This window comes from Acinonyx jubatus, chromosome A1 (genome assembly GCF_027475565.1).
Source record: "Acinonyx jubatus isolate Ajub_Pintada_27869175 chromosome A1, VMU_Ajub_asm_v1.0, whole genome shotgun sequence".
Lineage (NCBI taxonomy): Eukaryota > Metazoa > Chordata > Mammalia > Carnivora > Felidae > Acinonyx > Acinonyx jubatus.
The window spans coordinates 114,305,257-114,363,004 of NC_069380.1; the positions used below are offsets into that span (position 1 = coordinate 114,305,257).

The window sequence follows — 57,748 nt, forward strand, 5'->3', positions numbered from 1 at the left end:
GTGAACTGCAAGATCATGACCTGAGCCGAAGTTGAGTGCTTACTGCCTGAGCCACCCAGGCACCCCTGAATACGTTCATTATCTTGACTGTAATAATCATTTCACTTCATGGATTTCAATTTTTTTTAACGTTTATTTATTTTTGAGAGACAGAGGGAGACAGAGCATGAGCAGGGGAGGAGCAGAGAGAGACGGAGACACAGAATCCGACGCAGCACCAGGCTCTGAGCTATCAGCACAGAGCCCGACACGGGGCTTGGACTCACAAACCATAAGATCATGACCTGAGCCGAAGTCGGACACTTAACCGACTGAGCCACCCAGGCGCCCCACACTTTATGTATTTCATGTTGTAGACCTTAAATACACAGTTTGTATTATTATTTTTTTTTTTACCGAAAGTAGATTACCAAAAAGTATTATGGCATGATCCTACCTTTTTCGAAGAAAAATGTGTATTTATACGTTTCAAAAAAAAAAAAAAAAAGACTGGAAGGCATAAACCAAATAGCAATCATTAAATGATTAGAGTATGGTTGACTTTTTTTTTTTTCTCCTCGGATTGATGGTGTACTGATCCCTGGGATTGAGGATTTCCCCACGAGGATCAGTGCTGCTGCTGCTTCTTCTTCTTCTTCTTCTTCTTCTTCTTCTTCTTCTTCTTCTTCTTAAGTCCATTCATTTATTTTGAGAGAGAGGGAGAGAGAGTGTGCTCAAGTGAGGGGGGGAGCAGAAAGAGGAGAGAGAATATTCCAAGCAGGTTTTGTGTTGTCAGTGTGGAGCCAGACGTGGTGCTCGATCCCATGAAGAAGGAGATCATGACCTGAGCCAAAACCAAGAGCTGGACACTTAACCAACTGAGCCACCTAGGTGTTCCAAGTATGGTTGATTTTTATTTCCTTTTTTTTGATTACCTGTATTTCTTGCAACCCATATATATCTATCTATATGTATATCTATATCTATATCTATATCTATATCTATATCTAATCTATATCTATATAGAGATAGTTTTTCTAATACAAAAAACTTACCAGTTGAAGAAAAAAGTTTTAAATCTGAACAATGGGCATTTTTGTACCTCTTCCATCACAGTTCTTAGGAAGAAAAGATTTGGGTAGGGGGCACTTGGGTGACTCAGTCAGTTGAGTGTCAAACTCTTGATTATGATTCAGGTCATGATCCTAGGGTTGTGAGGCCGAGCTCTGAATCAGTTTCCTCACTGAACTGGGAGATTGCTTAAGATTCCCTCTCTCTTTCTCTTTCTCTCTCTCTTTGGCCCTCTCCCCGGCTCATGCTCTCTAAAATAAAAATTAAAAAATAAAAAATAAAAAAAGATTTGGGACTGTAGAATATTCCTCTTCACCTCCAACCTCAGATACATCCACCTTGGATGACTGGATGCAGTTTTCCCCTCCTTTGATTTGCTGGATCCACAGTGGCCTGTCCCAATGGTCCAACCTTTACTCAGTAGGTGAGGCAGTATAAATTTGGCCACTGACCTATTGGGTAACGATTCACAGGATCTTTCCCTTAGGAGCTCCAGTTTCTCCTTTCAAAATTCAGGTTAGAATCAATGATATCCAAGGTCACTTCCAGATAGAGGAAAGAACACAGTTTTAGAATCAGAAAACCTCGGGATGGATGTGAGAATGTGGGCATCACTCCCCAGGAAAAAAATCCTTAATATTCTCTTGTGTGCCCCACAGCCAGGTAGTAAGTACCTCCAAGCCTAGGCCTGGTCTTGTACCTCACTGGTCATGGCATAGGACTCAACACAAGAGTAGTTCCTCAGTGAATTAGCTTTTGTCTCTACCTCCTAAAAAGCAACTCCAGAATAGATTTTCTAGGCTTGCTCCTGATGGTGATCTGAACCACAACGTTGGTTTTAACTACTGGAGCATACACTGCACGTTTTTTGGTTCTTTGTTTGTTTTTCCTGAGGTAACTGGTGCAGTGCTTGTCTGTAACAATTCACCAAGCAGAACAAGGTGTGGGTACCTCTCCTACAAGTGACACGTCTGTGGCTAATGGACATTCAAGTTGTCATCCTCTTGGGGGCCTGGTCATAAAGGCCATCTCACAGCTGCCCGAGTAATGCTCAAAGAAACACATTCCCAGCAGGTGCCCTGGATGTTACAAGGCTTCTAGAAAGCGCTCTGACAAGACCCTGCACTTCACGGAAATCACAGCTTTGCCTCTATAAAGCTGTGTGACCTTGGACAAGTCCCTTCCTCCTTCGAGAACATTGCAATGGGCCTAAGTACCTCCTCCCGGGTCAGTCTATGCTATGGCGCTGATCAAGTGACCTGGAAAACATTCGCTTTTAAACGTTTATGGATGTTCGATTCCACACATGAGGGTACCCGAGGCAAGGGACTCAAGGGTTGCGGCGCGCAAGGAGGTACCACCCGCGCCAAGAATCTCGCGAGATTTCCTCCCTGCGCTTCGCGACGTCATCCTCTCGCCGGCCGTGGCGGCGAAGGAGACGGCGCGTAAGACACTCACAGGGGCGGCCCGTATCCCTCCGCCGCCGGCGCGGTCCGGCCCTCCTTCCCATAGCCCGCCAATCCCCGCGCCTCCCGACCTGCCCCTCGGTCTGGGCCCACCCCGCGCTCCGGCGGCCCCACCCCGGCGGCGCCGCCCGCCCGTCCGCCCGCGCGTCCGTCCGTCCACCTGCAGCAGGCAGTCCCTCTGGTTGTCCGATCGAGCGGCGCCGGCCGAGCCCGAGGCCAGGGCTCTTGCTCCCCGGCGGAGGGATCCGCGGCGGCTGAGGAGGCGGCGCTGAGATTAGGTGGAAGAGGCAGCTACGGCGGCGGCGGCGGCGGTGGTAGCGGCGGCGGCTCGGGCGGCAGCGCATAAAGGGGCCGCCGCCGGGTGATGCGGTGACCGCTGCGGCAGGCTCAGGAGCCGAGTGGGCCGCGGCCCTCAGTCCATCCTGCCGAACCCGCGCTCCCGAACTGCCCATCTTCTCCAGCCGAGCCGCGATCACCGAGGCGGCCTCGCGCCCCCTCGCCCCTTCCCCGTCCCTCCCCTGTCCCCGTCCCCGCCCCGGGGGCCACCGCCACCCGCCTCCCACGATGGCTCTGAAGAGAATCCACAAGGTAAGCGGCCGGAGGTCGGCTGAGGGTTCCGGCCGCTGGGCGGGCCAGCTGAGCAGGCTGCGGCCTGCACTTCCCGCCGTCGCCTCCGCCTGGCTCGCGGCCTCTTCGGACCCGGCTGCCGGCGATGGTCCTGCCGGGCGCCCTTCCCACCCTGTTCCCAGTGATGGCGCCGGTAGAGGCCCGGCTCGCGGTCCGAGCTTAGGCCGGAGGTGCGCTGGCCCGCTCTGCGTTCCTCCCTGGCCTCCTTTCTAGGCCCCGCGTGGTATGGAGTCCCAGGGCCTCTGCCCGGCTTGGGACTGCTGCGCTAGAGGGCCATTGTCCGGCCATGCCGGGAGGGGGAGCTGGGGCTGGGGCGTTGAGCTGCCCCTTTGACAGAGGTCGAAAGGGCTCCTCGCCCCATCACTGCCTGTGTTCTCCTACCTCCCGCCCACACCCGCCCACCTGCTATAGCTTCTTCCACCGACCCGCCTGAGCTTGGAGCCCATGTCCCAGGCAGACAGAGGAAGCCTTTTTGTCCGATCTACAAGTATTTCTTGAGTTCACTTACTTCTTGGTGGCCATACACTTCGGTCCACTCTACTTGTCCAGAAACTTAAGAGTAGGAAGTTCAGAAGGAGAAACAAAACAAAAACATGACTCTTGATGGAGGAGGGAAGTAGAGAAGCGTTTTGTTCTTTGAGGTTGCCAAATGTAAGAAACTACACTTGAGTTTTACAGGAATGGATCTAATAGAAAAGCTGTTAAATTTGCAAGGGTAGAGCTAGAAACTTGCACGTTGAAAACCACTGGAGAAATTAAAGTTTCCTTGTACAGTGTCTTCATAAAATGGATTTTAACGCTTAAATTAGGTAATATGTTCAAGGGGACTCTTTTAATTTGGAAGGAATTTTGCTAGATTTTTCCATTTGAAAGGATGTCTTTGCCCTTTACGATGAAAGGTTATTTAGTTACTGGTATGGAGGTATTCCTTATACAGTTTCTAGAGTATGGGCTTGGCTTAAAATTTAGGGTCCCTCCAATATTGTAACCTCCTGGTGCCCCTATCATGTTGTTTTTTTTTCCTAGAAGTGGTGAAGTACGATTGTACTTCTGATTTTTGTTGGTGTTTCACTTGGTTACTTGGAGAGGCTCTATTAAACCGCTAGGCACTTACAAGTAGATTGGTTATCCATCGGAGGAATGGGATGGAGATGCAAGGGAAAGAGAAGCAATATTCACCTTACCCTAAACTCAGTGAAAATGCAGGCTGTTGGACAATTAAAATACCTGTTTGCACTTGGTCTTCATTTCATTCATGTCAAAAACCTTTAATGTGAAATTAATCCCAGTGCTTACTGTAAATTAGGTTAGAGCCTTACCAATTTGTTTGGATTTACTTGACTTCTAACACATGAAAAAAGGGCAGACTTTAGACAGAGTAAACCTTGTATTGAAATGAAGCCGCTTATGTGTTAAAAGGAGCTTGAAACTTAAGGGGAAATTTCTTAAAGAACTTTTTAAGGGGCTGAAGCACGTGGAGGGATGGTCATCCACATAAAAATATGTATGTATTTTTAAGGCATTTAGGAGTTGCTGAGTTCTTCTACAGTCTAATTGGGAAGTACCAATTTGAGATTGTAACTGTATATAATTTTTTTAATCCCCCCCCCCCGCCCCCAGCCCCAGCCCTGTGCTGTTATTTTAAAACCTGAAGAGAAGTATGTATGATAACTTACAGATCAAGAAATATATCCTTTAGTGTCTATATTAATTGATGTGCGTTACATTTTTCAGGAAAAAAAGTAACATTCAAAACATGTATTTTAATCTTTTAATATACTTGCCCCGGTAATGGGTTTTTTTGTTTTTTGTTTTTTTGAGTTACTACGTATTCTTTAGATTTTCTTTAAAATATCTTCTTATAAAAATTTTAATAAGGAAAATTAAGCTTAGGCAATGATACTTTGAATTTTTAAAACTCACAGTTAGCCTTTTACCCTCCTGGTTTATAACCTAGAGCCCTTTCCAGAGTATGCTTAACTTCTGAGACTGACAGGGATTTGAAATACAAAATTTGTTTTTGGGATACTAGTCAATAAAATTGTGAAAACAAATGGAAATTTTCTTTTTCAATTTTTTTTGTAATACCAATTTTTTAAAGTTTATTTATTTTGAGAGAGAGAGAGAGCACGCGTGCATGCAGGGGGCAAAGAGAGGGAATCCCAGGCAGGCTCCTTGCTGACAGCCCCAGTATGGGGCTCGAATCCTCAAACTGTGACATCATGACCTGAGCCGAAGTCAACCACTTAACTGACTGAGCCACCCAGGTGCCCCTGTGTAATGTCAGTTTTAAGTTGAGTTCAGACTTAACCTAGGTATGGATAAGACCAGTTTTCATATCTTCTTGACCCTAGTAATGTAACTACAGTGGAATACAGAAAAAACTTAGTTGGCTTATGTAATTAATCTTGGTCTTAAACCTTCCCAGTTATCATTTTCTTAAAAAAAAAAAAAAAGTTCTGTGTTAATACTCTGTTGACTTTAGATATCATGAACTTCATCTAGGTTCTAATAAAATTTTGCTGAAAGCAAATACATTTGACATGTAGCATCTTTAGGAGTTCAATATCTTCTTTCTTTGACAGAAGGAAATAGTGTTCTGTGAGATTGACAGTTCTTTAAATGCCGTGTGTTTATGGCAAAAGCTTTTGATAGACTTCATAGACTTTATTTTGATACACACTTTAAGGTCTCTTGACCTATGCTTTAATAGAGTATACCAAAAAGGGTCATCATCAACATCCAGTATAGTTCTTTGCAAGGATCGGGACCCTCTGGGCTTGTTGTATCCACACCAAATGGTCCTAGCCTACTGTGTTTTGAGGTTTGCTGCTGACTTTATAGGTATTTAGCTTTGATTTTGATGCTTTGAGTGTCTGCTTCTAGCAGCACCACCCCCAGCCCTTTTCCAGTTGGCTGCATCTCATCTGTTGTGGGCTGGGAAACCAGATCACGGAGCTTATTAAAATTATGTCTAAAATAAGATCCAGTAGGCTCTGAGTGACGAGGGCTTCATGTGTTCTGTGAACTGTGTGGTCTCTTTGGCTGCTCACAGACCTTTTTTACTTCCTGTTTTTCTTTTGTTACACAGATGCAGGAGACTTTTGGGTGCTTAGAGTGCTATAATATTGAAATACAGGACTAATTTCTTTATTCTGGGGAAGGATAAAAGACAATGTCTTGATTCTTTGAGGAGTTGAAGACAGACCAAAGTTAGGATACTATACACTATTTTCTTAACAGTAATAGTGCCTTGTACATTTTACTGTTATCCTGATATTTATAGTTAACATTTGGTATACATGGCTTTAATGCCAGGATTCTTACTTGATTTATTCTGTTCGTATGATAAAGATTTTTAGAGCTAGTTTCTTCTAAAACCCCTCAAGAGACATCACTCCTGGAAGTGGGGGGGAACCTCAGTAAAATAAAGATTTCAAACTCTGATAGTTCTAGGCCAACCAGGTAACCAAAGTGAGCAAAAAATTGAGGGGAACTAGAAATTACATATGCTATCAGAAGAGGGCAGCTGCTACCCTGCTCTCTCCAAATGTTGCTGTTACCAAGATCTGTGGGCCCACTGTTGCCAGGTCTTCCTCCCCCCCCCCCCCCCAAAAGGGAAGCCACAAATCTAGATTTTGGCAACCAATTCAAATTAAAAACAAAACATACTTCTGACAGGTTTGGTAGGCTTCAGTTTAATTTATGAATTAACATTAAAAGATTGAGGTTCAGTAAGCAGTCAGGAGTGTAAGGATTGAATCATTTAAACCATAGTTGCTATCTTTTTTTAAAGTTTCAAAAGTTTGCTTTATGTAGATGGGCAAGATTAAGTAGGTTTGTGTGTGTGTGTGTGTGTGTGTGTACTGTTAATTAACTTCTTTGCTGAGGTTTTTATATGGTTATGTGTGAGGTCATAGGGAAAGCCAATTTAGTACATGCATTGATTCCCACAGAAGTTTGTTTGTATCTTACTCTTAACCTCATTCTGCTCTGTTTCATGTTGTGAATCATCTTTGTATAGACTACACACTTTGAAAATGTTTTGAGATTGGAAGATTACAAAAGGATTGATTCTTATCTTTGTAACACTGCAACAGTATTAAATTAAAAAATAATTTTAAAATACTGTATTTTAATCGTGATACCACAGTATTATCAGAGGTAAGGGTAAAGTGAATTCTTGTCAAAATGGCAAAACAAATTATCAAACTGTTCTGTGGAGTACTGGTAACCTTAATAAATGGTTCATTGAAGATAGCTGTTTGAATTAGATCTATCTTAGAAAGCAGATACACCTTCTTACTCCAAAAAATAAGTTTCTTGAAATCTGCAGAGATTCTTTCTTTATTTAGTTTTAGTTTTTTTAGTTTTTCATTAGGAAATGATTCTTTCTTTACAAAGTTTCATTGGATTGAGAAATTTTCTTTGGCTCTTCCAGGTTGCTATTTAAATGTAATTTAAACAGCCATCCTTGAAGGATAACTTAATTTTGGTTGCTTTAGACACTCTCAGTGTGTATTACTGTACTGCTGACTGACAAAGAGGAAGTTTTGACAAAGTCCAATTCTAGATATTTTAGTCCAGAGAGAGGGCTGCTAAAATATCCTAGGCGGTTCCCAGGATAGGAATACCTGACTCATGCCTGATGCTGCCAGGAACCTCTGCAGCCTCATCCCAGAAATGCAGGAGCACACTTTTTTATTTCTGTAGAAATAAAGTTTTGGTGGTTAGGTTCCCAAGCTAACCTTCAAAATCATATTTAACTATGACATAGGAAAATAAAGTACCATTTGATCTGTCTCCAGAGTCAGGTGACGTTTCACGTAATAGAATCATAAAATGTTAGAACTGCAGCACATCTCAGAGCTACTCTCTGAAAAGGCCGTGTGACTTCTAGAGCTGAATCAAGAACCTGGGTTTCTTGGGTATGTCCAGTGTCTTTTCTGGCAGACTATGTACCCTTATGGATCTGTTAGGTATGTAAATCCAAAGATGCAGTCTTTTTCTTTTGTTCAAACAGTTGGGTATTCAAACTGTGCCTTGGAACCAGATCTTTGCCTTAGCATCTCTTTTTATTATTGAAGAGATGTGTATGAACTCCCTTAAAACTACACAAAGTTCGGATATTCTGTTCTCCATATACCTTTCAACCTTTCATCAGAGTTAAATGGGTTTTCATTCTCTAAAAGATTAAGAATCACTGTCTCATGTCCTTCAACACTTTTAATGTTAGTTGGTGACCCAATTACCTATTCTACAGAGAAAATAGAAATATGTGAATTCTTTCAGATTTCCTTTGAGGCTTTTGAAAACAAAAACAAAACCCTGTAGCTACCATCTTTAGAGTACTCATGCAGTTTCATAATTACTGAATCTTCTGAACACCCCTGTGAGAATTCTGTTCTCCCCAGGTTAGATGGGAAAATAGACACTTGGAAAAGTAAACAAACTTGTCTATGATTCTGTGGTTATGGTAAGAAAAGCCAGGATTCAGATTCATGTAATCTTGACTTTAGCCAGCCATTGCTCCAAATTGACCTTGGTCATCACTCTTCTTCCTTCTTGTGTCTGGAGAAGCTATACTTTTCCCTTTGACAATCTAACTTTTGCTTTCGTATTCTTTCTGCCAGGTCCTTGCTCTCTAGTAATTTACTCTACTAGTTTTCTCTCCTCTCCTCTCCTCTCCCCTCCACTCCCCTCCCCTCCCCTCCCCTCCCCTCCCCTCCCCTCTTCTCGAGTCCCCTCAGCATTCAAGCTTCCTAAACAAAAATAAACGACAACAAAAAACTTTTTAACTCCCCTCCCCCACTACAGTTAATTCTTTCCTCTTCTTTTTCCCTCTCATCTCTGGCATTTCAGTGCCAAAATTCTTAAAAGAATAGTCTATTCACTATTCTGAGATTGCTTAGTAAGGTCACTGGTCATTACTTAATTGCCAAATTCAGTGGACACCCTCCTTAGTTTTTATTTAATTTTTATAACAGTTAACGTTGTTGTCACTCATTTTCCTTAGCTTCTGATAAACTGCTGTCTCTTCCTTCCTCATATCTAGTGTCTCCTAACTTTATTGGAATGCTTTTCAAACTAATATTATTGATGGATACAAATAAGAGTTCATGAAACATTGCACACTTGGGTTAAGATTGACCTCACAAATGGTCCCGGGTAAATCAATTAAAATACATATATCACAGGTAAATTATTTAAAAACAAAATATATTAAGAGGAAACATTATTCATTGTTTCTTATAAAGTAACAAACTATAAACATTTTTTTTTTTTTTTAAGTTTACTTATTTTGTGAGAGAAAGAGAGCAGGGGCAGAAAGAAGGAGAGGGAGAATCCCAAGCAGGTTCCTTGCTGCCAGTGCAGAACCTGATGCTGGGCTTGCTCTCAAGAACTGTGAGATCATGACCTGAGTGGAAACCAAGACTTAGACGCTTAACCGGCTGAGCTACCCAGGCACCCTAAAATGGTATTTTTCTTACCTAATAAAAGAGATCTTCATCAAGGGCTGCATTAAATGTGTTCTGTATGTCGTTTTCATTATAGTACAATACAAAAATTTGTTTCTAACAGGTACACTCTAGCAAAAGAATGCAAAGTGTGTATTTGGCATCATTCTTGCAGTTAGGCAACTATCAACATTGTTAATTGTCTCATGAGTAGAAATAGGTTGTCTAATTAAAAAACAAAAAGAAATTTATGCTTTGCTCACGTTTATTTCAAAATAATTTGACTTCTGGGGTTAAGAATCAAAGGACTTTGTTTTTTATTTAAAACTTCCATATTCTAGTTGTAACTCTATGGGGAATGGGTTAGTATTGTAGAAATACTTAATAAACAGTATGCTTTGATTAAGTCTCAAATATATATTGAATTACGACAAGAAATTAGATAGTGGTAGATAGTGGAGTCAGATAGACAATAATATCCTTGAGTAAGTGCTGTTTGTGCATCACAACACAGATAGACATCATTTGTTTTGTGTTCTCGTTTCTTCAGGCAAATTATGGCTTTAAACCTGCCGGGATATGTAATATTCTTAAAAACATGTATTAAAAGTAGATAAAATTTAGGGCAAAAAATATCGTCACCTTTATGTTTCATTCCTAGAATACAGACTAGTGTTTTGTGAGAAATACTACTGTAATTGAAACAGTTCTAATTGATCCTTTTCAGAAACAATTTCCTTTAGTCTTTCTGTGTTTCCTTATACAGTGAATGTCTTCTCACCCCACCCCCTCCTCCTGAATTCTTTATTTATCCTTGGAGACCCAATAGAAATGGCTTTTCTGTGTGCCTGTGTGCCCCAGGCATGCAGGCAGTAGGGTTCCACTATAGAACTATTTCTTAGTATGTAGACATGATTGATTGTTCTTCCCCTCTGGACTGAGCTTTCCTGGGCAAAGTCCTTGTCTTCTTCATTATATTTCCAGTATCTGATGCATAGTAGGCCTTCAGTTTTTGTCAACAATATTGAGCGAATAATGACAGCAAGTGATATGGTGAAAAAAGTAGTGGGATTTTGGAATAATATATCTGTTGAATCCTGTGCTAGCTCTGTGGCCTTAGGCAAGGTTACTTCGCTGATTTTTTTTAGCCTCAGCTTCCTTGTTTATAGAATGAGGGTAGTGTCATTTACCCTGCAGACCTGTGGAGGGTGAGTAGAAAGGAAAAACAGACTACATAAAAGGTAGGCTTTAATATAATCATTGTGACTTAACTGCTACAGTTAGAAAGTTGCAAATACAATACCTAGAACATTTTATTCTTTAACCATTTAAGAATAAGTTGTTAACATGATGTCTCATCACCCCCAAATACTTTAATGTGTATTTCTTATAAACAAGGACATTCTGCCACATAATCCTAATACAGCCTTCAAAATTAGGAAATTTCCATTGAGATCTTACTGCCATGTAATCCTCAGACCCCATTCAGGTTTTGCCAGTTGTTCCAATAATGTGTTTAGAAAAAGGATCCAGTCCAGAGTTACTCATTGCATTTTATTATCTGTGTATACTCTTGTTTAATTCCTTAGTCTCTTCTTGGCTTCGTGACCTTGACACTTTTAAAACATTAGAGACCAGTTATTTTGCAGTGTTCCTCAGTTTGGGTTTATTCTCGTACGATCAGATTTAGGTCATGGATGGAGTGCCTTCCTAGCTCAGTTGGTAGAGCATGTGGCTCTTGATCCCAGGGTTGTGAGTTCAAGCCCCACATTTGGCATTGAGCCTATTTAAAACACACACACACACACACACACACACACACACACACACACACACACCAACTTTTAGGTTAGGTTGTGGATACGTGGTAGGAATGTCAGAAGCAATGCTGTGTTACTGTCTTTGTACCCTATCAAATGGTATGTGATTTTGGTGGGATTCTTTTCATTGCATCCTATCAGGTGGTATGCAATTTCAAATTGACCCATTACTGAGAATTTTCACTTCTATTGCTTGATTAAGGTAATGTCTACCATGGTTCCTTACTATACAGCCAACTCTTTTTCCCTTTATGATTGAATAAGTATTTTATTAGGAGACATTTTGAGAATATGTACTTATCTTATTTGTGTTATTTATTTGTTGTCACGGAAGAAAGTACCCCAAGTCTTAGCTACTTAAACATTTATTATCCTATAGTATCTGAAGATCAGAAATCTGAGAATGGCTTATAGCTAGGTGATTCTGGCTCAGAGTCTTTTTTGAGGTTGCTGCCAAGCTATTGCCTGGAGCTGCAGTTCCCTGAAGACTGGAGAATCCTCTTCTAAGCTCATTCCCATGGTTGTTGACAGAACTCAGTTCCTTGTGGGTTATTGGACTAAAGGATTAATTTCCTCCCTGCTTAAATCTCTCCATAGGGCTGCCTGAGTATGCTTAAGACATGGCTTCCCTTAGAGTGCCCCCAGAGAGAGCTAGAGCGAGCAGCTACAGTATCTTTTATAACCAAATCTCCCAAGAGACATGGACATGCTATCACTTTGCGATATTCTGTTGGTTTCATAGACCACACCTGGTATAGTGTAGGGGCGAGAACTAAAGGGTTTAAATACTAGGAGTCAAGGATCATCGGGAGCTGTTTTGGACCCTGGGTACCACACTGTCATGCAAAAGTATTAACTTACTTATTTTTAAACTTATATTTGGACTCATGATTTCAAACTATTTTATTCAGGTAGATTATAGTAATTTATTATAATTTATTTTAATTCTCAGTTCTGTTTTTCCCTCATCATTCTTTGAGCATTTAGTTTGTTTTGGCAGCATAATATATCTCTGGTTTTTGTTTTTGTTTTTTTTTTTACCCTGCTCTAGCTGTGTAATCATCTATTTTTCCAAGGCTTCCTAGTTCTGTTTACTGGAAAATGGTATTTAGAAATCAATATTTGGATGCTAGGTATGCTCATTGCTCTTGAAATCTCACTGCTTCCGAGCTTTCTCAGTATAATCAGTGGATGTAGCTAAGGAATATGTATATGTATATACAGACACATGGACACACGCAGTACACACATTTCCATGTATATTTAGTTTTCTCTGTATATATTAAAAAAAAAAACATGAGTTCACATTGGTACCTCTAATTCCAGTCGAATGCCATAGGGTTCACCCTATATTTCTTCTTTCCAGTATAACCATTTCTTTTCTGACAGTGAGAAGCCTGCTACTGTTAATAAATGTACTCATTTCATCAATTTTCCAGTATAATCAACCTCCCAATGCTGGGTGCACCTGCATAGATACCATTCTTGCTTTCCCTCCCCAGGAGTTGCCCTTAATTTTCCTGACTTGGACATCTTGCACTGGGTCATGTACATCCCATTATAGATTTTCTCAGAATTTTTAAAAAACAAAGTAAAATAAAGGACTTTTTATTTGACATAGATATTTAGATAAAAACTGTTTAAAGTAATAGTGCTAGTCATATAGAACATTACTTAAAGCAGATACAGGAAGTTCACCCCAGTAATTGTAACCATATAGCACTTTTTCCAGTTGTGGAATATGGCTCGTTCTTTTCTTTTACCTCTCTCCCTTCCTTTCTCTTCAGTTTTAAACCTTTATTTGATAATCAGCACTTAGTTCTCATCCACATTAACTGTCTATAAGTTTTTGAAAATGGTGATAGGTACTTAGGTAACCAGTGTATAGAGCTTGTTTGGTGAATCTTCATCCTCCTTTTTCTGGACAACTGCACATGTAAGGTATGGAACATTCCTTATTCCTTTGGCCAGACAGCTTCGTTCAGCCAGGTGTCAGTGCACACATCTGGAGTTTCCATTGCCTTTGTGGCAAATTTCTGGAAGTCTTTGAGTGCCAAGGGGCACACTTCTTGAAACTTACAGCATGGATGCGCTTTTGAATGTTAATGTATATTCTCTGGTCACTACCTCATTGGTGGGAGAACAGCCCTTCTTCTTAACACCCTTCTTTGTGGTAGCCATTGTGCCAGGTCCTGTTTGGAAAGGGAAGAGCCCGACGTATTATGGAGAATATGGCCTTTTCTACAGCCATTCTTGGAGTAAACGAAGACCATGGTTTTAAGTTAGTGTTATATTCTGAGATAATTTTGATTAGTAACCTTATAAGCTAGTCTCCATTCTTAGAAATAGTTGGAAACAACTGTAATTAAAGTTCTGAAACTTATCTTTTATTATGAAATAGTTAATGAATACAAAAGGATTTAGACACTGATATGACCAACACCTATGTACTTACATGCAATTTAACATTCAGAACTACCTAATTTAGCTCTAGTGTTAAAGTTTTGTTAGCAATAGCTTGTCTTTTTTTTAGTTTAGTTTTTTTTTTTTTTTCTTATTAAGTAAACTCTCTGCCCAAGTTGGGGCTTAAACTCATGACTCCCAAGATCAAGAGTAGCACACTCCATTGACTGAGCCAGCCAGGCACCTCAATAGCTTCTCTTTTTAAAGTTTGGCATCTTTGCATATTTAGAAATATTCATGTTGTCATAAAGGTGTGTCGTTGTAGGTGATGGGAATTGCTTGTGGAGCCCCCCCCCCACTTGACTTAATTGCATTAAAGCAATACTATATCCTCACTGAGTTTAGTAGTAGACCAGATTATTTGTATCTTTAAGCATTGCGCTTCACTTTTGTTGACTAGAAATAGTAAAATCCACTTTGAAATTATTGAACATACCGGCACTATGTCATACATAATTTGTGAGCTGTTTTTAAAATCTGTGAATTACCATGATATTTAGTATATCTTTTATGAGATTGATTTGAAAGCATTTCCCAAGTGTTTAAAACACTGACTAAATTGGTTTAAAACAAGAATTTGAAAAAATTGTTTAATGTTTATTTATCTTTGAGAGAGAGAAAGAGAGAGAAAATATGTGCGTGCACATGAGCTGGGTAGGGGCAGAGAGAGAGGGAGACACAGAACCTGAAGCAGGCTCCAGGCTCTGAACTGTCAGCACAGAGTCCGATGTAGGGCTCAAACTCATGAACTGTGAGATCATGACCTGGGGTGAAGTCAAATGCTTAACTGACTGAGCCATCCAAGTGCCCCTGAAATTTGAATTCTTTTTGAAAAGAGAAATATTAAAAAAAAAAAAACGAGAAATATTTATACCCTTTATTTTCATTACTGTGGGACAAATCTTGAATGAAGAAAGTCTGTTTACCTTACAGTGCAATCCCAAAACATGCTTATGCAGTTATTTTTTTTCCATTATATTCTTTCCGTTCCTCTTTGTTGAATCTGTAACTTGATGTGGAAATTCAGTTGAATGAGGTCACATGCAACATAATACAAGGTTAAAAAATTGTTCAGACTTCAAGGAACAACCCGAAGCCAACAGTGTTTATTGGCATTTGGAGAGGAGCTATTTGTTTCTTAGCCAGGATAGTAAACTTGACTTGATCTGTAATTTTAGAGCCTGAAGTAGGGCCACTACTGTGGCACTCTTTTTACTTATGTGGTAGTATATTCATTGTCTTTTAGCTTCCAGGATTGCTGTTAAGTCCAAAACTGCTCTGATTTTTTGATCCTGTATATGTGACCAGTTTTCTTTCTGGAAGCTTGCAGGTTTTCTTTCTTTCTTTCTTTTTATTTATTTATTTATTTATTTATTTATTTATTTTTTACATTTTTTATTTATTTTTGAGACAGGGAGAGACAGAGCATGAACAGGGTAGGGTCAGAGAGAGGGAGACACAGAATCTGAAACAGGCTCCAGGCTCTGAGCTGTTAGCACAGAGCCCTACGTAGGGCTCAAACTCACGGACTGCGAGATCATGACCTGAGCCGAAGTCGGACGCTTAACCGACTGAGCCACCCAGGCACCCCCAGGTTTTCTTTGTCTCACATGTGATATTTCATGACAAGTGGTGTTGTAGGTCAGTTTTCATTTATTTTGCTCAACATTCAGTTGGTCTTTTTGAGCCAGAAATTCACGTCCTGTTTGTTTTATTTTATTTTATTTTCCAAATTATATTTAAGCTCTAGTTAACATACAGTGCAGTATTAGTTTCAGGAGAATTCAGTGGTTCATCACTTACATACAAACCCAGTGCTCATCCTAACAAACGCCCTTCCTCTCCCTTTTTTTTTAATGTTTGTTTATTTTTGAGAGAGGAAGTATGAGGGAGGAGGGGCAGAGAGAGGGAGGGAGACAGAGGCTCTGAAGTGGGCTCTGCCCTGACAGCAGAGAGCCCCATGGTGGGCTCACACTCACGAACTGGGAGATCATGGCCTGAGCCGAAGTCAAACCCTTAACCCTCTGAAACACCAAGGTGCCCCAACAAGTGCCTTCCTTAATATCCATCCCCCATTCGTCTCCCTTCATTAGCCCTCAGTTTGTTCTCTGTTCTCAAGAGTCTCTTATGGTTTGTTTCCTTCTCTTTCTTTTTTTACCCCCCTCCCATATTTTCATGTTTTGTTTCTTAAATTCCATGTATGAGTGAAGTCATATGGTATTTTTCTTTCTCGGACTGACTTATTTCACTTAGCATAATACATTCTATCTCCATGTCATTGCAAATGGTAAGGTTTCATTCGTTTTGATGGCTGAGTAATAACTCCATCTTCTTTATCCCCATGTCCTCAAGTTTTGAAAAATTTTATTGAATCATTTTGTTCATGGATTCATTAACTTCATTTTTCTCTGTTCTCCCTTTTTTCTTAACTATTACCGGATGTTGGACTTCCTGGACTGCTCTCTGCCTGTTCCCTCCACACACCTTCTACCTATATGGATTTGCCTATTCTGGACATTTTATATAAATGGAATCATACAACATGTGACCTTTTGTGTCTGGCTCATTTTGTTTAACAGTGTTTTCAAGCTATATGCAAGTTACAGTACATATCAGTACTTAGAATTCCTTTTTGTGACTGAATAATATTCTGTTGTATGGGTAGCTAACATTTTCTTTTTCCATTTACCAGATGATGGGCATTTGGATTGTTTCCATTTTTTTTTAACCTGTTAAGAATAATGTTGCTTGAACAGTATTTTTCAAATACTTTGCATTTTTTCTGTGAACATTAATTTTCATTCCTGTTGGATATATACCTAGGAGTGGAATTGCTGGGTCATGTGGTAATTGGATGTTTATTTTTTGAGGAATCGCCAGACTGTTTGTAAACAGGCTGCACTATTTTACATTCCCACCAGCAATGTATGCATGTTCTAGTTTCTACATATGGTCATCAACACTTGTTACTTTATTATTTTGATGATAGCTTTCCTAGTAGGTGTCAAGTGATATATGATTGTGGTTATAATTTACATTTCTCTTAATTACTGAATGATATTGAGCATCTCTTCATGTGCTCATTGGCCATATATATACATCCTCTTTGGAGAAAGGTGTATCCTTTGCCCATTTTTATTTACTTATTTTTTTAATGTTTATTTTTGAGAGAGACAGAGCGCAACTGGGGGAGGGGCAGAGAAAGAGGGAGACACAGAATCTGAAGCAGGCTCCAGGCTGTGACCTGTCAGCACAGAGCCTGACACGGGACTCAGACCCACAAACCTAGAGATCATGACCTGAGCTGAAGTTGGATGCTTAACAGACTAAGCCACAGGTGCCCCTGTTGTTGTTGTTGTTGTTAAAGGAAGTTTGTTGTTTGTTTTTTCCTTTGCCCATTTTTATTAATAAATTTTTTTTTAATTTTTTTTTTAACGTTTATTTATTTTTGAGACAGAGAGAGACAGAGCATGAACGGGGGAGGGGCAGAGAGAGAGGGAGACACAGAATTGGAAGCAGGCTCCAGGCTCTGAGCCATCAGCCCAGAGCCCGACGCGGGACTCGAAGTCACTGACTCACGGACCGTGAGATCGTGACCTGAGCTGAAGTCGGACGCTTAACCGACTGAGCCACCCAGGCGCCCCAATAAATATTTTTTTAATGTTTGTTTATTTTTGAGAAAGACAGAGAGCAAACAGGGGAGGGGCAGAGAGAGAGGGAGACACAGAATCCAAAGCAGGCTCCAGGCTCCAAGCTGTCAGCGCAGAGCCGTATGCGGGGCTCAAACTCATGAACTGCAAGATCATGACCTGAGCTGAAGTCAGATGCTTAATCGACTGAGCCACCCATTTGCCCCTCCTTTGCCCATTTTTAAGTTGGGTTCTTTATTGTCGAGAAGAAGTCTTTGTATATTCTGTATACTAAACCATTATCAGATAAGTGATTTGCAGAGTTTTGTGCTTTTGGTGTCATATCTAAGAAAGTGTTGCTCAATCCAAGGATACAAAGATGTACATTTATGTTTCTTTTTAAGGGTTTTATAGTTTTAGCTCTTCCATTTAGATCTTTGATCTGTTTTTTTTTTCTTTTAATTACATATACATAAAACCTTCCATCTAAGCTATTTTAACATAGACATTTCACTGATATTAAGTACATTCATATTGTTGTACAACCATTACCACCATCCATTTCTAGAAGTCTTCTCACTTTTCACAACTGAAACTCTGTTGCTATTAAACAATAACACCCCATCCTCTGTCTCCCCAGCCCCTGGCAACCATCATTCTACTTTTTTATCTCTCTTATTTTTGAGTAGGTTTCTTTTTTTTTTTTAACGTTTTATTTATTTTTGAGAGACAGAGCATGAGCAAGGGAGGGGGAGAGAGAGAGGGAGACACAGAATTGGAAGCAGGCTCCAGGCTCTGAGCTGTCAGCACAGAGCCCGACGAGGGGCTCAAGCTCAAAAACCGTGAGATCATGACCTGAGCCAAAGTCGGACGCTTAACCGACTGAGCCACCCAGGCGCCCCAACTAGGTTTCTTATATAATTGGAATCCTACAGTATTTATCTTTGTGTGACTTACTTCTTTCACTTTAGCTTAATGTTCTTAAAGTTCATCCATGTTGTCAGAATATCCTTCCTTTTCAAGGCCAAATAATGCTTCATTGTACATATATACCACATTTTGCCTATTCATTCATCTGGTGATGGATTCTTGGGTTGTTTTAGCTATTCTGAGTAATGCTGCCATGAACATAGGTATACAGATAACTCTTCAAGACTGTGCTTTCAGTTATTTAAGGTTTATACCTAGAACTGGAATTGTTAGATCATGTGTAATTATGGTAATTCTATTTTTAATTGTTGGAGGAACTGCCATACTGTTTTCCACAGTGACTGTACCATTTTACACTCCCACTCACAAGGGTTCTAGCTTATCTTGACCAAAAGTTGCTACTTTCTGTTTTTGTTTTTTTGTTTGGGTTCTGGTAATAGCCTTTCTGAGGGGCTCCTGGGTGGCTCAGTCTGTTGAGTGCCTGACTTTCGTTCAGGTCATGATCTCACAGTTCTCCAGTTTGAGACCTGTATTGGGCTCTTGGGTTCTCAACTGTCTGTGCAGACCTGGCTTTGGATCCTCCGCCCCCCACCCTCCCCTGCCCTGCACCTCACCCTCCTCACGCTGTCTCTCTCTCAAAAATAAATAAACATTTAAAAAATTGTAATAATAATAGCCTTCCTGATGGATGGGATATTGTTGTCTCTAGTCCCTTTTTTTTTTTTTAAGTTTATTTGTTTTGAGAAAGACTGAGACAGTGTGAGTGGGGGAAGGGCAGAGAGAGAGGATCCCAAGCAGTCTTTGTGTTGCCAGCGAAGAGCCTGATGAGGGATTCGAACCCTTGAACTGAGATCATGACCCAAGTTGAAGTCAGACGCTCAACTGACTGAACCACCCAGGCACCCCTTCGTCTTTATCTAAAGTTGATGTTGAAGATGAATCCTCAGATGGCTGATTTCTTTATTGTCAGTTATTTATATTGAGTGGGGTACTAGAAAACTGATGAAAAGGTCTAAGCATACAGGGATGAAGTTTAGCAACTGTAGAATTCAGTTTACAGTTTGCTGGCTAGGCTATTTCTCTAGATGAACCATTTATATCAGTGAATTGTAAAGCTCCTTGTTTTGTACTGGGCACGTTTTTCTGAGGATCTTGTAATCTCCCGCCTAGACAGTACAGGCCTGGCTTCCAGTTTTCTCAGAATCACCAGGAACAAAGTTTGTATGTAAATGTTCACTTAATCTTCCTGTTTTCTGTACATCATCCATGCCTTTGGCTGTGTCAGTCTTAAGACCTTCTGTTTTATCCTTTCCAGAAAATAAACCTCTGACTTGTGGCTTGAGTGGGGAGGCATTCACTGAAGGAGTCCAGAGTCAAAGAAGTGATCTAGACATACTTTTATTAGTTTTAAGTTTTAAAGTTATTTTTAAACTTTATTTATTTTGAGAGAGAGAGTGCAAGCAGTGGGGAGAGGGGCAGAGAGAGAGAATCCCAAACAGTGTTCATGCTGTCAGTGCAGAGCCTGACATGGGGCTCAATCCCAAGAACCCTGAGTCATGAGCCGAGATTAAGAGTTGGACACTTAACTGACCAAGCTACCCACTTAACCTACTGAGCCACCCAGGCACTCCTGAAAAAGTATACATTTTACACTTGATCTTACCCAAAAGGCCCTAAGAAGTGACGGAAAAGTATACTTTTTTTTTTTTTTGGAAAAGTATACATTTTAAATGACAAGCATTTTCAACAAATACCAACAATGTAGTTTTTAAAATTTATTACCCTGTAATAGACATTTTTTCCAAGTTTTGTATTGCTAGGGACACTGAAGCATCAACATTCCCATACGTGTTTCTTGGTACACGTAGGTGAGGGTTTCTCTTTATAGTTAGTAGAGTTGTTTGGTCATAGATTGTGAGCCTTTCCTTGTAAGATATTGCCACATTGATTTCCAACCTTTGTGACACCCAACTAACGAGATACAAAACTTTCTAATTAACTTTTTCTTTTAAAATTTCCCTCATTATGTGGGTGTCTGGGTGGCTCAGTCGGTTAAGTGTCAGACTTCGGTTTAGGTCATGATCTCACAGTTGGTGAGTTCGAGCTCAGTGTTGGGCTCTGTGCTGACAGCTCGGAGCCTAGAGTCTGCTTTACATTCTCCCTCTCTCTCTGCCTCTCCCCCACTCATGCTCTGCCTCTGTCTCTCTCTCTCTCTCTCAAAAACAAACATTAAAAACATAAAAATAAAATAAAATTTCCCTCAATATGAATATAACACACTACAGAGAAAAGCACTAAACAGATGTCTAATAAACCAGTGCAGTTTTCAAATGTACACAAACATTGAACATTCTGTAATAAATTTCCAAGTACCCCATCACCTGTCATTTTGTGTCATTTCTTAATTACCCCTTCCACCCTCATTGGATTATTTTGAAGCCAATCCCAAATATCACATCATTTTATTTGTCAGTAATTCACAATATATTACTAAGAGATAAGACAGTGGTTTTCAGCTCTGGGCGATTTTGCCCACTAAGTGACATTGGGCATTGTTTGTAGACATTTTTGTTTGTCACAACTGGGAGGCTAGTAGTAGGTGCTACTCTTATCTAGTAGGTAGAGGCTAGGGAGTTGTTAAACATTCTGCAATGCATAGAATAGCTCCCAACAGCAAAGAATTATCCAGCCCAAAATGTCAGTATTGCCCAGTTTGAAAAACCCTAAGACAAGAATTCTTTAAAAATCATGTGCATGGTACAGTTATCACATCTTTTTTATTATTATTATTATTATTATTATTATTATTATTAAGATTTTACTTTGGGGCACCTGGGTCTCTCAGTTGGTTGAGCATCTGGCTCTTGGTTTCAGATGAGGTAATGATCTCACAGTTCGTCAGTTCGATCCTGTGTTGGGCTCTGTGCTGACAGTGTGCAGCCTACTTGGATATCTCTCTCTCTCTCTCTCTCTCTCTCTCTCTCTCTCTCTCCCCCTCCCCCCTCTTTCTCTGTCTCTCTCTCTCTGTCTCTCTCTCCCTCCCCCTCCCCCTTCTCCCTCTCCCTCCCTCCCCCTCTCCCCCTCTTTCTCTGCCTCTTCTCCCTCCCCCCCCCCCTCAAAATAAATAAATAAGTAAGTAAGTAACCTCTTGGGGCTCCTGGGTGACTCAGTTAAGCATCTGGCTTGGCTCATGTCATGATCTCACAGTTCGTGAGTTCAAGCCCCACATCGTGCTCTCTGCTCTCAGTGCAGAGCCCACTTTGTATCCTCTGTCTCTGTATACCCACTGCGTGCATTTTCTCTCTCTCTCTTAAAAATAAGTAAATATTTTTAAAAATTAAAAAAAAGATATTTTAAGTAATCATGGGGTTCAGATTCACAACCCCCAAATCAAGAGTGGCATGCTCCACTGACTGAGCCACCCAGGCACTTCTGTAGTTGTTACATGTAGAATATGAACAATATTGTGATATCAAATGTCAGGTTTAAAATTTTTCTCTTTCAAATGAGATTTTAAGTATCTTTTACATTTGATTTTTTTTAATTAAAACAAATTCAACTAATTGCATTTGGTTGATGTCTTCTAAGTCTTTGTTAATATATAGTTGTCTTCCTTTTATTACACTTATTTGTTGAGTAAAATATATCCCTTGTCCTATATACTGTCCCCCACTCTCTAGATACTGCTAATTGTATCTTCGTCTCCTTAAACAGACTTGAAAACAGTGCTGTTTGTAACGCTGCTTCCAGAAGTTGCTTGTACCATCAACTTGTGAGCCTTTATAAATTTGATTCCTTGACTTTTTCCCATAAATTAGGATTTACCTTCTTGGGACTGCTAAGTCACTAACACTCGTTGTTCTTGTTTTTTATCTTCCCAAAATTTTATTGCTTTTGTTCTGTCCACCATTCTTTTGTGCTCCTAGGTTTAAGCCTTAAGAAAAAAAAATCTGTTGACTCCTTAAATATAGAGAACAAACAGATGGTAAGTTACCAGAGAGGAGATGGGTAGGTGGGTAAGTGAAACAGGTGAAGGGGATTAAGAATACACTTACGTTGATGAGAACTGAGTAATGTATGGAATTGTTGAATCACTATATTGTACACCTGAAACAAATATAACACTATGTTAACTACACTGGAATTAAAATTTTAAAAAAATCTGTTGACTCTCATTTTAATAGGATTTTGGAGAGAGTAAAAGTTACATGTGGAATCTGTCACTTTGCCTGGAAATTTGAGATACTTTGGTTCTTCCTATATATCTTTCTAAACACATGCTATAATTATTAGACCAAAATTCATGTTTCTAGGAGTTGTAACTCTAAAGGAACAGGTACTTCAAAAGTCATAGAGTACAATAGATCTAATCATTTTTATGTAGCAGATAAAAGTATTGGACACTTATAATATTCTAAAAATAGTTAATAGTTTTCTTTTAGATCAATATATAACATTTAAAAACAGCTATATTCTATATTTAGCTAAGATGGCTAGCTTATTATTTACCTCATTGAAGGCTTTAGATGAATATTTATACCTACCAAGATTAATTATTGTTTGGTGTTGTAAAGGACTCTGGACAGTATATAAGGATGTCAGATCTGGAGGAAAGTGGATCACTTGAAGTAAACTACTTTTATCTTCCCACTCTTAACAGTATTTTAAAATATTAAAAATATTTCTCTTAACCAAGTAGCTTTCAGTAGCAAGGCAGTTGTGGATTGTTGAGGTTTTTGTTTTTTGTTTTGTTTTTTAGTATTTAGCAGAAATAGAAATTTGTGATTGTTCTTGCTGAGAAACTGCTATGGTAATAATTTTTGCAAGGATCTATTATTCAGAGTCCCATTCTCTTTAGAGACTATATAGGGGTATTTATCAGTTAGCTTTGGTGTGTAAAAGATGACTCCAAAGCTTAGTGCCTTAAAACAATGACTTATTATTTCTCGGGATTCTGTGGATTGACCAGACAGTTTTGCTTCCTGTTTTGTCAGCTAGGGCCATTTTTGTGCTCATAGTCCGCTATCACCAGAGTTAGAAGGTTCAAGACTTCCCGTACAGGTCTGGGGACTTGTTGCTCACTGTTGGCTGAAATGTATATCGTCAGCCCTCAAAGGGTCTTTCCAGCAAGATGGCCTGGACTTCTATGTGGTGGCTCAGAGCAAAAGAAGGAAAGCTGTCAGGCCTCTTAAATAATAGACTTAAAACTGACACAGTATTGCAATTGGTCTATTTTTTTGGTCAACCAAGATGGATAGCTAGCCAGCATTCTAGAGGAAGGGAAATAGATGATTTCTTTCTTTTTTTTTTTTTTTAACTTGTTTTATTTTTTATTTTTTAAAATTTACATCCAAATTAGCATATAGTGCAACTATGATTTCAGGAGTAGATTCCTTAGTGCCCCTTACCCATTTTAGCCCATCCTCCCTCCCACATCCCCTCCGGCAACCCTCAGTTTGTTCTCCATATTTATGAGTCTCTTCTGTTTTGTCCCCCTCCCTGTTTTTATATTATTTTTGTTTCCCTTCCCTTATGTTCATCTGTTTTGTCTCTTAAAGTCCTGATATGAGTGAAGTCATAATGATTTTTGTCTTTCTCTAATTTCACTTAGCATAATACTCTCCAGTTCCATCCATTCCATCCACGTAGCTGCAAATGGCAAGATTTCATTCTTTTTGATTGCCGAGTAATACTCCATTGTATATATATACTACATCTTCTTTATCCATTCATCCATCGATGGACATTTGGGCTCTTTTCATACTTTGGCTATTATTGATAGTGCTGCTATAAACATGGGGTGCATGTGTCCCTTTGAAACAGCACACCTGTGTCCCTTGGATAAATGCCTAGTAGTGCAATTGCTGGGTCATAGGGTAGTTAATAGATGATTTCTTGATAAGAAGAGTAGTGTGTTCTTATAGGGAGGGAGAAATTGTTGATAGCCATGTTTGGAGATTATTTACTGCAGGAGAAATTATAGTAAATGTTGTCTTAATAATGTGTTTATTTGTTGGATAAGGCCATGTGTTAAGAATTTAATTTCGTAGAATTTTGTGGTTTTGGATTCATTAAAAACCATTCTTATGGTTGAGTGATATTAAATTAACATTTTTCCAAATGTTAATTCAAAAAAGTTTTTCTGAAGATTTGTTTAGCCAATCAGTAGGAGGAAGGAAGAGAGAAGGAGTAGATGGGAAGGGAAAAGGTTTGTTGGAGTGAAACCTAAAAATATGATTGTTTTGCAGAAAAAGGTAGCCATTTATTTGGGGCCTGGTTTTTTCCTGTCAGAGTAACGTCCTAAATTGCTTTATTTTTTCTTTTTTCTCCAGCTTTATTGAGATGTAATTGACATTTAATACTGTTTTTAAGTTAATTTACTTTTTGAGAGAGAGTGCCAGCAAGCAAGAGAGAGGGTGAGGATCCTAAGCAGGCTCCATGCTGGCAGTGCGGAGCCTGATGTGGGGCTCGATCCCATGAACCATGAGATCTTGGCCTGAGCGTAAATCAAGAAAATCAAGAGTCAGAGCCTTATCCATCTGAGCTACCGAGGCACCCTATAACATTGTGTAAGTTTCAGCTATATAGTGACGATTTGATACACTTAACATATTGCAGAATGATTACTGCCATTGTATTGGCTAACCACCTCCACATGCCACATAAGTACCATTTCTTTTTTGTGATGAGAACATTTAAGATACACTGTCTTAGGAAATTTCAAGTATATCATACAGTATTACTAAATGTAATCACCTTACCGTACATTAGATCTCCACAACTTGTCCATCTTATAACTTGAAATACTGTGACCAACATCTCCCCATCATTTCCTCCATCCTCCCACTCTCCCAAGTTGCTCTGTGTAACCTAGTGCTGGGAAACTAAGGGGAATGAATTAAAAAGATAAAAGATACTAGTATATAATTTCCTTTTTTTTTTTCTTAACATTTATGTATTCATTTTGAGAGAGAGATAGAGCACGAGCAGGGGAGGGGCAGAGAGAAAGAGAGAGGATCCCATGCAGCCTCTGTACTGTACGCTCAGAGTTTTACCTGGGGCTCTAACTCATGAATCGTGAGATCATGATGTGAGCTGAAACCAAGAGTCGGTTGATTGATTGACTGAGCCACCCAGGCACCCCACTAGTATGTAATTTCTAAAAAGCTCTGTATGTACTGGAATTAAATTATTTCTTGTAGCATTAAAATGTAATTACTGGGCACTTTTGTGTTTTTCACCTTATATTCTTTAAATTTTTCCTGTAAGACTTTAAAAAATTAAAAATCAAAGAGGTGGTTCTCTTCTTGGTTGCCTGTGTGTTCTGGAAATTGTTGGATAAAATTTGAATTACAGGAAGAAAGAATTTCATACTACCAGATTTGTTCCTACCGAGACTCCGACTTAACTCATGATCTTGAGCACACATGTATTTTTTTTTTTTAACATTTATTTATTTTTGAGACAGGGAGAGACAGAGCATGAACGGGGGAGGGTCAGAGAGAGAGGGAGACACAGAATCCGAAACAGGCTCCAGGCCCTGAGGTGTCAGCACAGAGCCCGACGCAGGGCTCGAACTCACGGACTGCGAGATCATGACCTGAGCCGAAGCCGGATGCCCAACCGACTGAGCCACCCAGGCGCCCCAATAGCACACATGTATTAAGAAACTTGAGGACACACCTGAAGCTATTATTACACTGTATGTTAACTAACTGGAATTTAAATAAAAACTTAAAAAAAAAGAGAGAAACTTGAGGCTGAGGAGGTTGTATTTTTTTTATTTGATGGGTAATATTTTCATACTTTCCCTATTGTCATACCAAAGAACTGATTCTCTGCTTGCCACCTCCTCTTTGTTAATCTCAAAAATGTTCCCGAATCCTCAGTAGCCCCACTGTAATGATTATATGGGTTAAACATTCCCTGTAGGTTAATAGGTCAGATATGCCATATTAAAAACTGGCTTTGAGGGGCACCTGGATGGTTCAGTCGGTTGAGCGTCTGACTTCACCTCAGGTCATGATCTTGTCATCCATGGGTTCGGGCCCCGCCTTGGGCTCTGTGCTGACAGCTCAGAGCCTGGAGCCTGTTTCAGATTCTGTGTCTCCCTCTCTCTCTGCCCCTCCCCCACTCATGCTCTGTCTCTGTCTCTGAAAAATTAATAAACCTTAAAAAAAACATTAAAAAAAAATACTGGCTCTGAGAGTTATACTTTGTTCTTAATATTAAGGTATAAAATGTTTTTAAAACAGGTGATATTCATTGTTCATAAACCTTTCCCCAGCCTAACTATAGATTTGAAATTTTTTTTAATATTTATTTTATTTTTGAGAGCGTGAGTACACGTGCAAAAGAGTGGGGGAGGGGCAGAAAGGGAGACAGAGGATCTGAAGTGGGCTCTTGAACTGACAGCAGAGAGACCGATGTGGGGCTCGAACTCACGAACCATGAGATCATGACCTGAACTGACTGTTGGAGGCTTAACCAATGGAGCCACCCAGGTGCCCCTATAGATTTGAATTTTGTTGGGTCCTTTCTCAACCCTTGATCCTGATAAAGTGGAAATTCTTCTCGAGTGTGAATTTCATCATAGGAAAACAGAAACTTCATTTTTCTTGTCATAGTTCTATAATATCTTCCCCAAGACACTAATAAATGCTTCTATTATGGTGTAAAAGATACTTGACTGGATGGCATCTCAAGTGATTTCAATGTGGACAAAGAGCTCCTGTCTCTTAGCTTACATAAAATGTAATTTTGAAAAGACATTTCTTCAGATGTACCTATTCACATTTTTGTTAATATTGTCTAGTGTCTAGTTTTGAAGGTTGGAGTGTTCCAGGGAGACACAAAAATCTCATTCTGTCAAGTTAGTATTCTGAATAACTGTTATAAAATATAATTGCAGACTTGAGACTTGGTTTGGGTTTTGGTTTTTCGGTTTGTTTTTAATTTGAATTGTATTTTCTGTGCCTTAATCATCACATGAGAGAGCTTTGCGAATATGTAGCCAGTCTTCTAACATAGTAAAACTTAATGGCTTAGTTGACGTTTGTTACCTATGTTACAGAGATTGTCAGTCTTTAGGAAGACTGATTTAACTGGACAGATTATTCATTTTGAACTCCTGAGGTTAGTGTTGGAGAACTGGTTAAACAGAAACTGACTATGCTTTGGTATTGAAGAGTAAAGTCATTGAGCAGTAATACTCTTAAATTTCAAGGATTTACAGTTCTAAGTAACAGTTTTTATATATTTCAAAACATCTGAGAACCAAAACTTAATCGTATACTACTTACTAAAAATAGTACATGTGAGTTTTTTAGGGGATGGAGCATAGCTTTACAGGGTATAATGGGAAATAGAATGTCATTTTTACCTCTTTGAGATCTCTGTTGTCCTGCCATTTGAAATAGCACAGACATATACCAAGATAGGGGCACCTGGGTGGCTCAGTCAGTTAAGTGTCCAACTTCAGCTCAGGTCATGAACTCACGGTTCATGAGTTCGAGCCCTGTGTCAGTCTCTGTGCTGACAGCTCAGAGCCTGGAGCCTGCTTCAGATTCTGTATCTCCCTCTCTGTTCCTCCCCCGCTTGTACTTTGTCTCTCTCTCTCTCTCTCTCTCTCCCTCTCAATAAAGGGAGTATAAAGTCTAGCCTGCCCTGACAACCTTGCTACCACTGTTCGTCAGCTCCAGGAGTTGTTAGGAAATCACAGCTGTTTACTTCTTTTGCTTTTGATACCATGTGTACCTCCCTAATGTTTTGTCCCCCTGCTTACTATGTAAGTAGTCTTCTAGAAGAGTTGTGCTTTCCCTGTCCTAACTAACTCTGTCTTTTATTAAGTCATCTTCTACTTTGGCCCTGATTGCCAAAATTCTAAACTTTGCTAGGTATAGGATCCGATGGCTACGCTGTCAGAGGATATTACTGCCTTTCCAAGTACTTTGTTGAATCTAAGATGTCATCATTTGAAAGATGTATACCATTATTGTATGTACTAAGACAGAAAACATACTACCAGTTAAGCTGACATGCCATTGATTGTAATATGCAATTTGATTTCAGATATATATATAAAATATATATTTATATTATATTATATTATATTATATTATATTATATTATATTATATTATATTATATTATATTATATATAAAGTATCTTACAATCAAAGAAAGATGGTATTCTCTTTCTCCAGCTACTTAAAATTACTCTGTAATTGTAACTATTCTTCAACAGATACTTGGTGCTTCCCATGGACCAAGCATTGTGCAGAAAGGCTGGATGGAGGTCAGGTCCCTATCTTTCATTTAATGTTGAGAGACATTAAATAATCACAGAGATAAATATGAACTAGACTGGGTTATTAAAGCAGCTTGTGCTTCTCCGTTGTAGTATTTAATAAGAAATTGAATGGAAATGGGGGGCTTCCTGGAATCACCTCTCCAAGGACAACATTTAAGTGAAGCCTGAAGGTGCATGAGGCAGGTGTGTGCAGAGTATTCTGGCAGACTGTTCCTAGAATCTTGGACTGGTTGAAAAAAAAATTTTTTTTAAGTTTTTTTTTTTTTTTTTTTTCAAGGTGATTTTATTAGAACACAGGGACAGGACCCGAGGGCAGAAAGAGCTGCCCTGGGGTTGTGAAGAGGGACTGGTTATATACGATAGAGTGGGGGGAGGCAAAGTCAAGAGGAAGTTTCTTTTTTTTTGGGGGGGACAGAGACAGAGCATGAACGGGGGAGGGGCAGAGAGAGAGGGAGACACAGAATCGGAAACAGGCTCCAGGCTCCGAGCCATCAGCCCAGAGCCCGACGCGGGGCTCGAACTCCTGGACCTCGAGATCGTGACCTGGCTGAAGTCGGACGCTTAACCGACTGCGCCACCCAGGCGCCCCTTAAGTTTTGAAATGAGTAAATGGTAGTTCATATAGGAAAATAAAGTCTAGAAAAAGTTCTTGATCTTCAATATGAACAAAGAATGTTGTCTTTAATTATAATAGAACATTTCCATCTATGTGGTAGCTGCTGAAATACTTAAACTTCTTGTTTTTCTGTATCATTCAGATTGACTCCAAAATACCTGTTCCATTCAAATTCAGTAGTTCAGTATCTTTTGTTATATTACTGTGGACTGTTTCCTGACACTGTCAGTGACTAAGCCAAATGACTAGGCTTCTCTGGGAAGTTGATGTGCTTTTGTTTATCTTCACATTTGCAAGTGTTCAAGTACCAGTTCTCCGTGGTACTGTACTAGGCATTCATCCATTCATTCATGCATTTGAGTGCCTCTTACATTCCAGGCTCTGGGAAACAGAGTAAAGAATAGGATATATCTTGTCTTTCACTTAAGGAATTTGTAATTAAGCATTCAAGGGGTAGAGGTGAAGGTATATGGAAGTTAACTTTTGATAGTTACAGGGAAAAAAAATTGAACATAAAATATTACTATACAGTACTATATTTGATACTAGATTTATATAGTACATTTAATGAGTAATGTAGCAGCTTGGAGGAAAAAGGATGTCCCTGGGGAATAAAAAATATTTTTTCATTCTAAGGAACCAGTATGTGAACACTAATTTTTTAAATTGGAAGTGTTTAGTGTTGATGTGGTTTTTTAAAAAATATTTTATTTCTGGGGCGCCTGGGTGGCTCAGTTGGTTGAGCGTCCGACTTCGGTCGGCCCAGGTCATGATCTCACGGTCCGTGAGTTCGAGCCCTGCATCGTGCTCTGTGCTGACAGCTCGGAGCCCGGAGCCTGTTTCAGATTCTGTGTCTCCCTCTCTCTCTGACCCTCCCCTGTTCGTGCTCTGTCTCTCTCTGTCTCAAAAATAAACATTAAAAAAAATTTTTTTTTTAATTTATTTCTGAAAGAGATAGAGTAGGCGAGGGGCAGAGAGAGAGGGAGACAGAGGATCTGAAGCCGACTTTGCACTGACAGCAGAGAGCGCAATGTGGGACCTGAACTCACAAGCTGTGAGATCATGACCTGGGCTGAAGTCAGACACTTAACTGACTGAGCCATCCAGGACCCCCTATTGATGTATTTTAAAACCATAACTGTGCTTTTGTAAGGTTAGGTTAAAGTAAACTGAGGTCTAGCCTTTTAAAACTAATTTTTAAAAAATTCTTATTTTAAAGAGAGAGTGAGCGTGTACGAGTCAGGGTGAGGGGCAGAGGTAGAGAGAGTGAGAATCTTAAGCAGGCTCCATGCTCAGCAGGGAGCCCATCGTGGGGCTTGATCCCATGATCCTGGGATCACCACCTGATCCAAAATCAAGAGTCCGATGCTCCGTGGACTGAGCCACCCATTTGCCCCTATGCTGTGTAAATTTCTGTTATGGTTTAACTTCTTTGTTTTATAGTTGTAAAACTCTGGTCTGGAGAAGTTGAAAGACTTACTTAAACTTACCTAAGAACATAATAATGAAAAAACATCAAAGGATGTTAAAACATAGGGAACCTGAGTGGCACCTAGGTGGCCTAGTTGGTTAAGCATGCGACTCTCGATTTCAGCTCAGGTCATGATCTCACGGTTCTTGAGTTCAAGCCCCGTGTCAGGCTCTGCACTGACAGTGTGGAGCCTGCTTGGGGTTCTCACTCTTTCTCTCAAAATAAATAAAGTTTTTAAAAATTAAAAAAACAAAAACAAAACACAAAACTTAGAAAGCCTGAGGGGTGCCTGGGTGGCCCACCTGGATGGGCGTTAGGCTCTTGATTTTGGCCCAGGTCATGATCTTGTGGTTCATGGGCTCGAGCCCTGCATTACTCTGCACTAGCAATGTGGAGCCTGCTTGGAATTCTTTCTGCCCCTCTCACTTCCCCACTCGTTCTCGCTCTCAAAATAAATAAATAAACTTAAAAAAAAGCCCCACAAACCTTAGAAAACCTGAATTCTGCATTTTGTCCCTACTCATATCAGCAAGAACATAAACAGGTTATGGAATAACTGTTAGGATTCTTACGGAAACTTATGTCATTATGCTTACACGTGAGATGGTTAGTTTTCAACATACGCAGCATAAAAATCTCTATCAGTTTTTTGGTAGACCGATTATTGAAGTGAGGGACATCTAGAATTCTTTACAAACTTAGAAAATAGCCATCCATGTAGACTGACATTTAGAAGAAAATCCCACTTTAGTCATTGGGATATTTCAGCTTAATAAATACCAAGTAAGTTGTATGAAACATTAACTATAGAGTTGATAAGACCCTCAAGCACTAGAACATTTTCTGGGGATATCCAAGAAACATACATCCCACATTTCTGTAGTAGAAGGTGATGATGAAAGTCTTTTTGCACTTGTAATGATTGTTGGCAAGAAATGTGCTGCTAATCTGGATCTCAAAAAGAGTTATCAAATGGTAGTGAATGAAAATTCAAATGAGGACGGTATCTGTCATGTTCATCTCCATGTTCTTAGAGGTCAGCTGGTATATTGGTCTCCTAATTAAAGCATGTTTTAGGAATAATTTTCCTTTCTCTGGATATTGATGAAGTTTGTAAGTTCTCATGTGTTGAACATTACAGTATCCTTATTTTTACATGTGTGTATGGATTGAAGAAATAATTTTAAAAACCCATACATTATGTGGGCACCTGGTGTCTCAGTCAGTTAAGCATCTGACTTCGGCCCAGGTCATGATCATGATCTTAAGATTCGTGAGTTTGAGCCCCGCATCAGGTGACCTGCTTCAGGTGAGTCCCACTTCTCTCTGTCTCTCCCTCCCCTCCCCCTGTAGGGTTCTCTCTCTCCCCCTTTCCCTTCCTTCCTCCCTCTTTCTGCCCTTTGCTCACTTGTGCCCTCTCTCTCAAACAAATAAATGACTATACATTTTAAAAGGCATTACCAAATGGTTAAAAGTGAGGGGTGGTAATTTTTCTAGTTAAATTGAAGTGTTTAAAGATTTTTTTGTTTGTTTGTTTATTTTTGAGAGAGAGAAACAGGGAGTGAGTGGTGGAGGGGCAGAGAGAGAGGGAGACACAGAATCCGAAGCAAGCTCCAGGCTCTGAGCTGTCAGCACAGAGCCTAATGTGGGGCTGAAACTCAGTAACCATGAGATCATGACCTGAGCCAAAGTCTTAAACGCTTAACCCACTGAGGTACCCCTACACCCCAGAAATGTTTAGATGGTAGTAGGAAATGTATTTAAAAGTCCATAGAGAATTAAACCTTACTTAAATTAATTGGTATAAGGTTATGGGACTCTTTGAACTAAGAAGAGAAGTGCTTAGGAAACTTTCAGGATGTCAAAATTGTTTATAACCTCTTATCTTTAAAAATACTAGTTTTGTTATATACCTATAAACAAGAGAAGCATATAGCATCAAATAAACTTTTTCAATTGAGAACTGTTCAGTAAAATCCATAGTTGGCTCCCATAAGATCTTTATTTTAATGTTTTTTTAGATTTCAAGGAAAGTTAGAATATAAAATCTTTTTAGAAATTGAGTATTCTCAGGGTGCCTGGCTGGCTCATTTGGTGGAGTATGCAACGCTCAACCTCAGGGTCATGAATTCAAGCCCCATGTTGGTCATGGAGTCTACTTTAAAAGAAAAAGGAAAGAAATCTATCTTAACTGTAAAAGTTTCTTTTTTATTCTTTTTCCTAAATTTCTAAATAGATAGTTTATTTCTCTGTTGATCTTTCTACAGAGAAGAAGTTTGTCAGTAAATAGAAAGATTCCTTGATTTTGGGTTTTGTCCTAGCCCTATTTTCATTCCCAGTAACATGTAATTTACTGTATGATATATAAGATGGATCTGAATACTGTTTCTTTTAAGATAAAAAGCCAAAGAAATTACTGTATAGTTACAAAGCCAACTGTTAAACAAAAAACAGCATGTTATATTGGGGTATTTTTTTTGCCAAAGTAAGTTATCTGTCTAGATCGGTGCCTTTATTAAATTTTAAGATTCAATTTCAGTTTCATCTTGATGCAGAGACATCAGATTGCATAGTTTCTGTGTTTATTCAGTCTAACTGGGTTTCCACTATTTCAGTTACCCTCTAGATGGTTACTTTTAGTACCTGTTTTAATCCAGATTTACACTCAAGACTGATAATTTCTATTTCAAATAGGCAATAAATAGACTTGTTATACAATTTAAAAGGTAAAGCAAGCTTTCCTTCCTGAAGGCAAGTACTTAATTAAGTTTTGGGGGTATTCAAAAATTATATGCAAATTTTCAACTATCTAGGGGGTTGGTGCCCCTAACCCCCAAGTTCCAGGGTCAGCTGTACTGTTAACTAGTTTCTTATGTATTCGTTGGAGGCATTTTATGCATATGGAAAGGTGGATGGGGGTGCTTGGTGGGCTCAGTAGGAAGAGCATGTGACTCTTGATCTCTGGGTTGTGAGTTCAAGCCTCATGTTGGGTGTAGAGATTACTTTAGAAAATAAAGTCTTTTAAAAAAAGTAAAGAGGGGCACCTAGGCGGCTTGTTTGGGTGAGTGTCACATTCTTAATTTAGGCTCAGGTTCTTGATTTGATCTCGCGGTTCACGAGCTGAAGCCCCACATTGGGCTCCAAACTGACAGCACGGAGCCTGCTTAGGATTCTCTCTTTGCTTCACTCTCTGCCCCTCACCTGCTCTTTAGAGCTCACTCGCTCGCTTGCTGTTTCTCTCTCTCTCAAAAATAAAAAAAGAAAAATGAATGGATGCATGGATATATGCTTCCTCAAAAAAAACGTTGAAATATAACTTACAGTAAAATTGAGCAGTTTTAAGCATACAGTATGAGTTTTGATAAATATATACACAGTTATCCAGTCTCTCCCAAGTTTATCATACAGAACATTTCCATCACCCCCCAAATTTTCTTCATGTTCTTTTGTAGTAAGTCCGCTCCACCTCCCTCCAGCCTCTGGAACTATTTATCTGCTTTCTGACACTATAAGTTTACCTTTTCTAGAACATTGTTCAATAGAATAATATAGAATGTGGTCTTTTTATATCTGACTTCTTTCACTTAGGAGTATACTTTTCAGGTTTATACGTATCAGTACCTAAATGTCTTATTAGCTTAACTTAGAGTGAGGTTTTTAAAAATAATTCTACTAGCTCATGTATCATACTGGCTCATGAAATGGACTGATGGATCTTATATTCAACTTAGGTAAATCTTAGCTCTTGATGTTAAACCTTGACCTCCTTCAGGATGGAAAAAGATGACAACTTGAAAGCAAAATATTAAGGATAAAGCACAAGTAAAATTCCATTTAATGAACATGGTAGGAGTTCAGAATAATTTGTTTGGTTCAAATTCTATTTTAATAGCAATTTATTGCTATTTAAGTAAAAAAAAAAAGATACCTTTTATGTTTTAAATTAAGCAAGTGTTCTTAGTTATACTAACCTGTATTAGAAACAACATTTGGCGTGGCACCTGGGGGCCTCAGTCGGTTGAGTGTCTGACTTCAGCTTAGGTCATGATCTCACAGCTCATGGGTTCGAGCCCCGCTTCGGGCTCTGTGTTGACAGCTCAGAGCCTGGAACCTACTTCTGATTCTGTGCCTCCCTCTCTCTCTGCCCCTAACCCACTCATTCTGTCTCTGTCTCTCTCAAAAATAAATAAACAGTTAAAAAAAAATTTAAGAAACAACATTTGGGAATGGGAATTGTACCATAGATTTTTTTTAATTGTTTATTTTTACCATTTAATTTAATTTAATTTTTAAATTTATATCCAAGTTAGCATATAGTGCAACAATGATTTCAGGAGTAGATTCCTTAGTGCCCCTTACCTTTTTAGCCCATCCCGCCCTCCCATAACCCCTCCAGCAACCCACTATTTGTTCTCCATATTTAAGAGTCTCTTCTGTTTTGTCCCCCTCCCTGTTTTTATGTTATTTTTGCTTCCCTTCCATTATGTTCATCTCTTTTGTATTTTAAATTCCTCATATGAATGAAGTCATATGATATTTGCCTTTTCTGACTAATTTCGCTTAGCATAATACCCTCTAGTTCCATCCACATAGTAGATTTTTTTCTTTTTTTAAGTAATCTCTCCCCCCAGTGTGGGGCTCGAACTCACAACCTGGGGATCAAGAGTTGTGTAGTCAACTGGCTGAGCCAGCCAGGTGCCCCAGGTAGTTATTTTTTTCCTTGAGATGGGTGGGGAATTTCTGTTGCAGAGAAATATAAAAGCCAAAAATTGAGATAGGTAAGAAAGTAAATAATGTTGGGGTACCTGGGTGGCGCAGTTGGTTAAGCATCTAATTTTGGCTCGGGTCATGATCTCCCGGTTCGTGGGTTCGAACTCCTTCGGATTCTGTGTCTCCTTCTCTCTGCCCCTTCCCTACATGTACTCGGTCTCTCTCTCAAAAATAAAATCTTTCAAAAAAAAAAAAGAAAGTAAATACTGTTAAATCTCTGTCTCAATCCCAGTGCTTTAAAAAAAATACAGGGTGCAGGGGCACCTGGCTGGCTCAGTCAGTTAAGCATCTGACTTAAGCTCAGATCATGATCTCACGGTTCATGAGTTCCAGTCCTGCTTCAGGGGAGTTCGTGCCCTGCTTCTGGTAAGCATGAGCCCCGCATCGGGTGAACATGAGCCCCTCTTCGGATGAGTTCTGCTTCTCTTTCTGTCCCTTGTGGGATTGTCTCTCTCTTTGCCCTTGCTCACTTACGCGCTCTCTCTCAAAAAACAAAAAACCAGAAGACTACAAGGGGGGCCTGGCTGGCACAGTCAGAAGAGCATGCAACTCTTGATCTTGAAGTCTTGGGTTCAAGCCCCACGTTGGGTGTGGAGATTACCAAAAAAATTTTTTTAAATACAGAACTTTGTTTCTGTGCTCTGTCCTCCAAGCTTCCAGGTAGTGTACTACAGAATAATTGTACCAAAATGACTGGTTGAATAAGTTAACTCAGAGAAAGGGACTTATAGAAATAACTAAGTGCTGCAAATTAAAAACTATATAATATTTGGAATGTTAAATCGTATCTTCGTAGAACTCATTAATAAGATTCTAAGTAGTTTTTTGTAATTTAAGTATAGTTGGTATGCAGTATTATGTTAGTTTCAGGGGTAGAACATAGTGATTTGATATTTATATCCATAATGAAATGCTCACTACGATAAGGGTAGTTACCATTTGTCACCATACAAAGTTATTAAAGTATTATTGGCAGTATTCCTTATTTTGTACTTCGTATCCCGGTGACTTAATTTTTCTTTATAACTTAAAGTTTGTACCTTTTAATCCCCTTCACCTATTTCATCCATCTCCCCCACACCCCTTCTCTTGCAGTTACCAGTTTATTCTCTGTATTTATGAGTCTGCTTCTGTGTTGTTTTGTTTCTTCATCTGTTTTGTTTTTTAGATTCTACATTTAAGTGAAATCGTTTAGTATTTGTCTTTCTCTGTTTGATTTATTCCACTTAGCATAATACCCTCTAGGTCTATCCATGTTGTTGCAAATGACAAGATGTCATTACTTTTTGTGGTTGAGTGATACTCCATTGTGTGTATGTACGTATGTGTGTATATATACACATACATACATATATATGTATTTATGTGCCACATCAGTCTTTTACCCATTCATATGTTGATGGATACTTTGGTTGTTTCTGTATTTTGGCTGTTGTGAATAATGTTGCAGTAAACATTAGGGGAGCCTGTATCATTTCGAGTTAAGTGTTTTCATTTTCTTTGAGTAAATACCCAGAAATGAAATTGCTGAATTGTATGGTATTTCTATTTTTAATTTTTTGAGGAAGCTCCATACTGTTTTTCTTAGTGGCTGCACCAGTTTACATTCATTCCCACCAGCAGTGCATCCTTTTCTCTGCATCCTCACTAGCACTTGTTATGCTTTGTCTTTTTTTTTTTTTTTAATTTACATCCAAATTAGTTAGCATATAGTGAAACAACTTGTTATGCCTTGTCTTTTCAATACCAGCCTTTCTGACAGGTGTGAGGTGATAGCTCATTGTGGTTTTGGTTTGCATTTCCCTGATGATTAGTGATATTGAACATCTTTTCATGTGTCTTTTGACCATTTGTATATCTTGTTTGGAAAAATGTCTATTCAGGTCCTCTGCCCATTTTTAAATCAGATTGGGGCTTTTGGTGTTGAGTTGTAGGAGGTTATATACATAGAGAGAGATATAATATATATTATGTATATCTATATAGAGATATATATTATCTATATATCGATATGGATAATCCCTTATTAGATCAATCATTTGCATATCTTCTCATATTCAGTAGGTTGCCTTTTTTTGTTGTTGATAGTTTCCTTTGCTGTATAAAAGCTTTTAGTTTGATATAGTTGCTTTTGTTGGTCTTGCCTGAAGATACAGGTCCAAAAAAATACTGCTAAGACAGATATCTAGGAGTTTACTGCCTATGTTTTCTTTTAGGAGTTTTGTGGTTTCAGGTCTTACATTTTTAAGTCTTTAATCCATTTTGAGTTTATTTTTGTGTATGGTGTAAGAAAGTGGTCCAATTTCATTCTTTTGCACGTAGCTGTCAAGTTTTCCATTTATTGAAGAAACTGTCTTTTCCTCATTGTATATTCTTGCCTCCTTTGTCGTAGATTAATTGACCACATAAACATGAGTTTAATTCTGGCTCTGAATAGTTTTTATTGTGCTTTTTTTTTAATGTTTATTTATTTTTTGAGAGAGAGCGTGCGAACAAGCTGGGGAGGGGCAAAGAGAGAGGGAGAGAGAAATCCCAAGCAGGCTCTGTGCTATCAGCATAGAGCCCCAGGTGGGGCTCAAACTCACAAATTGTGAGATAGTGACCTGAGCTGAAATCAAGAGTCAGACGCTTAATCAACTGAGCCACCCAGGCACCCCTATTGTACTTTGAAAATACTAAATTTTACTATTTTTACTGTAGTTGTTTAAAAATATAATCAGGGTCGCCTGGCTGGCTCAGTTGGAGAAGCAACTTGCTATCGGGGTTGTTAGTTTAAGCCCTACGTTGAATGTAGAGATAACTTAAAAAAAATTTTTTTTTAATTAAAAACATAATCTAAAACTATCCCTTGTTATAAATCTCAACTGCCAAGCCAAGAGGAAAAGGAATAGAGTATGATTTCCTGCTTTGTGGTTTTTTTAGGAATCCCCACCCACCTAGTAACGAATCTTAAGTTGGTGGGTTCTTCATGGGAAAGTAGCTAAGCAGCTGGCATCTGGTTGTAGAGCATTACTATAGGTAGATCTGTCTCTGATTACAAAATTTTATGATGGACTTTCTTATTTTAGCCTTTTTAATATATCCAGCGTTTTCATTATATCCCTTTTTAAGTTTTTTCAACTGCCTTTGGAACCCTGGTTGTCTGTATCAGCTAAAAACCTATCAGTGTCTCATCAAATGGTCCCATGTCATTTGAAACATTTATGACTTCCAGAGCTTGTCCCAAGTGTAACCTAATAGTTTTGAGATACAAAAACTGGTATTGAAACTTCTTTTTTGAAAACTAATAAATTACATTTTTACCTTAAAACAGTTTTTGTAGTTCTTTAGTATACAATACATATTTACTTTCCTTATATTTACTTACTGAACTGTGAACAAGGCAAAAATGATCCACTTTTTAAACATACATTTGTATTCAAGAATCCCAAATACTTTAACCTAAAGATTCACGGATCTATCCTTCTCTGACTTTGAAGGATTGTTCAAAGCTTCACTAGTGGGATAGAGAATATTGGTATGAGTGAAAATTTTATTAATTGGTAAAAGTTACGTATATATTGAATACATTTCCTTTCTATTTTTTTAAGGAATTGAATGACCTGGCACGGGACCCCCCAGCACAGTGTTCAGCAGGTCCTGTTGGAGATGATAGTAAGTATTTAAAAAGAATGATAAAATGGCTCCTGTCTGGCTCACTTGGTAGAGCATGAAACTCTTGATCTCAGGGTAGTGAGTTCCAGCTCTATGTTGAGTGTACAGTCTCAACTTAAAAATATAAAAAATAAAAAAATAAAAATAAAGGGAATGATGAAATGCAACTGCATAACCATCTGCCTGCCTCTAGGGAACTGTGGGACTAATGAATAATATCTCTCTCAAGGTTATTTTGTGTGAAGAGATAATTATGCTGTAGGGAAGAGGCAGTGTTTACACTTACTTGTCTGCAAAAGATGTAGTTCTATGTGTATCTCATCAATTTCTATAGTATTCATTTTGAAACTTGAACCTTTTCTGCCAGATATTGCCTGTATAGTTGTTCTGGCCCCTTCCTACCTCTATCCTTCAACCCTTCTGGGTATTTTGCTGGGGTAAAATATTTGAGGTTTTACTTATATCTAGCCTTTACTCTTTAAGATAATCCTAAGGATGAGGGGGGATAGTGGGGTGTGTGTGTGTGTGTGTCTGTCTGTCTGTCTTTGTCTTTCAACTGGCTCATACTTGTGAAGACAGGTACAATTTGTTTATTTTTAATGTCCAGTTTATCAATTTAATCCTGTCTAAAATAATTTATTAGGCCTTATCATACATGTTGGATAATAATTTTCCTTTTGTTTCACTTTGTGTCACCACAGCTTGCCCCCCCTTATACCATCTTCTAACTTTGTTTAAAAGGAGAATATATGGGGGAGGGGGGCAGGGCAGAGAGAGAGAGAGAGGGAGGACAGAGCATCTGAAGTGGGCTCCGAGCTGTCAGCAGCAAGCCTGATGTGGGGCTCGAACTCACAGTGAGATCATGATCTGGGCCACAGTCAAGATGCTCAACCAACTGAGCCACCCAGGTGTCCCTAAAAGGAGGATATTTGAACCAGACTGTACTTTACAGCACAAAACTAATTGATAAAAGAGTATAATATTTAGCAAATAGGAGAAAAGAGCATACTTGAAAACAATTTTGTAAGACAAGTGTATACATTAAAACAAAAAAATAAATGAGGTTATATTGGCTTATGTTTAAAATCTTTTCCTGATTTTGCTTAAGAATTTTGGTTTTGGGGGTGCCTGAGTGGTTCAGTCTGTTAAGCATCCAACTCTTGATTTTGGCTCATGTCATGATCTCATGATATGTGGAATCGAGCCCTACATCGGGCTGTGCACTGACAAATAGGAGCCTGTTTGGGATTATCTCTGTGCCCCTCCACTGCATATGTACTCTCTCTCTCTCTCAAAATAAATAACCATTAAAAAAAAAAAAAAAAGAATGTTGGTTTTAGCTTGCTAAACTTAAGAATCAAAACAAGGCCCTGGGGCTCCTGTGTGACTCAGTTTGTTAAGTGTATGACTTTGGCTCAGGTCATGATCTTCTGGTTTGTGAGTTAAAGCCCCACATTGGGCTCTGTGCTAATAGCTCAGAACGTGGAGCCTGCTTCAGTTTCTGTGTCTCCCCCTCTTTGCCGCTTCCCCACTTGTGCTCAGTCTCTCTTTCTCTCTCAAAAATGAATAAAAATTTTAAAAAATCAAATAGGAATCAAAGCAAGGCCCTTTTACAGGGATTGCTTTACATATAAAATAGATGAGGAATGCCTGGATGGCTCAGTTAAGTGTCTTGACTTGGGCTCAGGTCATGATTTTGAGATTCATGATTTTGAGCCCTGCATCAGGCTCTCTGCTATCAGCACAGAGCCTGCTTCAGATCCTTTGTTTCCCTCTCTCTCTGTCTTTCCACTGCTCTAGTGCATGTGCTCTCTCTCAAAAATAAATAAACATTTTTAAGAAGCCAGATATGGTATAAATTATAAAAGGAGTACATGTGATGAAAAATCCCATTTACATTATTCTGTTCAGATTGGTCCGTTATGAGTAACTATAGTGTTTGATACCAAACAGGATAGGCCAAGTACTTAAACATGCATTATCTCAGTTAAGCCTCACAATAGTTCTTTTGGGTGAGTGGAGTAGAAATTGTAAACTACTTTAGAGAAGAATGTAGTGAAAAGACTCACGGTAGTTTCCAAAGTGGACTCATTCTCAAGTTTTTTGATACTGGTTTTGTCATTCGTGGTATTATACACTCCACCTGCATCAGTGTGGTGTTTGAGTTGAAAAAGTGGTTTTATTTCAGCAAAATTCCTCGAAGTTGAGAGTGGCTGATCTTTTCATTAAAAGTGTTTGAACTCTGGGGCATAGAATTCATTTTTGAAGTTGTCTTCAGTATGCTGAAGTAATTTCCCTTTGCTCTGCATAGTATTATCACATTCCTTTCTCAGAAAAGATATCTTAGAGAGTTAAATAAAACTCCCCAAAGCATAAGCAATAAAAGAAAAAATAGGTGATTTTACATTTAATGAAGTCTAATTTAGGTGCTGCAAATAATACCATTAAGAAAAAGAATGAAAAAAAAAGAATGAGAAAATTTGTGCAAATCATCTCTCTGATAAGGAAATTTATTCAAAATTATTTTAAAAAATCTTTATAACTCAACAATATAAAGATAAATAGCCCATTTCTGTTTTTAATGACTAAAGGATCTGCATAGACTTGTCTCTAAAAAGAATTTACAAACTGCCAATAAGCACCTGGAAAAGATGCTCAGTATCATTAGTCATCAGGGAAATGGAAATCACATCCATAATAAACTAACACTTCACACCTTCTAGTATGGGTAGAATCAGCAAGTCAAATAATAAGTGTTGATGAGATTGTGGAGAAATTGGAACCTAAATATCTTGCTGGTAATAATGTAAAATGGTACAGTTCAAAAATATGGTCATTCTTCTAAAAGTTAAACATAGACTTATCATCTGTGAGTTCACTCATTGGTTTATATCGAGGAGAAATGAAAACATGTCCACACAAAAACTTGTGCATGAATGTTCGTAGAAGCAGTAGCTGTAATAGCCAAAAGGTGGTAACAATCCAAATGCCCACCAGCTGATGAAGGCATAAATAGAATGTATGTCCATACAATGGAATATTCCATGTCAATAAAGAGGGAGTACTGATGTGTACTACAACATAGATGAGCCTTAAAAACATGCTGAGAGATGCTTGACTGGCTCACTCAGTTGGCTGTCCAACTCTTGATATTGGCTCAGGTCATGATCTCACAGTTCGTGGGATTGAGCCCCGTGTTGGGCTCTGCCCTGACAGCATAAAGCCTTCTTGGGATTTCCTCTCTCTCTCTCTCTCTTTCTCTCTCTCTCTCTCTCTCTCTCTCTCTCTCTGCCCCTCTCCCGCTTACATGTGTGTGCACGCACGCTCTCTCAAAATAAACACTAAAAAAAATTTTTTAATAAAGGAAAACATAGTGAGAGAAGCCAGATATAAAAGACCACATAATGTATGGTTCTATTTTTATGAAATATAGATCCATAAAGACAGAAAATAGATAATGGTTGCATAGAACTAGAGATCTGGGGGAAATGTGGAGTGATTGCATATGGATATGGGTTTCTTTTGGGGATGATGAAAATGTTCTAAAATTGATTGTAGTGATGGTTGCACAACTCTGTGAATATCCTGAACAACACTGGATTGTAAACTTTTAGTGGAAGAATTTTATGATACACGGATTATCTCTCTATAGCTGTTTAAAACGTAATAACCTCTCCCTTAACTCCTAACCACCCTTTTCAGGTGACTTGGGTCACCTGCTGCTAAACTATTAATAGTGCCTACCTTCTAAGAGAATAAGGAAAATCTCATTAGGGACAGAATAACTTCCTTACACTTGGTCATCTAGATAGTCTGCTGATATTACGTTTAAAACTTAGGGAGTGTTTGAAAACAGTTGAGATAAATTATTGTCAAAAAGTCCTGATCAAGTCTTCCTGATGAATTGTATAAGGATAAAATAAAGTGTAACTGTGTAGCTAAATATTAGAAGGAGGCAGAATTTAATCTTAGGAAGAAAGAAACTGTTGGTCACAACAAAACTTTCTGAGCTCCTTTTGACTATTCTAGCAGTCAAATCCCTCAGCACCATATTATTGATATTTAGTGTAAGAATGAAGTCTTTTATTTTATATTCAAAATAATATAAGGACGCCTCGCTGGCTCAGGTGATAGCGCATGTGACTTTTTTTTTTTTCTTAATGTTTATCTATTTTTGAGAGACAGAGAGCTAGTCGGGAAGGGGCAGAGAGAGAGGGAAACATAGAATCTGAAGCAAGCTCCAGGCTCCAAGCTGTCAGCCCACAGCCTGATGCGGGGCTCAAACTCAAGACCTGTGAGATCATGACCTGAACCAAAGTCAGATGCTTAACTGACTGAGCCACCCAGGTGCCCCGAGAGCATGTGACTCTTGGGGTTGTGAGTTCAAGCCCCATGTTGGGCATAGAAATTGCTTTTAATAAGGTACCTGGGTGGCACAGTGAGTTAAGCTTCGACTCTTGATTTCAGCTCAGGTCATGATCTCAATGATTCATGGCATCAGGCCTTGAGTTGGGCTCTGTGCGAAGCCTGCTTGGGATTCTCTCTCCTCTTTCTCCGCCTCTCCTTCCCTCACATGCACACAAGTACCTGCGCGCGCTCTCTCTCTCTCTCTCTCTCTCTCTCTCAAAATGAATAAACTTTTAAAAAACAGAAATAGGAGCACCTGAGTGGTTCAGTCAGTTAAGCATCTGATTCTTGATTTTGGCTCAGGTCATAATCTCACAGTTCATGGGTTTGAGCCCTGCATCAGCCTCTGTGCTAATAGTGCAGACAGAGCCTGCTTGGGATTCTCTCTCTCCCTCTCTGCTCCTTCCCTGTTCCTGTGTGCTCGCTCTCTCTCAAAATAAATAAATAAAAACATGAAAAAAAGAAGATAAATTTAAGAATGAATTTTAATAATACAGTGCTTTAGTTTTTAAATACCCATATTTAATGTACCATTACATTTTTTCCATTTTTGTGCAAAGATCTGGTGAGCAGAAACAAGTATACTTCCTGAAGGAAAAAGTGAGGCAAAGATTTATTGGTCATATAATCTGTTTCATTTACTTTTGTTTTGAGCTTCTCTTTAAAAAAAAAAAAAAAAGATTTTATTTATTTATTTCAAGTTGTTTTTGTTTTTGTTTTTGTTTTTGAGAGAGAGCACAGGCAGGGGAAGAGCAGAGAGAAAAGGAGACAGAATCCCAAGTAGGCTCTGCATGGGCTCGAACCCACAAAAACTGTGAGATTATGATCTGAGCCAAGATCAAGAGTCGGAACCTTAACCCACTGCACCACCCAGGTCCCCCTTTTGTTTTGACCTCTTGGTGAATGTGACTCTCTGGAGATCTGTACTTGAATTCAAATGTGGGTCTCTTGAGTTTCATTCTCAAACTGTAACAGATATTCTTGGTTATGTTTTTTAGCCTTAAAGCTTCATCTTTGGGGTGCCTGGGTGGCTCAGTTTGTTAATCCTCTGACTTTGGCTCAGGTCATGATCTCACGGTTAGTGAGTTCGAGCTCTGAGTCGGGCTGTGTGCTGACAGCTCAAAGACTGGAGCCTGATTCAGATTCTGTTTTGCCCTCTCTGTCTGCCCCTCCCATGCTCACGCTCTCTCTCTCAAAAATAAACATTAAAAATTAAAAAAAAAAAAGTTTCATCTTTGAGTATTCTAAAGAGTAATCAATGAGATGTGAACTTAACATTTAAACTCTCACGAAACAGGTTGTAGCTTTTAGTTTGTGTAATTTGGTTTTCAGCATCAAACCAGGATGGTAGTGGGAGTTTTTTTGTTTTTGCTTGTTTTAGACTATCAAAACTTTTTAATTCATTACCATGAGTTTTTTTGTTTTTTTTTTAATGTGTATTTATTTTTGAGAGAGAGAGCCTGCATGCAAGCAAGGAAGGGCAGAGAGAGAAGGGAACAGAGGCTTGATCCCAAGTGGGCTCTCAAGATGCTGACAGCAGGTAGCCCCATGTGGGACTCAAACTCACAAACTGGAGATCATGACCTGAACCTAAGTCAGACACTTAACCAACTGACCACCCAGGCTCCCCGTGAATTTTAATTTTTATTTTCTTTTTAGTTTTTTTTTTTTTTTTAATGTTTATTTATTTTTGAGACAGAGACAGAGCATGAACAGGGGAGGGTCAGAGAGAGAGGGAGATACAGGATCCGAAACAGGCTCCAGGCTTCGAGCTGTCAGCACAGAGCCCGACGCGGGGCTCGAACTCGCGGACTGCGAGATCATGACCCGAGCTGAAGCCGGACGCTTAACCGACTGAGCCACAGGCGCCCCATGAATTTTTAGTTTTAACAGCTGCTAAGATTGATCCTTAAATGAAAGGTTTTTGAAATCTAGACATTCATGTAAGATACAGCAATATTTTATGCTTATGGCCAAATATTTTACCCCGAACTATTTCTAGAGAGTTCTATTACTTGGAAACTGTAGTGATTTTTTAATTTAAATATTTATTTATTTGTTTGTTTGTTTGTTTGTTTATTTTTAAGTAAACTCTGTACCACACGTGGGGCTTGAATTCACAACCTACAGATCAAAAGTCACATGCTCTACCAACTGAGCCAGGAAACTGTAGTGATTTTTTTTTTTATGTATGTATGTATGTATGTATGTATTTTTAAATAAACTCCATACCACACATGGGGCTCGAATTCACAACCAAGAGATCAAGAGTCACATGCTCTACCAACTGAGCCAGCCAGGTGCCGCACCCCTCCCTTATTTTTTATGGCATCATAGTGATTCCTGAACTATTTACCAAACCATTTTAATTTGAGTCCATGTTAGATATCCTCCCACTACCTTCTTACCTCCTTTTTTATACTTTCACAAGGAGAGCTAGGAGTCGAGAAGAGTTCCAGAGGGAGACTTGAGTCAGTGATTCCAGTAGGTATTCTTAAATTAACTAGTGTAACAGAATACTCAATTAAGATTTTAATGGTAGGTCTTCACATGCTTTTGTTAATCAAATTCCATCTTAATGTGTTTTTAGTTTAGTTCGTGTTTCTCTGCCTTGTTGATGTTGTAGATTCTAGATCATTTTAAAAAGACATAAATATTGATCTTTCATCTGTTAGTAAGGGACTAGTAATTCTAAAGCCCTACATGTAAGTGCTCTCAGTTTTTTCTTGCTGTAAAAGCCAGTCTTTCCTAATTTGAATATGTTCTACTTTGACTTTACAGTCTTGCTCTATACCAGTATTATAAAAGGAGTCTATTGTATATTAATGTGTTAAGGAAATGATATAACACATTGAAGAGTTGAATCTTTGGTTCTTTTTTACCCTCTGAAGTAAGAAATGCTGATTTACAAGTGGAGCTTGGGCCTTGTCAAGAATTTTTGTCTCCCTAATAAGAATTTTCAAGATCTTTTAGCCCAAATACTTTTTCATTATGCATCTTACCAGTGTTCTAGACTATACTAGTCATTTTCTTTTCTCTCTTCAGACTCAGATTTGATTTAGATTCGTCATCCTGCCTAGGGCTTACCATATTGCTTATGAATAAACTGGGATTATACAGGGAATGATATGTTATTATAGTGTACCTATAATGGAGATAATTACTTCATGATGATTTTTTGTTCTTTTTCAGTGTTCCATTGGCAAGCTACGATAATGGGGCCAGTAAGTATTCAGATTGATTTTGGAATAAATGTTGATATAATTCACTCATTTTAATCCCACTTTTCTTGTTATCGACAGAATGACAGTCCCTATCAGGGTGGAGTATTTTTCTTGACAATTCATTTCCCAACAGATTATCCTTTCAAGCCACCTAAGGTAACTGGGATATGTATGGCACTTGTTTTTTATGTGCTTTCTGTGATACCAGTAAACCAGTTTATAAAAGTTTTTCTTTTTTCTCTAGGTTGCATTTACAACAAGAATTTATCATCCAAATATTAACAGTAATGGCAGCATTTGTCTTGATATTCTACGGTCACAGTGGTCTCCAGCACTAACTATTTCAAAAGGTAATGGAATAGGTATCTGATATCAAGATAAAGCAGCAGTGTTTTTTGTCTTTTAAAGGTTACTTATTTTGAAATGATGACTCTTATTCCTATTAAGAGGAGGTAGCAGTCCCCTTATTTTTTAGTAGACCTTGAGACCACTGGAGGGAGTTGGATTTTCAGGCATAGGTATTCTTTGGTGTTATGACTACTCTGTCCATTATGCCATTCAAGCTTAGGTTGGAAAATGGCCTCTAGGTATGAATATTTTTTAGAGGAAAGTTAAAGTAGAAGATAATTAATATCTCTTCCAACCTTGAAATCCACAAATGGAAAGGATAGATACTGTTCCAGAAAAAGAAATAACAGCCCTTTTACAGGAATGCTTGTGGTATAAATATAGATTATGGGGTCTTGAAGAACAAAGGATAGGTGAATTCATATTCAGGGTCTTTAAGGTTTTATCAGGTCTGGTCTTGAGGTTTCTATTAGTAACAGATTCATCCTGTAATATGACCAGTTTAATAAAAAATTTTTTATTTGATCATCTTGATTTTTTTCGTATATAGTCCTGTGTATGTGTGTTTGAATGTATATTTAAAGATTTGTCACCAATTTTGTGATGAAATATCCAGTAGTTCTAAATAAAACCTAATTATATGAGTAGGTTGGGAATTTTTTATATCTGTGAACTGAGTAGTTAAACATTTTCTTATATTGTTGATTTGAAATTGTACAGCCCCTCAACATCATACCCAAATAAAATCACAAGTAGATTAAAAGCTGTCAAAACACAAATACAAGAAATAGGCTGCAAATGAGATGATAGGCTAGTATGTTTAAAATGGGAAGAACATAACAGGGCACCTGGGTGGCTTAGTCGGTTAAGTGACCGACTTTGGCTCAGGTCATGATCTTTTGGTTCATGGATTCAAGCCCCAGACAGCTCGGAGCCTGCAGCCTGCTTCAGATTCTGTCTATGGCTTTCTCTGCCCCTCCCAGGCTTGTGTTCTTTGTCTCTAAAATAAATAAGCATTAAAATTTTTTTTTTAATTAAAAAAATAAAATAGAAAGAACATATATAAAAATAAGTAAGAAAAAGATCCCAATAGGTGAATGGTCAGAAAGGAGCAAAACAATCAAAGAAATGAAAATTAAGTTCCCATTTTCCACCTTTTTAATTAACAAAGATCTTTTAAAAAAAAACATACTGGTGAAGTACATTGAAACGGGTGCTTACATACCACAGGTAGGAGTATAGATTTGTAAATCCCAGTCAGTATGTATTAAAAGATAAGAGATTTAATCATTACTTCCTGTTGACCCAGTAATTCTAGTTTCATTCATTTGTACTAAGAAGATAGATAACCTCAAACGCTAAAAATGTTTTGTGTGGAAGTGTCTTTGTGAACCTGTGTGGAAATACATTTGTGAACATTTATTTATTTCTAAAAATTAGAAATTAAAGAGGAAGAAATAATCAGTTCTAGCACACACTTTTAAAAAGAGTATTGATCCTTACCAATATTGTAAAAAATGGGAAAATACTATGTTTGAAAAAAGCAGAAAAGAGATAAAATTTATATATATTATAGTTCGAGTTAATATAGAAGTATGTTTGGGCCCTTTGCTGGCTCATTCAATGGAGCTTGCAACTCTTGATCTCGGCGTTGTGAGTTCGAGACCTATGTTGGGTGTACGGATTACTTAAAAAAAAAAGTATGTTAAGTAGCTAGAAAGAAATAATGTGGGCATTTGGGTGATGAGATTTGGTGTATGAAATATTTTTCTTTACTATTTTGTTATATTTTATCCTTTCTTTAATGTGTACATTTAGGCAGGAGGCAACATAATTCCATGCTAAAAAACATACATTCTGAATCTAACTGCCTATATTCACCTCTCAGCTCTACCTCTTATCACATGAATCTTGAGACAAATTAGCTTCTGTATTCCTCAGTTTTTCATCTGTAAAATAGGATGGTAATTCTAACCATTTCATTACTATTATAAAGATTTCAAAAAGCAAAATGCATAGTTAATTGGTTTCTTGTAAGCACTCAGATAAGTAGGATAAAGGCACTGTTCTAAAAAATGTTTGATATTTGCTGTTATAACTTTGTTGTTTTTATAAATATGACTTGTATACTCTAACAGTTTTTTTTTGTTTTGTTTTGTTTAAGTAGGCACTATGTCCAGTGTGGGTTGGAACTCACAACTCTGAGATCAAGAGTTGCATGCTCTATGGACTGAGCCAGCCAGGTGCCTCTGACAATTTAAAAAAAAAAATTTTTTTTTTTAATGTTTATTTATTTTTGAGAGAGAGACTGAGCATGAGTGGGGTAGGGGCAGAGAGAGGGAGACAAAATCTGAAGTAAGATCCAGGTTCTGAGCTGTCAGCACAGAGCCTGACATGGGGCTTGAACGCATGAACCATGAGATCATGACCTGAGCTGAAATCGGATGCTTAACCAGACTGGGGCATTTAGCGTGCCTGGGTGGTTCAGTCAGTTAAGTGTCAGACTCTTGATTTCACCTCAGGTCATGCTCTCAGGGTGGTTAGATTAAGCCCCACATTGGGCTCTACATTGATCTTGGAACCTACTCAAGTCTCTCTCTCTCTGTCCCTCCCCTGCTTTCATGTGTGCATTCTCTCTCTCTCTCTCTCTCTCTCTCTCTCTCTCTCTCTCTCTCTCTCTCTCTCTCAAAAAAAAAAAAAAAAATCTGGGGCATTAAATTGAAAATTATGGCATCCCAGGCAAAAATATAAACAAAAAACTAGGAGAACACATTTTTAAAAGTTGAGGGGCACCTGGCTGGCTGAGTCACTAAAGCATGCAGCTCTTGATCTCCAAGTTGTGAGTTTGAGCCTCACATTGGCTATAGAGATTGCTCAAAAATAAAATCTTTTAAAAAAAGTGACTGAAATAGTTTTCCAGATAAGTGGGCCCTTTTCTTTTTGTAAGCCTCTTTGTAATTGAGGGGCTGCTTGTGAAAGTGTTGTTATTGTGATTTCCTTGCCTGGTTGTTCTTCCTTCACCAAGTATCAGTAAAGATAGAAATCCAGTAATGGGACCAAGAGAGGTAGATTACTCTGTGTGTGTGTGTGTGTGTGTGTGTGTGTGTGTGTGTGTGTGTGTGTGTGTGTAGGAGGGGAAAAGTTTAATAGCTGAAATTGTTAACCATAGCTCTTTTTTTTCTTCCCCCTTCTGTGCTTAGTGTTGATTTTTCAGTTACGCTACCTCATAAGGGCCATTAATTTATTTGACTTATGTTCTCTTTGTCTGGATAGCTATCTTTTAAAATAATTGCATTCTATTTTGTTGAACTTGATTATATCAGTATACCTAAGTTTAATGTTTTAATGACTCCTTTTTGTAAATTGAATGTTTGGGCAAGTAGTTCTGTGAAAGGCCTGAATCCTATATGTGATATTATTCCTTTGTCGAGGGCAGTAACTTTGACCTGAAGTTCTTTCTGCTTTGAGTGTATATGTTAGGGATCTGAATATACAGAAACCTTAAAAGAAGCGGTTAAATGTGCTATAAAGCCACTTGATTATATGTTTTTAGATTTAGAAGTGACTGTGGGTTATGACCCTGATGAAAATGAGTATATACTGATGAAAAATGTTGATGTAGATAAAAATTTAGTGATTTCAGTGAAGTGTCTCTGCAGGCTATACAAATAGGAGTATCTCTTTATGGAGAAGGAATGTATAGTAAATTATAAGCCAAAAGCAGTGTTGTATGACTTAAAAGGACCCTCAGTAGTACAGTAAGAAACTTTTTACCAGGCCCAGGTAACCACCACCCCACCTTTCCTTTCTGGAAAGAGTTAAAAAATTTATTTATTTAAAAAAATTTTTTTAAGGTTGCCTTATTGGAATAATTGGAAGAGAAATTTGGTAAGGGAATTTGTGCAAATACTAATCTGGTAGCATGTCTAATTTCAGGTGAAGATTTATTTGAATTCTTCCCAATTTGATGGGCTGGACAAGTTTCTTCTTTCAGTAATAGTCAATAATTTCATGAACATTCAAAAATCTGTAACTTCCTGTTGTCATTTCCAGGAAATACATGAAATCTTTCCTTATTGCTGTTAGAATGTTCTGTGCTTGAAGAGGGCATCAGGTGATACACCTGACAATGGGAAGAGAAGATGTTTTGGGAATGTCATCTGCCAGAATTGTGGGCAACAGGAATGAAGAGTCAGAAAACATCTTTCCTGATGTTTTTTATTTTCCATATACTCTTAAGGAAATAGCTTTTTTGTTAACAATGTGAATGATAAAGGGCACGTGAACCTTTTCCTCACCTCTCAGAAGCCCTTGATCTCTCTAGGTAGGAAAATGAATTATTTTCCTGGTGAATTTGATGTTTTGGAAGTAAAATGAGCTTAGAATCATTGTCTCCTGCTACAGAATATTAGAAATAAGATAGCTGAGTTCTCTTGCATCAGAATAGAAGAATTAGAATTTATTTTAGTATGTCAGAGACCCCTGGATTTAATACAATTAGTGGCCTTGGCCTCCTCCTTTGCATTCAGTAAGGAATACATAAGTTTACAACAAATTTGAACAGAGGCAATTGTATTATTGAGATTTGTCTGCTGTGTTCCACGTTGTCACTGAGAAAATGGCTTAGATGAGATTCTAAATTGTCACTGAAAAGAATTTGAGAACTTAAAATGTTGTATCCTGTATACTAAGTATGGCCAGCTCCATTTGGGGGCAAATACGGGCCGTTATGTTTTTAGACTAAATTGTTTTCAACTAAAAATGAAATCTATCGCATCTGAATGTAATACCTGTCGTTGAGAAAGCAGTGATTGTTCGATTTCATGGTTGTCACTTCTGAGAGCATTCAGTAGTGTGGTTGTCTTTGGAATTTTGAGAGCCATTTATTTCTGAAGATTGGTTTCTAAATATTGAGTTTTATGGCCTATGAAAAGTGTTGGTCTAGGACTTGGAAGACCTGAATTCTAATTCTACATTAATTACTCACTAACCAGGGACAGTGGACAAGTCACTTCATCAGCCTGGGCCAGTATCCTTAGGGGTTCAAGCATAGAGAAATCCTACATGAATTTTTGTTGATTCTTGTTACTATAAAGTTAGGTAGAACTCACAAAGCTCCTAGACACCACAGTATGAATAGGTTCTTAGAATTTTCTTGTGTGTTGGCATCTCATGTTTCTTTCAACCCTTTGTTTTTATCCTCTACTAATTTATACCTTTTTTTCCCCCACCGTTATAGTACTCTTGTCCATCTGTTCTCTGTTGTGTGATCCCAATCCAGATGATCCTTTAGTGCCTGAGATTGCTCGGATCTACAAAACAGATAGAGAAAAGTAAGTATGGCCAGAAAAGTACCTGTGGTGGGGTGGAGATGTTTGTGTCTCAGATCTTAACTCAGGGCTGAGTCAGATATTTAAAATGAAGTTCTAATATACTGACCTGGGAACAGAAAGAAGAGTGTTTACATCAAGTGTCTATAAGTGGAAGATGCTGATCTTATCTCTAGTTGTTTCAAATGACTCCCACTGTCTAGAAAAACTTCTCTGTAGTTTATTTTCTACCAGCCTCATGTCTCCTGTTTGGCTTTTGACTTACGAAAGCCTGTCTTTGGTACGTATTTGTAACTGAGTGGGAAAAGGAATTGATTTTCTACCATTTGGCATAATCTAAAAAGAAAGTTACTACAACAAGACATGAAAGCTCCAAATTTCCTTTAAAAACAAATCTTAATGTAGAATTTACATGTTTTTAAAAAAGAATTTACGTATTTTACAATTGTACTATGAATTATTGAAGAGTGGTCAGAATATTGAAAAAGATAGTAACTGAAAGTTCTAATTTTTTAATTTTGTGCATTCATGTAAGACTGTAGGAGGCAATAGGTGGGAAATTATGGATCATTTTCTAAAGTCAAAAGGATTAAGAATTGGGGCACCTGGGTGGCTCAGTCGGTAGGGCGTCCAACTTCAGCTCAGGTCATGATCTCGAGGTTCATGAGTTCAAATGCAGAGCACACTTCAGATCCTCTGTCCCCCTCTCTCCCCCCTCCCCCGTTTGTGTTCTCTCAAAAATAAATAAAACATTTTTTTAAATTAAAAAGGATTAAGAATTATTTGAATTCTGTTGGATTTGAGAGTCTTACAGATAGTATATTTTTAAATGGAGCTACACCAGCAATGAGGGAATTTAACTGCAACTGGTTCTTAGTTTAGTTTTGTCTGTGTTTAGGTCTGAATGGTATCTATAGTCATGTATTTCTGGCTGCATTCAGAATAAAATTAGATCCTGCTTTTTTCTATTTGTGAATACATCCACAATTTTTTTTTTTAAGACTTAACAAACATTTTTTTAAGTAATCTATACACCCATCATGGAGCTTGAACTCACAACCTTGAGATATGTCCAGTTGCATGCTCTACTGACTGAGTCAGACAGGTGACCCACACAAGTTAACTTGTTATATAGTATTTTTTTTTTAATACTTTTGAAAGAGAGAGAGAGAGAGAGACAGAGCATGAGTGGAAGAGGGGCAGAGAGAGAGGGAAACACAGAATCTGAAGCAGGCTCCAGGCTCTGAGCTCTCTTAGCACAGAGCCTGACATGGGGCTCGAACTCACGAACCCCAAGTTCATGACCTGAACTGAAGTCAGGTGCTTAACTGACTGAGCCCCCAGGCACCTGAATATGTTTATTTATTTTTGAGGGAGAGGGTGGAGGTGCAGAGAGACGGGGCGGGGGGGGGGTGGGGTGGTGTGGATAGAGGATCTGAAGTGAGCTCTGCACCGACAGCAGCAAGCCCAATGCAGGGCTCAGACTTACCATCCATGAGATCATGACCTGAGCTGAAGTGGACTGTCAACCACCTGAGCCACCCAGGAGCCCCCACACAAATGAACTTTTAATGAGAGACCTATTTTGTCCAGTATCTAGGTGGGCATGAATGCCTACCAAGAGGCATTTTCCAAGTGATTGTAGTGGTATTGTTCACTGAACTTTTTCTACATCTCTTTTTAAACAAAGAATCTTCTGCCCTGCTTATTTTACTACTAGAATGTTCTGGAGCAATAAACCCATTCAGTTTTAGCAACCACATTGTTAGGAAAGTATTACATGAATTTAATCACTATTGGTATATGATTTTAAGAACCATATATAATGTAGAATTCTGTAGTTTTAAAAATTCCAAATAAATGAATCAGTGACTGAAGATCTTTCTTAGAAATAGGTCAGTCATTGGGGCTCCTGGGTGGCTCAGTCAGTATCTGACTCTTGGTTTTGGTTCAGGTTATGCTCTCATGGTTCATGGGTTTGAGCCTTGCGTCAGGCTCTGTGCTGTCTCTGTGTTTGGGATTCTTTCTCCCCCACTGCTCTCTCCCCTGCTCTCTGCACTCACTCGCTCGCTCTCTCTCTCTCTCTCTCTCTCTTTCTCTTTCTCTCTCACAAAATAAATAATAAAACTGAAAAAAAAAAAAGGAAATGGGTCAGTCAAATATAGAATAAAGGTGTACCAGCAAATGCTAACATGTAATCAGAATCCTATTAGTAGCATTTAAAGGACATTGTTTTGGGTTTTACAGCCTTTTCCCACCATCACTGACTAAATGCTTAATAGAAATTTAGAAGTCTTTACTAGACTACTACTAGTTAGTCCCTTCAAGTTATTAGATAGGATAATGAATGAAATCTGTTGCTTTCTGACTGACTCCACCTGTGTTAAGCCACGCTTCTCTTTGTGTGTACAGGTACAACAGAATAGCTCGGGAATGGACTCAGAAGTATGCGATGTAATTAAAGAAATTATTGGATAACCTCTACAAATAAAGATAGGGGAACTCTGAAAGAGAAAGTCCTTTTGATTTCCATTTGACTGCTTTCTATGAGCCCACGCCTCATCTTCCCCTGTGCACATGTTTACCTGATACAGCAGTGCTGCGTGTTGTACATACTTGGAACAACAAACTAGAAATACTGTACTTCTGTACCAACATTGCCTCCTAGCAGAGAAGTGTGTGTGTGACAAGCCAGTTCTCCAAGCGTAACCTAGGTGTGAGACTAAAAGTTTTCCTTACTGACTTAAATTTGGATAACAGCAAGGTGAGGGGTGGTGGGTATGGTGTGTGCTTGGATGGGGAAGAAAAGCTCCACTGACCTGTAGGAGATTGTTTTTAAGTGGAATCCTTTTAAACTCAAAACAGTTATGAAAAGCAAGGCGAAGAACACGAAGCTGTTTCTGTATTCATTTTATTCCGAAGGACCTCCGTCTTAGGTGAAAGTTATGACCAACCAGATTAAACTCTACCCACATCCTGTATTTGAAGGTCTAAGTTTAACTGGTCAACATTTAAATGGATTGGAGCTATTAGTACATAAAGTGTGATGGGCTTTGTTCCCACATCTTTTGCATCTCCCCACCCTTCAACCTTTGTCCTTTCAGCCCCTTTCTCTCTTCCACATTCTTTGGTTTGTATGTGGTTTCTCAGTTAATACATAGCTAATAGCTCTTATTTTTCTTATGTTTTTAACTGCTTAGGTCTATCTGGATGTAAGGGTGAAAATTCATTTGATGGAAATACTTGTGTATATTTAAAGACCCAATTGCTCCCCTGGAGCTTGTACGTTCAAGAATGATTAATCTGTGTAATAAACTGATTACTACAGTCATTACATATAATTTTGTGTGAATAGGCCTTTTGATTTTAAGAACTTTGTCTAGCAGAGATTAGTGGTGGGTTTTCCCCCACCCCTAAAATGTTTTCATTTATACTGGTTGCATTTCAAAATCATGAAACAATTCCAGTTTACATAGTCAAAAGGATATCTTGAAAGTAATTTTACCGAACAAGGGCATAAGCTTAAAAGCATTTCCATGAAACTTACATGTGCAGTATTCCAGGAACATGACTGTTAAACTAAATAAGAAATTTGCTTCATTAATGAAACTAAGCTGCATTTCACCAAAACCTTGTGACATTCCCTTGGTACATAGGACATAAAACAAAGACATTGCTATTTGGTAAGTTAAGCTTCTGTGATTGTGATTGTAAAAGAGCAACATTGACCAAACCTGGGAAACATGAGCACAATCTTGTATTGGAGAGTCTACATAATTACTTTGCACTGACATTGCAGGATGTTCATCCAATTTTAAATTGTACTGTATGTGGCTTTTTGAAGTCTTCCCTTGACTCTAGTAAATTGTAGTTTGAAACTTGTAAACAACTGTGTTTGCCAGAAACATCATTCGTGTGAACTAGGCAAGTTACTTTTTTTTCATCTCATTCTCCTAATCTAATTGTAAACCAGGCCATCCTGAAGGCCATGGCTGATGCTCTCCAGCCATCAGGTTCTTTCAAATGCATCTTTACACTCTTGCACAAAAATTGAGGAATAAATGTCCACTGCTTTTGGTTTTAAACTTGTTTAACTTGTCTTATCTCTCAGTGTCACTATCCCCATCTCAGAACTGAAGTGTGCTATAACCTGAAACCTCTTGAACTGCTGCTTAGCTGCTGGCTACTTACTAGCATTTCTAGCATTCTTGACCTTGCAAAGAAGGTTTGGCTGTTAACCAGCTGTGGGGAAAGGAGTTAGAATTGAGCTCTAACCTAAAATTGCCCTGTATTCTCAGTATTATTGGCAGGTGGGAATTCATCAGTTTTGGATTTGCTGTTAACTAGCCCGGTGACTGTGTGGGTCATTTGCACAGATCCTGAAAGCCCCATTCTTTGTCATCTTCAAGAGCAGCCAGCTCATTACCATTGATTATGTCATAACGTAGATACTTTCACAGGAGTGCTCTTAAGCATTTCTAAGTGCTAAATAAAAGCCATCATCTGGCATATAGATACCAAATGAAAGGGTTTGAATGGTCATAAACAATTAGGCCCTTGAATGCAGTTTGGTCTTGCTTATTTGAATATAGGGCATATTTGGTCCAGTCTGTATCCATGTGCCTTGGCCAGAACAGAGTCTCATTGAGGGAGGCCACCTTCCCCAGTCATAAAAAATGTGTGTTAACTTAGGGTGGTTCTTGTCTGGGATCAGATTGCTTTTTACAGGAATGTCTCCAGCTTTATCACATGTGAAAGCTTATTTGTAGTAACCTGAGTGTCTTGGTGAGGCAGTGGTTCCCCAGTGTATCAAAATTGATAAGTGTATGAGTTCCCTTTGCTTCTTAGTTCTTTTTTTTTTTTTTTAAAGATTGATTGATTGATTCGTTTATGAGAGGGGGAGAGAGCAAATCCCAGGTAGGCTTCACACTATAAGCACAGAGCCTGACATGGGGCTTGAACCTAGGAACCGCAAGATCATAACCTGAGCTGAAACCAAAAGTCGGACTCTTAACGTACTGAGCCACCCAGGCTCCCTGCTTCTTAATTCTTAACATGGAGTGCCTTGGACAAGTTAGAGTTGGAGCAGTCCCTCTTGATAAAACCACATGATTTCAGATATTTGCATGCTCTATTATTGGCCAGTGGTCAAAGGTAGCATTGTCCTGTTAGTT

At 38.6% G+C, this 57,748-nt stretch overlaps 1 protein-coding gene across 3 annotated transcripts; it reads left to right on the forward strand.

The window, feature by feature from the left end:
- The first annotated feature begins 2,969 nt into the window (after window positions 1–2,969).
- Window positions 2,970–56,659, forward strand: UBE2D2 (ubiquitin conjugating enzyme E2 D2). 3 transcript variants are annotated; one of them, XM_027076563.2, is made up of 7 exons: window positions 2,970–3,104; window positions 39,202–39,265; window positions 46,865–46,896; window positions 46,975–47,052; window positions 47,141–47,246; window positions 52,484–52,577; window positions 54,987–56,659. In XM_027076563.2, the coding sequence occupies exons 1-7, from the start codon at window positions 3,081–3,083 to the stop codon at window positions 55,030–55,032; spliced, it is 444 nt and encodes a 147-aa protein (XP_026932364.1). In that variant the 5' UTR covers window positions 2,970–3,080; the 3' UTR covers window positions 55,033–56,659. The 3 variants fall into 3 exon arrangements, with proteins under 3 accessions (XP_026932364.1, XP_026932365.1, XP_026932366.1); XM_027076564.2 differs by lacking the exon at window positions 2,970–3,104 and adding an exon at window positions 28,719–28,739; XM_027076565.2 differs by lacking the exons at window positions 2,970–3,104; window positions 39,202–39,265 and adding an exon at window positions 46,138–46,156.
- The last annotated feature ends 1,089 nt before the right edge of the window (window positions 56,660–57,748 follow it).

What these genes read in the sequence shown, in the direction of transcription:
- UBE2D2 (XM_027076563.2), top strand. Translation starts at nt 3,081, where the DNA reads ATGGCTCTGAAGAGAATCCACAAG. An exon ending in CTCTGAAGAGAATCCACAAG is followed by an intron (nt 3,105 to 39,201) that starts GTAAGCGGCCGG and finishes TATTTTTTTAAG; the next exon opens with GAATTGAATGACCTGGCACG. An exon ending in AGGTCCTGTTGGAGATGATA is followed by an intron (nt 39,266 to 46,864) that starts GTAAGTATTTAA and finishes GTTCTTTTTCAG; the next exon opens with TGTTCCATTGGCAAGCTACG.